Raw genomic sequence first — 71,332 nt, forward strand, 5'->3', positions numbered from 1 at the left:
TTGATGGCATACATTCCTTGATATCACCTTAATGCTTTTTAATTTCTATGTATTTTGGATGCTGGAGCTTGCCTGACATCTGTGTTTTTATGCCTCACCCTCGTGCATAACTGTTGGCCACACCAGGACCAGAGAGAAGTGACCAGACCGATTGGTAGCAGGGCTAGGACTGGAATTCTCCAGCCTTTTGATGCCCAGCAGGCTCTGTTTTCTGTATTGCACTGCTCTTCCCTATTTCGACCCCTGTTAGGACAGTGGATGTGAAATGTAGCTGGGCGCTTTTGGGGGTGTGCTAGGAGTGTGGCAGATGCCTCAAACTGGCATTTTCCCCTGATTCTGAATTCTCGTGGCTCAGAGTCAGTCTCTAGGCTACTGACCGGGAAGATACAGGAAGTTGTTTTGTATGACAAACTATGCCAGGGCATTTTTTTCACCCGGCAATTTATTTGGTTTGGACTGGAATAAATCTCTGATATTGGTTTCTTTGCCAGTATTATTAGGGAGTGGAGCCTGACTTGTTAACTTAGTCCGATTCATAGTGCTTAGAATCTCAGTGAGTGTGTGTTGAACGGAGCGGAAGTGTGAGAGCATCCTGGACAGTGGTTTGCAAACCTAGCTGCATCTGGGGGGCTGTGAAAAACACATGCGTGCTTACTCCAGATCAGTTGAAATAGAATCTGTAGGAATGGAGCCTGGGCAGCTCTAGTGCGGTTAAAAACCCCCAGGTGGTTCTGATATACCCTAAAGGTTGACTAAAGGTTGAGATCCACTGATCCACAGTGAATTGGAGTCCTGGATCATAGACATGCCTTACGCTTTCACCAGCTTAGAATGGCTCTTGTGCTTTAGAACTGTGAAAAAGTGTTATGCAAACAAGTGTGGAAATAGCCTAAATGCCACATCCTGTTACTACCTGTCATGAAGTACATTGACCAGTTATTCACTCTATTCTGATCTCTACCCATTCCACGTTTTCTTCATGGAACAATAATTTGACAGTTGGTTATGCAGAAGCATTTTAAGTCCAGTTTGATTGGCAGGAAACGATTTTGGGTATGAAGTACTCTTTAGGCATTTATTGAACTCTTGTTTGTACCACCGCTGTGCTGGACAGTTTATAAATATTACTTCTTTAAACAAGGCCTATGGAGTCAGGCTGCCTAGGTTTTGCTAACTAGCTGTGTCATTTGGGACAAGTTTTTAAGCATATATAAACCTGACTTTCATCTATGAAATGGGATGACAAGGGGTCATTATCATCTCACAGGATCGTGCAAATGTGTGTGTAAAGTGCTTAGTTTGGTGCCTAACACATAGTAACTACTCAGTAAAGTTATTATTACACCATCATCATCATATTTAAATGTAAATATTAAGAGCTAATAAATTTGTAAAAGGTACTATACCTTTACCCTTTGAACCAAAGACTACTTTAGTTTTAAGCGGTTGGGTGAATTTATCACTTAAATATTGGCCTCTTGAATACCTTGAATTTCAATTGAACGTAGCCAGAGGATTTCATAATTGGACCGTTGCCTCTGGAACTTGGAGCTTTGTTTGTTTGTTTGGTTTCACTTCCTACACTAAGCATGCGGCTGTGCACACCTTTATGATGACTTCTGGTACTGGGGAATCAAAGCTTCATTCGCTTCTTTGGAGGAGATGATCTTATGCTATATGAAGCACTCAGACTTTGTTAACTGTGTACCATCCAGACAAGAGCAGGTGCTTCCCATGGCAGCCTGTCCTTTTCTTAGCTCTCTCATCAATCTAGCCTGTTCCTTCTATTCCTCTTTATACTAGAACTTCTCTTTGAACAAGGAATGTTTTGTCACTACTAGGTCCCCAGCAATTAGTAATGCCTAGCACATACTAGGTGCTTCCTGAATGTTAATAGGTGATAATCTAGCAGAACACAAGATAAATCCACAGGTTGAGATTTAAGCTGAGTGGTATGAGCGCTGCATTAGCAAACTTATTAAATCAATTTTGTTAATACAAGTTTAACATATCTTAGTAACTGACTTAGTTCAGGAGTCATTTACTGAGTGTCTTCTAGGCCAGACATTGGGGACAGAAAGGTAATAATATATGATCCCTGCCTCATGCGCAGGAAGTCTAGTGTGATGGACAGACACGTGCCAATGGCTGCCATGGAATATGGTGAGCATTAAGATAAAGGGGCACCCTGTGTGCCCTTGGAGCATAGAGCAGGGCTTGTGTTCTGGGAACATGGGCTCCATGTGAAAACACAATTTAATTTTTTTTTTTTTTTTTTTGAGATAGAGTCTTGCTCTGTGGTCCAGGCTGGAGTACAGTGGTGTGATCTCGGCTCACTGCAACGTGCTCCCCCGAGGTTCAAGCGATTCTCGTGCCTCAGCCTCCCGAGTAGCTGGGATAACAGGTGTGCACCACCATGCCCGGCTAATTTTTGCATTTATAGTAGAGATGGAGTTTCACCGTGCTGGCCGGGTTGGTCTTGGACTCCTGACATCAGGTGATCCTCCCGCCTCGGCCTTCCAAAGTTCTGGGATTATAGGCATGTAAGTATTCATCCTTTTAAATATCTGCGGGTAGCACTTAACTTTAAATGGGTACTAATTAAACTATTGAATGACTTTAGTATGGATTGAATGACTTTGCTCGGGCCTCGTTTTTAATTTCCTTCATTAGAGAAAAAAAAAAAAAAATGCAGGTTGAATATCCCTCATTCAAACTGCTTGGAACCAGAAGTGTCTCAGATTTTTTTACATTTTTGGGTTTTTGAATATTTGTATTATACTTGCTGGTTGAGCATCCTGAATTCAAAAATCGAGTCTGAGCTGTTCCAATGAACATTTCGTTGACCGTCACGTCGGCACTCAAAAGTTGTGGATTTTGGAGTTTCTGGTTAGGGAGACTCATCCTGTATGGGTGCTGGATTGTCGCAGGAGTTCCGGACCAGAGGTTGGGTGACTAGGGTTTGGTTTTCACTTTGTTACTAAACAGGTTGTTTTCTTCCATACGCTCAGCTTTAGATCCCCCGGTTGTCAAAGAAGGGAATGGGCCATCTCATGTTTAAGGCCTCTGTTAGTTCTGACTTGGAGACACCTGGCTTCAATTCATCTTCCTTAGGAGTGGACAAAGAATATGGGAATTTTGAAATTGTTAGTCAACATCTACAGGGTCGTTGCAGCCTGGTTTTGGGTAAAGGTCATCTTTAGTGAGCCCAGGGAGAAACAGTGGTTTAGCTGTCAGCTGAGAGGGGTAAGTGGTCCTATTAATTTTCCTCTGTGGTAGTGGAAGAATTGTTTAGGGTCACAGCGTCAGTGGAGCTGGCTGGAAAGAGGAGGGGAACTCACTGTTACAGGTTATATTGAATGTGTTTTCAGTCACTAAATGCTTTTAATGATATGTTTTTCAGGATTTACGTGTTGTATGATTTCTCTGTGTTAAGCACAGGAAATTTAACATCAGCAACAAAGAATGCTCTTTTTTTCTTTTTTTTTTTTTTTTTTTTTTTGAGATGGGGTTTCCCTCTTGTCATCCAGTCTGGAGGGCAGTGGCGTGACCTCAGCTCACTGCTACCTCGGCCTCCTGAGTTCAAGCGATTTTCCTGCCTCAGCCTCCCAAGTAGCTGGGATTACAGGTGCCCGCCAGCATGCCCGGCTAATTTTTGTAGTTTTAGTACAGATGGGGCTTTGCCATATTGGCCAGGGTGTTCTTGAACTTCTGACCTCAGGTGATCCTCCTGCCTCAGCTTCCCAAATTGCTGGGATTACAGGCATGAGCTGCCATGCCTGGCCTTGAATGTTCTTTCTATGGGAATCTACAAAAGCCAGGTTTTGAGTCTAGTGGCAGAAAACCTCTTCTTCATTGTTGAGCTGTGCTGTGAGCTTGGAGGGCTTCAAGGCCAGCTGGAAAAGCTGTAGTATTTTATGTCAGTTGGCTGTCTTGGAGAACTTAATGAGCACTGGGCTGGAGTGATACTGTCAGAGTTCATGAGCGGTTTGAGGCTCTCAAAGCCTAGATACTGGGGTCGCCCAAATACATCGGCTGGACTCACTATTTCTCTCGGGAGTCGGGGGTTGGAAAATGCTGTGGTCTTAACTCTGCTCTTAATTTGATGGTGCTGTTATGAATGGTAAGAATGATTTCATACGTTTGCATTTTGCTTTGTAATTCACAGAGAATTTAAAAATCCGTTATCTGATTTTATTCCCTCAGCAGTTCTGTGAAAAAGGCAGAGCAGTTTTCCTATCTTCTGTTTTCCCGTGATTCTCTTGTGGCTCACAGAAGCTAAGAGCCTTCACCAAGGTCATAGGGTGAATGAGTCGCAGAGCTGGGAGTAGAGGCTCAGGCTTCTAGGGACCCTGTTTCTTCCTCGAATAGCTCGCTCCCGTGGCGCTATGCTCAGGTAACGGCACATGCTCGGTTTGGTCTTTTGTAAATCCCTGCCCCATTTCAGGGGAGGTTCTTGGGAGGCTTCTATTCATTTTGGAGCATTTAAGTATCTTGTCCTCTCTCCCTCTTCCCAGATGCATGAGCATTTCTGCAGGCTCCCAAGCTGGCCCTTGTGCGTGGGGGCGTCTCCTGCCTCCACATTGCTTGCATGCCCCCTTCTGAAGGTGCTTTTCCCCGCATGGAACCCCCTCGTGCTGCCTCCACACTGCAGGCTGTTCGGTAAATGTTACTGACTGAGCATCGTTGTTTTCTAGAAATGGGACGGGGTACGGATGCCAAGTTCTTTTCTGTGTGAAGGCTGCGATTGTATCATCTTGCCTTCCCCGTGTGTGCTCCTTGAGGGTGTCGCTGTGCTGCGGTCATCTGTGTTCCCTAGGGTGCTTCCCTTGGAGTCCCGGCCATAGCAGACATGCAGTCAGTGTTCATGGCCTAAATGAGAGGAAGGCCAACAGAGCCATTAAATCTGGAGAATGACAAGTGAGGGAAAGGAATTTTTATTGAAGGCGTGTGAAAAAGAAATCTTTTTAGAAAAGTTGACCTGTTTCTCAACTGGAGTTGAATTTCAGCTCAGAAAAGCAGCTGTGTGCCCAGAAGGCTTTGGGATTTCAGTTTGTGACAGATGAATTGAATTCGTTGTTGTATGAATGTATTATCCTTTTGTGGTTTTATTAGGCCTTTCTCCCAAATGGAATCGATTTTTCTATAAAAGTCACACTTCCTTTTTGAGAAGTGTAACACTAATTGTATGGGATGGTCTCCCAAAAGATGACCTGCCAGGAACCAAACACTGCCTGAGACTCACGGCCCCTGGTTTCTGCCTGTGCAGCTGCAGGGCAGAGAGGCACGCTCGAGCTGAAATCAAGACGCATGTCTGCATCTTCCCTTTCTTGACTGCTGTTTCGTCTCTGAGCTGGCCTGCCTTCAACGTCTAGGAGCTTGGTGGGTGTAGACACATTACGGTACGGAGGAGGGATATGGTGTTACAACAGCCAGGAGACTCGCTGAAGTCTCTGTTCTCTTCCTGTCACTGCTCTGACTTTGTATATGTCACATGTGTAGGGCTGTGCCCAGTGGCTTACACCTGTAATCCCAGCACTTTGGGAGGCTGATCTGGGAGGATCTCTTGAGCTCAGAGTTTGGAACCAGTCTGGGCAACATGGTGAAAGCCCATCCCTACAAAAAATAAAAATTAAAAAATTAGCCAGGTGTGGTGGCTCATGCCTGTAATCCCAGCTACTGGAGAGGCTGAGGTGTGAGAATCACTTGAGCCCGGGAAGTCGAGGCTGCAGTGAACCATCATCACGCCACTGCACTCCAGCCTGGTCAGAGCAAGACCTTGTCTCAAAACAAACAAAAGCAAACAAAAACCCATGTGTAATAGTGGCAGTAGTTAACTTTTGAAAGTTTGAAGAAAACTTCCTAAATCACCTGTGACCATGGACAACTTACTTAGCCTTTCTATGCCTCAGTTTCCTCATCTATGAAAAATGAGAGAATATGGTACTGATCTTGCAGGATTTCAATGAGAACTAAACGAGATCAAACTCAGAGCCTGGCACCTCGTGAGCCCACACTCAGTGTTATTATTTCAACATTTTAGAGGAAAATGAATGCTAATGGGTCATTATGGCTCAACATAGTCTATCACTGATGTTACTCATGGCATTGGAAGGAACGTGAATTCCATATAGATAGTGTGATGGAGAAAGTATTTTGGGCATTGGCAGTATTGATTCAAAGAACAAAGGACGTGTCTGTCCTGTGTGGAGAGCCGTTTCCGCTTGTTTCTTTAAATGCTATGGGAGAAGCAGTCGACCCTGTGCTCTCTGCCGGACAGCTTCAGTCTCCACGTATTGATTTGGCCAATTGTCGCTTGCTGTCATCATGGCAGCAGCAGTTGAAGGGACAGTTTGTCTTGATTTGCATTTTTGTGTGTTTGTGTTATTTATAGACAATTAAGACATGGAAGCCTGTTTATGGCAAGCTGGCAAATTCAGCAAAACTTGGAGAAACCTGTTAGCACAGTTTGCACGTGTGCGGGCACAGAGCAGCCAAATAAACACACACGTTTTCCTGTATTTTAAAACTCTCTGGGAAAAAAAAAAAAAAAAAAAAAAAAAAGACATTAAACCATTGCCCAGATGGCTTCTAGAGCTAGAGCTTTTTCCTTGAAGTACATGAGTATGGCTGTCAGACATCTGAAACCCGAAGCCATCTTAAAACATCATTTTGATGCTACCCCCTATCCGCCTTTTTTTTCTGTTTGTAAGGGACAAGGATCCAGGAAGGAAAGTAACAGCTTACAAAGGCTTTTGTTACAACTAATCGTTCATGTTCTTTCTTTTGGTATCTTATTCTCTGTTTACATTTTTTTTTAATTTTTACATTTTTTGAGACAGATCCTTGCTCTGTCACCCAGGCTGGAGTGCAGTGGCATGATCTCAGCTCACTCCAACCTCTGCCTCCCAGGTTCAAGTGATTCTTGTGCCTCAGCTTCCTGAGTAACTGAGATTACAGGCATGTGCCACCACGTCCAGCTAATTTTTATGTTTTTAGTAGAGACAGGGTTTCACCGTTTTGGTCAAGCTGAACTTGAACTCCTGAACTCAGGTGATCTGCCTGCCTCAGTCTCCCAAAGAGCTGAGAGTACAGGTGTGAGCCACGGCGCCCGGCCGCTGTTTCCATTTTGTAACGCTAGCGTCACCCCAGTGTAGGGTGGCTAGGGGTATTCTTCTTTCCTGTTTCCTGGTGTATTTTCCTCTACAGTATTGATCACTCTTTAACATACTTTTTGGTTGTCTGTCTCTACCTACAAAAATGTATGTTCCCTGTTATATCACCAGTGATTGGCACGTAGATAGTTAGTCAATATTTGTTGAATGAATGAATGAATGAATGAATGGGCTGAAAGAACCTTATTCTTCTTTCTTCTGTCACTTCCCACCAAATGCTTTTGGAAAACGCTATGTGAACAGGGATCGTAAGCAGGAGAGGTTACACACATGGCTGTGGGATAGCCCATCATCCTCAGATACTTGTCTGGAAGGAGGTGGAGTACTTGAGTAGAAATGATACAAGATAACTTCTTCAGAAAATCAGCCAAGTGTCACAGCTTTTCACACAGGCGTGTGATATTTGTGTATGTGTGTATGAAGAGCTGTCGTGGCCTGGAATCACTGGCCTTTAGATCCCTTGTACAGATGGAAAAGTAAAGTCGGAGGCCCAGGAATGCTGTAGGCCACCGAGGTAGAGTCCCTGTCTGCCCTTCTCAGTGCCCAATCACTTCTCACTGCATTCCCCTCTTTACTGCTAAAGTCACATTCCCTGACTCTGAATGTGTAACCACGAGGGAGAAAATGTACTCCAGGCTCACAATTTGTGGAGAAAAAGCCCAGCAGCTGAAAATAATGTTCACAAAGTTTGTACCTAGAAAAAGTGGCCATTTCTATCATGTCTTTGAATTTCCTTGTTTCTTATACATTTTATAAACAAGACAGTAGAAGGAGATTCGGGAACAGCAACTTTAGAACAAGGGGGAAAAAATCGAACCTAGAGCGGTCCAGTTTCTGTTTTCTTCTCAGTTTAGGGCTGAGGCAATTTAGCTTCCTGTCTAAGGGACTACTCAAATCTGATTAGAAGCCATTGTGGGCTGGTAATTATCTGTAATTTTAGGAAGACAGATGCAGCACCAACTCTGTTCTCTAATAGCAGGCTTATAATTTTTAAATTTGCATGGCAGGAGAAGCAGATGGCGAGGTGGGATAAGCGTTCTGATGCTTGGTCATTGATAGCTTTTTACTTCCACGTATCACATGGGGATTTGGGACCCGGGAAGCCCGCTGAGAACTGATGATTGTCTGTCCCCTAATCAGCTGGGTTCTTTTTCATCCTGAGCTCAGAAAGATTGCTTCTACTGCAGCCAGGGAAGACAGGTTGTTGACTGGTTAGAAATCATGGCAGGTTATTTTCTCCACCCGCAGTTCGCAGTTGGAAAGCAGAGCTATCAAAAAGTGGTCTTCTCTGTTGTATTTCAAATCTGGGTGTTTAAAAAATTATGTAAGTAAATTAAGCATTTCTTTAACGGTAGTTGTGTGTGTTCTTTGAAGGGGTGGCCTGCCCCTCCACACCTGTGGGTGTTTCTCGTTAGGTGGAACGAGAGACTTGAGAAAAGAAATAAGACACAGAGACAAAGTATAGAGAAAGAAAAGCGGGGGCCCAGGGGACCGGCGCTCAGCTTACAGAGGACCCACGCCGGCACCGGTCTCTGAGTTCCCTTAGTATTTATTGATAATTATCTTTACCATCTTAAAGATAAGGGAGTGGCAGGACAATAGGATCATTGTAGGGAGGAAATCGGCAGTAAGACATATGAACAAAAATCTCTGTGACATGAATAAGTTTAAAGGAAAATGCTGTGCCTTGAGATGCATATGCAAACATCTCCATAAACCTTTTAGCATTATTGTTTCAGTCTATCACATGGGGAGAAACCTTGGACAATACCTAGCTTTCCTAGGCAGAGGTCCCTGCGATGTTTGGGACGTTTGGCCGTGTAGGTGTCCCTGGGTAGTTGAAATTAAGAGAATGGTGATGACTTTTAACCAGCAAGCTGCCTTCAGGCACTTGTTTAACAAAGACACATCCTGCACAGCCCAAAATCCATTAAACCTTGAGTCACCGCAGCACATGTCTCTTGCAAGGACAAGGTTGGGGGTAAGGTCACAGATTAACAGTATCTCAAATACAGAACAAAATGGAGTCTCTTATGTCTACTTCTTTCTATATAGACACAGTAACAGGCTGATCTCTCTTTCTTTTCCCCACAGTTCTTGATGCGAATGAGAGGTGCATTCCCTTGTAAAATCCCTGAGAATTAATAGGAGGCTGTGAGCCTTAGAAGAGAAGTTGCTTTTCTAGATGGTCACGTAGGTATGATGCTGAGCACTAGACAAAGATGTTGATTGAAGCGATTTTAAAAAATTTTGTCTGAGTTCAGATTTTACACCAATATTTAGAAAATCAGCAAAAGAACTTGGAGGAATGTTCTCAGGCATCCAGTTCAGCCCCCTGCGCACATTGTCATAAAATCCGAGTGTGTGTACAGGGAGACGCATTCCTTTCTGTTCTCATCACAGGTCCTTCCCTGGCTCTGCACCTACCTGTCATGCGCGTCCGTGTGAAGAGCCCACCAAACAGGCTTAGTGTGAGCAATAAACCTTTTTAGTCACCTGGGTGCAGGCGGGCTGAGTCCGAAAAAGAGAGTCAGCGAAGGGAAATAAGGGTGGGGCCGTTTTATAGGTTTTGGGTAGGTAAAGGAAAATTACAGTCAAAGGGGGATTGTTCTTTGGTGGGCAGGAGTGGGGGTCACAAGGTGCTCAGTGTGGGAGCTTTTTGAGCCAGGATGAGCTAGGAAAAGGAATTTCACAAGCTAATATAATCGCTTAAGGAAGGGACCGGTCATTTTCACTTATTTTGTGGTGGAATGTCATCAGTTAAGGCGGGACAGGGCATTTGCACTTCTTTTGTGATTCTTCAGTTACTTCAGGCCATCTGGGTGTATACCTGCAAGTCACAGGGGATGCGATGGCTCGGCTTGGGCTCAGAAGCATGACATTGCCCTCTTCCCGACCTTCCCTACCTTTTCCCTCCTGTGCGGTTCTCTCACAAAGTGAATGGCCTCAGCCACAGCTTCTCTGCAGCTGCATCAGACTGTGGAGACAGGAGTGGTGGCTCCTGCAGGGCCTGCTGTCCCCACGGAGCCCAGTCTTGCTTGCCTCTGCAACCTGGTCACCATTTTGCACCGAAAGTATGTAATTCTACGGAATGAGAGCCAACATGCTGGGAATGAAGGCGTCTTTATCACGGTGCTCTGCATATTTTAATCTTGGGTGGAAAGTATGGAAAAATATGTGATACCTGTGGTTTGATGTCAGAAGGACGTTGTCAACTTGACATGGACTGAGGATGTTCAGGTGCAACAGGCACCCCGGCTTCATTAAATGAGACTTCTCCATCTCCCTGCCAGGCACGCACAAGTGTATGGCCACATCTTATGTGTTATCCTTATCTAGAGTGCGCCTTGTCGTCATGCTTAAAGTTACATGATGATATTCTTCCTCATAGAGTAGGTCCCAAGCCGCATTCAACACAGAAATGTACTCTTGCTGTTCTACATCGAAAGTGCTTTCATATACCAAGTGGGAGAGCAGTCCTAAAATCTGGGCTGGAATCACAGAAGGAAGGCTTTGGGAAGCAACAGATTCCCTAGTCCAAAGCTGGGTTTTGATGAACCTAGAAACAGGACCAAGAGAAGTGAATTTGCCTAAGGCCCTGACAGTGTCTCACGGTAGCATTTGACCGTAGCAGTTTCTTGACCTATTTCTTTAAATGATTAGTCATGCTTCCTCTGATTCCTATATAAACATATTCCTCATTCATTCTTTTGTTTCAGTGAATTATTGCAGTGCTACCACGTAACAGTATTTGAGTCAAAATGTGGCAGTGTTTGTCCCTTTCCAACGTTTTTAGTTGCACAGTTTGTCAAAGTTGTGCTAACAGTTTCTTGTTGGTTGCAAGGTGTCCTTTCAGAAGCCAATTGTGTGGTGTATTTACATTGCTTGTTGGAGGTAGTTTGGTTAGAACCTACTTCGAGTGACTGGCGTGGGCCTGGGGGACAATGACAGCTGCCTGCTTCATGGGCAGAGATGAAGTAATTGCTTCCTAGGAAGTACCATCCTCCTGGCCACACTCTCCAGCCCATTTCCTTTGTGGTGGTTTCCTCGCATCTGCACGTTTCTGGCTTCATGTGAGTCTCATTGATTTTAGCATATGACTTCAGGCTGTGGGGAAGAATGGCCATGTTAGCACAGAGATGCACACAAAGGAACAACTGGCTAAATGTGAGTGAAGACATTCTTACAGGGGGTTTCATTTCTTTTATTCTTTTTTTTTTTTTTTTTTTTGGAGACGGAGTCTCTCTCTGTCGGTCTGGGAAGCATTCTGGACACTTGGCCTGCACTGTCACAGCTCCTCCCTGCAGGATCGCAGATGTTTGGAGATTGTAGTGATAACTGTTATCATTGAGAATGTCATTCTCACAGGCTCTAATAAGTCAGGATTTATTCAGTGTTAATTTGTTAAAGACAACTGTGTTTCTACCAAATCCATGGGAGACGTTTCTCCTGGCAGTGTTGCTGGGGGTATTCCCGTGGCTTAGTCTTAGGGAAACACACGCCTTTGAATACTGCTGCAGCTGTGAGTACCCAAAGCGCACCACAGTACTTTTGCCATACGGGGTGTTAGTCACTGATACACGTCTCAGTCAGACCTGAGGGATTCTTGACCTCTTCCTTTCTTCGTTTTTTAATTTTTATTTTTTATTTTTGTTTTTTAAGAGCATAACCTCTCAGGTGGCCACCATGAATCTCTGGTGTTTTCAGTTGGCTGCAGCCTATTTGCCGTCTCTGGTTCAAACATACTCGAAGCCTGATGATGCTTGCCTCGGTTGTTCTTCTGCTGTGTGACCTCCGCGCCCGCAGGGTTCAAGACTGTCAGAGCTGGGAGCCACCTTCACAACTACCAGGGTTTCCGGAACCTCCTTGATGGAAGAGATGTCATCAGAGGCGGAGGCTTATTAGGTTTACATGCCATTGATAACGAATGAGGAGGTTTTCTTTTATATAAGGGGAGCTTCTTAGAACGTGCTTTAGTAGGGTAAAGAAGCTTTTGAGGTTTGCTTTCTCTGGAAAGATAATTTGTGATCCTGCTGTTGCTTTCAACAAAAATATAATTTGCATACCAGTGCATGTTGTATTACTGAGCACTGGCTGACAAATGGTTCTTAACTCGTCATTCACTCCGCCACTGTTTCTTGAATGGCATATGTTTGCCAGCTGTAGTAGGAACTTGCTAGGCTCTAGGACTAACCGTTATGAAACGAGGGTCCTGGGGGAAGCAAATGCATATAACTATAAAGGTTTGAGGGGATATCAGAGGGGGTGCCTATAGGTGGAAAACTTCGTTCATTCATTGTCCCATCTAGGAGGTTTTGTGTCTTCGCAACGTGTTCCATAGCAACACATCCCTCTATCAAAATATTCATCATATTAAATTGAAATTCTCTGCTTAGGTATGTATTTTTCCGACTAAGTTTAGAACTGGTTAAGGACAGGCTATGGGGTATGTATTATATATATCTGCACACACATATATTTATATATATACACACATTACCGTTGTAAATATACAATATGTATTTATATATATACACACATATATATTTCTCCCTCTCTATATGTACATACAACCCACACATATATATGCACACACACATATATATGAAACACACACACACACACACACACACACACTTCTACTGCCAAGCACAGAAAGTCAAAGCTAGGCAACATTTCTTTTAGTGTTCATGAAAAAATAGATGTGTTAGTTGAGAGCGTCCTTAAGTTGCCAGGGGAAAGACAGGATGGATTCACAAAGGGAGATAGTGGTTTTTTTTTTTTTTTTTCTTTGTTTAATTCTTCAATTCGAAATAATCCAGACTTATGGAAAAGTTGCAAAAATAGTACGGAGAATTCCCATATACTCTTCCCTCAGATTCCCCAAACATTTCACCCCATTTGTACTTTCTCTCTCTGTGGATATAATTTTTTTCTCTTCTGAAATGTTTTAGAGAGGAAGGTAGAATGCAGGGCAGGGTGAAAGGTGGAAGGAGAGAGGTGGGTTGGGAGGCTTTTTTTTTTTTTTAACCTCCTGAGATGGAGTTTTGCTCTTGTCACCCAGGCTGGAGTGCAACGGCACAATCTCGGCTCACTGTAAACTCTGTCTTCTGAGTTCAAGTGATTCTCCTGCTTCAGCCTCCCGAATAGCTGGGAGTACAGGCACCCATCACCATGCTTGGTTAATGTTTTGTATTTTTAGTAGAGGGGTTTCACCATGTTGGCCAGGCTGGTCTTGAGCTCCTGACCTCTGATGATCCACCTGCCTTGGCCTACCAAAGTGCTTGGGATTACAGGCATGAGCCACTGTGCCTGGCGATTGGGAAGCTTTTGCAGTAACTCAAAGTGCTATGATGAGGGCTGGACCTGGTTGGAAATGATGAGGAAGGTGAGAAGTGGTTAGGTCTGGCATATATATTGAAAGGAGAGTTTAAATGGGTTGGATGACAAGAGAGAGAAAAAGAAGTTTTCAGGATGATGTCAAGGATTTTGGCCTGAGTAACTGGAAGACTAGAGATGCTGTTATTGGGATCGGGAAGACTATGGGAGGAGTGGGTTATAGCAGGGGGAATCAAATGTGTTTTTGGCATGCTAAATTTGAGGTCCAAAAAGAGATGTCAAGAAGTGTTGGCTGGTCGCGGTGGCTCACGCCTGCAATTCCAGCACTTTGGGTGGCTGAGGTAGGCAGATCACCTGAGGTCAAGAGTTCGAGATCAGCCTGATAATTATTAAAATCGATCATTGATGTTTACTAATTAATCATATTATTGCTCCTAATACTGCAGGGGGTGTACACCTACCTGTGGTGTTGTTCCTAATATCCAGGGACAGAGAACATGATCTTAGTTTTAATATCACAGTAGGTGTACACTCACCCTGTGATACTGATCCTAATATCCAGGGGGTAGAGTATGACATGACTCCCAACATAGCAATGAATGGACAGCCACCCGGTGACATTGCTCCTAATATTCATGGAAGAAGCACATGATATTACTCCCAATATCGCAGGGAGGGTACAGCTCTTCTGTGATATGGTTCCAGTATCCGGATGGGGAGAGGATGATAATAGTTCCAGTATCGCAGGCTGTGTTCACCCGCCCTGTGATATTGTTATGAGTATCCTGGAAGGGATATGACTCCCCATAGAGCAGGAGGCGTACATCCAGCCTGGGATATTGTTCATAATATCCATGGAGAGGAGAGGCTGATATTACTCCCAATATGGTAGGGGGTGTACATCCACCCTGTGATATTCTTCTTAATATTCCAAGGCTGAGAGGATGATATTACTCCCAGTATCGCAGACACCGTACACCCCCGAGTGATACTCTTCCTGATATCCAGAAGGGGAGAAGATGGTATTAATCCCCATATCGCAGGAGGTGAACACCTACTCTGATATCTTTCCTAGTATGCATGGGGAGAGGGGATAATATTATTCCCAATATTGCAGAAGATGTACACGCCCCCCCGTGATATTGTCCTTAATATTCCAAGGCACAGAAGACGATGTTACTCCCAATATCGCAGAAAGTGTACACCCCCCAGTGATGTTGTTCCCATGATCCAGGAGGGAAGAGGATGATATGACTTTCAACCGTTGCACCCTGCAATGCTCTCACCCTGCAACACCGACACCAGCTCAACCTGACATGGGAGCAGAGGTGCTGGCTGGGGGTGTTCATTGCTTCTCTTTTCTCCCTTGCCAGACTCAGTAGAGGAAGCTGAGACCGAACAGCCACAGGAACAAGGTGGGTTTTGCCAGTGGCTCAGGCTTCCTCTGGTTATGAGTTGGGCCTTGGGGTAATGCCGGGGGAGGGGACAGAGCTGAGTACAGTGGGCATTGGATGCGACAGTCACCCCTCTGTGGTGCGGGCTGGGGGCTTGGGGGACGTCGCCTGAGGTGGGCCTGAACCTCCCGTCTACTCTGGCACTGGAGGCTGTGGGGTCCCACACTTCTTCCAGTGAACATGCTGACCCCCGCCTGGTCCCCGACCGAGGTGGGGCATCCTTTCCACTGCTGGGGCCCACACGTAGCTGTGGGTTCCTTTTTCATGACCTGGAGAAGCTGCAGCTTGCCCTGTGCTCTGCCTCAGAGATGGGAGGCCACACAGCCCTCAGCGGGGAGCAGAATTCAGAGCCTTAGGTTGCAGGGGCCTCGACTGAGGTCCCTGAAGGGTCTGCTCCTTCCTGAGGGGCTGATTCAGGGAGGCCCTCCCGTCTCCCCTATGCGACTCTGTCGCTTCCCCTCACACAGGGCCCGCATGTGGACAGCCTGGTGATGTGGATGCACCAAGGGCCCTTGGAAGTTCCCTGGGAATGGGATCCATCCCAGTACATTTGGGATGCAGGCACAAGGTCCCAGAGGAGGCCCGGGAAGCCAGTGGGGAAGGGAAGGCTGTTGTAGGTTTGCCTCGGGGAGGGGGTGGTTCCACTCTCTGCCAAAGTCTCTGGAGCAAAGGCACGTGGCTCTCCAGCTGCCCCGGAGGCCAGGGTAGTGGCTGGGAGGGGCTGTGTGCCTCTGCCGGGTGGGGGAGATTTCTTAGCTCATCTAGTGTAGTCAAGTCACATTTGCCTCTAAATCATATTTATTTATTTTTTTAATTCCAAGGCTTTACAGATGAATAAGGAGACAGTTTGTATTGAAAATAGTTTTTACATGTGAGCTTGAAACAGAGAGTCTGTTTAAATCTAGTTTTTTCCTTCCCAGTAATGCCTCCTTTCATCCCAGGTGTTCCAACAGGAAATGCGCTTGTTTGCTCACCTCTGGGAGGGGGCTTTGGCTAGGAATCCACCAAAGCCAGCAGACACCAGTGGGCTGCTGGAGCAGTCTGGCCTTTGTTAACCCTTTAGGAACTGTGGGCTTCAGGTTTTCAGACCATCCAAGGTGAAAGTGGCCACAGGGGCCTGGAAGCTTTCCCATCCTTCCTGCAGGGATGGTCCGTTTCCCTGCACGGAGCTGGGTACATGGGTAAAACACCCCTGTCCTGTGCCGTCGGTGGCTTTACCAATTTTGCATAGCAGCTTTTGAGCTGATCCATAGCTCTGATTGGCTGTTGAGGATTTCATGGATTCCTGTACCCCACCGGGGGGCCCAACATGCTGACAAAAGTTACATTTGTAGTTGTTGTGCTGCATATACATGGGTCCAGTTAGAAGGCTTTGATTCTTTCTAAAGGGAAAGGCATCTCTGAGGGATCACTGAGCTGACATAGTCTCCTAAAACCATGCTGTGAGGTGGCGACAAAGCAGGACAGAAGGGTGATTTTGTAGGAGAGTCGGGCCACGGGCCTGCGTGTTCTGTGTGTCCCCGGAGTTCGTACGTGCTCCAGACCCCGGGTTTGCCTTGCGCATAATTCTCAAGGGCTCATGGCAAGCTGCGCCAGGGACACAGAGGACGGGGATGCGGGGATCCTGCCCCAAGTGGACCAAGGACTCACTGTTGGACTCTAATCTGTCTAGGTGTTTTTGTGACTTGCAGAAATACCTCCACCTTGCCTGGGCCTGGAGCCACAGGAGACCCTGCCGAAGGTGAAGAATGTTCTGGAACAATGCAAGACCTGCCCAGGCTGCCCCCAGGAGCCAGCGTCCTGGGGTCTCTGTGTAGCATCCAGCAACGTGAGCTTGCAGGACCCCGAGGAGCCCTCCTTCTGCTTGGAAGCTGAGGACAACTGGGAGGATCCAGAGGCCCTGAGATCACTGCTGCTGTTCCTGAACACCTCTGGATTCAAGGCCGGCTTCTGTGGCCTGTACAACGTGGCGCTGCCATGGCTGAGCAGCATGTTCAGCAGCTTTAGCGACGAGGAGGAGCTGACTGGGCGCCTGGCACAGGCCCCAGGGGCGGCCAAGAAAGGTGGCCTCCTCATGGCCCTGGCCAGGCTCTGCTTCCTCCTGGGGCGGCTGTGCAGCAGGAGGCTCAAGCTGTCCCAGGCCCGGGTGTACTTGGAGGAAACACTGGGGGTCCTGGAGGGCAGCTTTGGGGACCTGTTCCTGGTGGTGGCTGTGTACGCCAACCTGGCCAGCATTTACTGGAAGCAGAACCAGGAGAAGTGTACACAGGTGGTTCCCAAAGCCATGGCCCTGCTCCTGGGGACGCCCGGCCACATCTGCAGCACCGAGGCAGACGGGGAGCTCCTGCAGCTGGTGCTGCAGTGGGCGGTGGGTGGCCAGAGCCAGCAGGCCTAGGCCCGGGCCTGCTTCCTGCTGGCCAGGCACCACGTGCACCTCAAGCAGCCTGAGGAGGCCCTGCCCTTCCTAGAGCAGCTGTTGTTTTTGCATAGGACTCGGGAGCCCCAGACGCTGCGTGGCTCTCAGACTGCTGCCTACTCCTGGCTGACATCTACAGCCGCGAGTGCCTGCCCCACCTGGTGCTGACCTGTGTCAAGGTGGCCTCATTGAGGACACAGGACTCGCTGGCTGGTTCGCTGAGGAACGTGAACCTGGTGCTCCAGAACGCCCTCCAGCCCCACAGCCTCCCCACCCAGACTTCCCACTACCTCAGGCGAGCGCTGGCCTCTCTAACCCCAGGCACAGGCCAGGCACTGCGCGGCCTTCTCCACGCCAGCCTGGCCCAGCCGTACAGCCACCATGGCTACCATGGCCCAGCCATCACCTTCATGACACAGTCGGTGGAAACCAGTGCTGTTGCCGGAGTCCGTGCCATCGTGGACCCCCTGGTGGCCCTGGCCTGGCTGCATGTGCTTCATGGGCAGAGCCTGGTGGCCCTGAACATCCTGCAGTCTGTCCAGGATGCAGTGGTAGTCAGCGAGGACCAGGAGGGTGTGATTGCCAACATTGGTGGCCGTGGCTCTTAAGAGGACGGGACGGACGAGGCAGGCAGCCGAGGGCTACTACCACGCCCTATGGGTGGCTTGGGACCTGGGCCAGCGGAGGAACCAGGCAGTGTTGCTGGCCAACTTTGGCACCTTGTGCCTGCACGCGGGTGCCAGCAGGCTGGCCCAGCACTACCTCCTGGAGGCTGTACGTCTGTTCTCGAGGCTTCCCTGTGGGGAGTGTGGCCGGGACTTCACCCACATACTCCTGGGCTACCTCTTCACCCGCCAGGGTCCGGCCCAGCAGTGCAAGGGCTGCTACGAGTGGGCCCTTCTGGTCGCCGTGGAGATGGACCACGTGGAGAGTGAGTGCCCCAGTTCCTCCTGTGCGCCTTCTGGGACCACTTGGGTCAGGGCACACCTAGGGTTTGTGATTCGGAAACAAGTGGTGGTTTTTCCACCATCGAAAGTGCTGAGTCATGGCCAGCAGCAGATGTTGGCAAACGCCCTGGAGATGTTGGAACCGAACTGTCGATTCCTTCCTGGGCAGGGGTCGCCGCGAAGGATCACCGACACGAGATTCACAGCAGAGAGTTATTTATTACTAGCGCGCTAGGGTCCCAAGCTCTAAGTTGGCCCTGGGACCCCGACTGCTTGTTACAGGCTGTTTATATAGGCAAACACAAGTTCAAACATAGCTTAGGGCGCGAAATTCAAACAAAGCTTTAGGCGCGTGGTAATTGGGTCTGTCTATGGCCTGAGCAAGGTGTCTTGTTCTAATTGGTTAGAGCAGGACCTTATGAGGTTTTTTCCTGGAGTTGTTGATTCCGGGAACTTCGAGGCAGGGTGGGACCCCCGGAATTGGCAGGGTGGGACCCCATGAGGTTGTTTCCCGGAATTGGCAGTGTGGGACCCTATCAGGGTGGGACCCTATTGAGGCAGGGTGGGACCCTATCCAGAGCCACCTGGTGTTAATTTTTTAAGTTTTTTTTTTTTTTTTTTTTTTTTTTATGAGGCCTAGTTTCTAAGTTTTATGCGGCCTAATTTCATTCCCTCCTCTTTTTGTGTCAGAGGCTCAATCTTGAGCCTCTTCTTCAGTCCTGAGGGTCTGGTATTGTTGGGTCAGAACTATAGCATGTACTATGTTTATTTTATTTTTAATAAGGGTGAGTAAGCGGTTGAGTATGTATGGCCTGAAAGTCAGGATGAGCGTGAGCAGGATGAGGGGTCCTAAGATGGTGGAGATTAGGGTGCTAAGCCAAGGGGATTGGTTGTACTAATTTTTAAACTAACTTTGTTGAGATTTTCTCTTTTTTTTTTCTTGTCTAATCTTTTTCTTAGTTTTGCCATAGAATCTTTAACTATTCTTGAATGATCTGCATAAAAACAACATCGCTCTTTCAGGGCTGCACAGAGCCCGCCCTCTTTCAGAAAGACAATTTCTAGTCCTTGTCGGTTTTGTAATATAACTTCAGACAGAGAAGTCAAGGACTTTTCAAGTTTTGTGATAGATTGTTTTATGGCTCTAAGGTCTTTATCTATGGCTACTTTAAGTTGTTGCAGATGATGGTTATCATGCACTAGGGCTGCTGTCCCGGTCTTAACTCTAGCCGCTACCTTAATTCTTAACATGTCGGCGAGGGTGAGGGAGATTAAGGGCGGGGAAGTGCTTTGAGGAGCTTTTAGTTGGGGCTTCCCGCGGCTGATGGACACCTTTCTAGCCTGTCCTTTCTATTCTTGTCTATCCTGAGGAGTCTCTAATAGGACTCCTGTGGGACCAGTAAACCGGGGGCCTGTGTCTTTTATCTTTCCTGATATATATATATATATATATATATATTTTTTTTTTTTTAGGTTGAAATAGAGGTCTGGAAACCAAGTCTTTATAGGAGCATTCTCGGAGGTCTTATTTAAGACCTCTTGATTATTAAAATTAATTATCTGTCAGGTCAGGCTAAATGGCCGGTGGGGGGTTAGCGTCAAAAACTATACTAGAGACGGCGCAGGGAAGAAGGGCAAACAATAAGCAAGGAGTTAGATACGAGAGAGTCTTATCTTGAGCGGGTCCGCGGAGCGTCGGAGTTTCCATGTCTTAAGTGGTGTTGGTCCGGACGTCTCTGGAGCAGCCTTGGCGTGGGATGCGTGGATCTAAGTGGAGATTCCGTCAACCTTTATGGCTGTGGGCGTGGTCAGGAGAACAATGTAGGGTCTTTTCCACCGAGGCTCTAGTCCTTGAGTGCGGTGCCGTCTAATGTAGACAGAGTCTCCCACCTGGAAGGGGTGACTGGTCTGTGGATGTCCTGGTTGGTACAGTTCTGCCAAGGGGGCCCAGATTTGGGCCTGTACTGCTTGGAGTCTTTTTAGCCGAGCCTGTAGGTCAGTTTTAGGATCGGAGGGGGAGAAGGAGTTAAGCAAGGTTGACAAAGGGGGAGGTCCTCCGTAGAGGATTTCATATGGAGTGAGCCTAAAACGGTTAGGTGTATTTTGGGCCCTTAACAGAGTTAAGGATAGGAGGCATCTCTAATCTTTTAAACCAGTCTCTAAGGTCAATTTGTAAGGGTCTCTTTTATTGTTTTATTTATTCTTTCTACCTGTCCTGAGCTCTGGGGTCTATAGGCACAATGTAATTTTCAATTAATCCCCAATATCCTGGCGAGCCCCTGACTTACCTGAGAAACGGAGGCCGGCCCGTTATCTGACTTAATTACCTTGGGAAGTCCGAATCTAGGAAAGATCTCTTCTAAAATTTTCTTGGCTACTATGTGTGCCGTTTCTTGCCGGGTGGGGTAGGCTTTTACCCATCCTGAAAAGGTATCTACAAACACCAGTAAGTACTTATATCCAGCATAGTGAGGTTTTACTTCTGTGAAGTCTATTTCCTAATAGACTCCTGGGCTGTTACCACGAGTTCGTTTCCTTTCTGGCACTTGGGTAGCCCCAGCGTTTACCTGCTGACAGACCTTACAGGCAGATGTCACTTGTTCTACGAGGGTACTTGCCTTTGGGATTAGAAAGTCAGTTTTTTCAATCAGTAATTTTAGCTTTCGATTACTCAAGTGTGTCCAGGCATGCATCTGCTGGATCATTGCCAGGGCCTCCTTGGTCAGCATTGGGGGTTCGTCAGTGCTGCCAGCAGTTATGCCCCCGGGATTTTTCTCTTGGCCCAGCCGTGGGGGCTGAGCCTCCTCAGGGACCCCTTCTGGGGGTCCGGCAGGTGACACAGGGCGGCTGGGCTGGGAGGTGCCCCCAGGACTGGGCTCTGTGCCTTTTTGCAGGGAACCTTCCGAATGGAAACTCTGGTTGCTGTTCTCATCATTGAGATCCAGCAGGATGAGAGGGCCACCCCCTTGGGGACTGGCGCCCCTGCCCCGACGTTCCCAGCCACGGGATCTCTTTGCCCCGCCACCTGCCCGCCTTCGCTCCTCCTCCTGGGGGTCCACCACTGGCACTCACTTGAAGATATGAAGGGAAGTGTCGCCCACAGTCACTCATTGCTTCTTCCATTTCCGGACCTTCTCGATGGTCGCCATTACCTTCTTGATGTCATCTTCGGCCCGGCTCCGGGTCTCGGCCCGTACGGTCCGGCCGGCCATGCTGGCGGGGCTGGGGCTGGAGCCGAGCCCGCGGCAGGGCCGCCTCCCGTCCGGCGGGCTCAGGCTCGGTGCCAGGCCCGGGCGCCGCGCTCTCGGCCTGCCGTCCCCCCGGGAGTTGGCCGCGCCCTCTTTCGTCCTTAACGCCTCCGCGAGTCCCCTGTTCTTTGCAGTAGGCACACTGGTCTTTTTCCACTTTTGGCCGCCTCCACTTCTCTCCTTCTCTCCCTGGTCCTTTCTCTCTCACAACTGCCGCCAGGATTTTTGTTAAATGCTTATCCTTTACTCGGTTCTTACGATCCTCTCGCTCTATCTGTTCCTTCGCTAACCTGGCTTCCCTTTCCTCGGGGGTTTCTTTCTTATCTTGGCCAAATTTGTGGGGCGCTTTCCTGCCCCTTTGAGACCCGCCAACAGAGCCTGGCGATAGATTTGGAGACTCTCCCTACCTGGTGCCGTTTCATAGTCCTAGTCTGGGCGGGTGAGGGGAAATCCCTCGTCTATTTTATTGGGAAGTTGGGTTGGGAGGCCTCCTGGTCCTGGCACATTTTTCCGGGCCTCCAGGAGGACTTGCTGCCTTTCTTCAGTGGTTAGGAGGACCTGCAAGAGTTGCTGGCAATCATCCCAAGTGGGCTGGTGAGTGAGGAGAATGGATTTTATTAACGAGGTTAGGGCCTGGGGGTCTTGGGAAAAGGAAGGGTTATGGGTTTTCCAGTTGTAGAGGTCAGAGGCAGAGAAGGGCCAGTACTGGACAGTGACAGTACGGAAGGGAAAAAGGGAGGATTGCTAAGTGGAAGGGCCTTCTGGGTCCTCAGTCCGCCGCAAGCGGAGACGAGGAGGTGTCGGCGGCGGCGTCCGAGGGGTGAGTTTGGGCGGGGCTGGAGAAGGAGACGGGGTGGAGGGAGGGGCCGAGGGAGAAGTTGGAGAAAGGGTAGGGGCCGAGGCGGTAGAGGAAAGAGCTGGGGACAAGACAGGGGGCAAGGGTGAAGCGTAAGGTGGAGGTCCCAGAAGGGGGTTCATCTGGGAGGACTGGCTTATGCGGGTCCGGATTCCGATTCTTTGGGGCTTCTAAGGCAAGGAGGGTAGATTGGGATGGGGAAGGGGAATGGAGGAAGGGTTTCACCCAAGAGGGAGGATTTCGGACCAGATCCTCCCAAATAATTATGTAGGCCACCTGGTCCTGGTGTCCGAGTGGCCCAGGATCCATCACTGTTGCTTTAACCTGTAAGATAATTGGGAGGTCAAATGTTCTGTCCCGGGGCCACCCAACATGGAGGGTAGGCCACTTGGACGAGCAGAATTTTCGCCATCGCCCCTTACGGACTTCTATGGAGAGGTTGTGGGCTCGAGCCCGAACGTCAGGGAAGTGAGTCAGGGTCAGAGACAAAGGAGTCGTCAACGTCTGTCTTATTTCGTCCACGTATAACAAGGACAAAACGAAAGTAACAAAAACAAAGACCAGACAAGTAAGGAGAAGCCGCGCGGCCAGAGAGTGGCGCCACAAGATCACAAAATATTCAGACGGCAGGGGCGACCTGCCTACAGATTTGAGGAGGCTGACTGAGTCGTCAGCCTTCTCCCAGACTACCGCCAGGGCGTCCCCCGGGGCGGAAGTGGGAAGGTGCTGGACACGTCTGTCCCCCTTCCCCACTTAATTCAGAAGGAGTACTCCCCAGAGTTCAGAGTTAGCCGGCAAGACAGACAGAACAAAACGAAAGTACCTGGTAGGTCCGTTCAGTCAGCAGTCCGTGGCCCGGGCCAGATGGGTCTCCGCCGGATGGGTCGGGGGTCCTCGGACGACCACACTTCCTGGCCAACGCACCAAATGTTGGAACCGAACTGTCGATTCCTTCCTGGGCAGGGGTTGCCGCGAAGGATCACCGACACGAGATTCACAGCAGAGAGTTATTTATTACTAGCGCGCTAGGGTCCCAAGCTCTAAGTTGGCCCTGGGACCCCGACTGCTTGTTACAGGCTGTTTATATAGGCAAACACAAGTTCAAACATAGCTTAGGGCACGAAATTCAAACAAAGCTTTAGGCGTGTGGTAATTGGGTCTGTCTATGGCCTGAGCAAGGTGTCTTGTTCTAATTGGTTAGAGCAGGACCTTATGAGGTTTTTTCCTGGAGTTGTTGATTCCGGGAACTTCGAGGCAGGGTGGGACCCCCGGAATTGGCAGGGTGGGACCCCATGAGGTTGTTTCCCGGAATTGGCAGTGTGGGACCCTATCAGGGTGGGACCCTATTGAGGCAGGGTGGGACCCTATCCAGAGCCACCTGGTGTTAATTTTTTAAGTTTTTTTTTTTTTTTTTTTTTTTTTTTTTTTAATGAGGCCTAGTTTCTAAGTTTTATACGGCCTAATTTCAGAGACAGGCCGTTCCCATGCAGGGCCAGGCCCTCTGTGCCCTACTGAAGCAGCCAATTTTTCCTGGTTTGCCCAGGGACCATCCTGCCTTGAGCATGGAAAGTCCTGCATGCTGGGAATCCCTAGACATAACCCTGGGATCAAGGCATGTTGTGCTGAGCTGGGACTTGGGGCCCCTCCATGAGCCAGGCTCTGAACGCCAGTTCTTGTGCCTGTGTTTGCTTGGAATCTCGGCAGCCCTGTGTACCGGTCATCCCACTTCACAGAGGACACGGGGCGGGTGATTGCCCAAAGCCACAGAGCAGTTCACGCAAAAGCAGCTTGTGCTGAGTGTGCCAGGCCACACCCACAATGGGGCTTGTGGGGTCCTCGGGAGGGAGGTGCTGAGCGTGGGAATGTGAGCTTCAGGCCAGAGAAGCCACAAAAGGGTGAGTGGCGTGATGGCGGGGCAGCACTTGGCCCCGGATGAGGGAAGCCTCTTTAGTCTGGGACCAGAGGGTTGAGAGGATTTAGTCAAGTAATAGGTGTGGATGAGGGGCTGGTAGTGTAGCCTGTGTGAAGGCCCAGGGGTGAGAGAGTGGGGGTGAGTCAGCGAGGATGGGTGGGGTTTGAGTGGTGGTGAGTGAGCGGGAGTGTGAGTGGGGATGAGTGGGGTGTGAGTGGGGGTGAGTGAGCAGGAGTGTGAGTGGGGTGTGAGTGGGGTGTGAGTGGGGGTGAGTGAACGGGAGTGGGAGCGGGGATGAGTGGGGTGTGAGTGGGAGTGAGTGAACGGGAGTGGGAGCGGGGATGAGTGGGGTGTGAGTGGGGGTGAGTGAGCAGGGCTTATGCAGGGAGGTGCAGAGTTGGGAGTAGGTGGGCTGGGTGCTGGATAGTGAGAAGCTCTTCTGGAGAGCTAAGCAGGGTCTGGGGCCTCAGGCTGTGGCTTGGCCTTTTCCCCAAGAGCACTGGGGAGCCATGGAGTGCTATCGAACAGTCAGTGCAGACCGAGCAGTGAACGGACAGTAGGTGGGCAGGGCTGTCCGAAATGTAGGCCGCAGAGAATAGATGAGGAAGTTGAGTGCAGGGAAACGGCTGAGACAAGGGATACTGTTGACTCCCCTCTGCCTTGCAGCGCTTTGTCATGGCATAGTGAGACTACTCAGAGGTGCCTCCTGTGGCCTGGACCAGAGCTCCAGGGGCTGTGCCCAAATCTGAATGTGCTCATTTCCCAGCACAGGCCTGGCACCCACTCTTGGCCCTAGGAGGGATGAGATTTTGGAAAGGACCGTGTGAAGGGGCCCCGGTCCCACACATCTGCCCAAGGAGGGTTGGGGGGGTCAGACCCAGGCTTCTTCCCCAGGGGCATTCTGTGACTGGAAGGAGACCCTCCAAGAACCCAGCGCCCCAGCCCCCGCTGAAGCCTCCGGTGGCTCCTGGCACAATAGCCTGTGGCACCTCCTCCTACGAGGCCCTCCCCTGGGTGCTGGGGGATTCAGACTTGGAAATGCAGGCCAGGGAACGGGGATCATGCTTCCCCGTCTCCCCACCCTGCGCTGAACGGTCGAGGAGACCGAGGGCGGGGCTGACACCCCACATGCTTCCTTGGGGTCATTTTTGAGTCACTTTCGGTAGTTTGTGTCCTTCTAAGAGTTTGGCTGTTGTGTCTAGATGGTCTGGTTTCTTGGTGTACAATTGTTCGTAGTGTTTTTATGGAATCCTTTTATTTCTGTCAGGTCGGCAATAATGTTTCCTCTTTCATTTCTGATTTTAGAAACTTGGGTTTGTAATTGTTTATTTATTTTTATTAGAGATGGGGTCTTATCATGTTCTCCCAGGGGGATCTTGAATGCTGGCCTCAGCGATCCTTCCCCCTCGGTCTCACAAAATGCTGGGATGACAGGCGTGAGCCATGGTGCTCAGTCTCTGATTTTAGTCGTTTGTGCCCCATCTTTCTTTTCTTGGTCAGTCTGGTGAAAGATTTGTCAATTTTGTTATTATTTTCAAAAAACCCACTTTTGGTTCTGTTGATTATCTCTTTTGTTTTTCCATTCTCTGTATTTTTACTTCCCATTTCCACTCTCACGTTTATTATTTTCTTCCTTTTATTCACTTTGGGTTTAGTTCATTTTCTAGTTTCTCAAGGTGGAAAGTTAGGCTTTTGATTTGAGATTTTTCTTCTTTCTTTGAATGTAGACATTTACAGTTATAAATTTCCCTTTCAGCACTGCCTTAGCTACATCTTGGTGTTTTTGATACACTGTGCTATTTTTTTTCTTTTTAAAGTTTTGCTCTATTGCCCAGGCTGGGTTGCAGTGGTGCAGTCTTGGCTCACTGCAACTTCTACCCAGGTTCAAGTCATTCTCATGCCTCAGCCTCCTGAGTAGCTGGAATTACAGATGTGCACCACCACACCCGGCTAATTTTTGTATTTTTTTTATAGAGACAGAGTTTCACCATGTTTCCCAGGCTGATCTCAAACTCCTGGACTCAAGCGATCCTCCCGCCTTGGCCTCCCACAGTGCTGGGATGAGAGGCGTGAGACACCGTGCTGGCCCGGGCTGTGCATTTGTTTGTATTCTTTTCAAATTAATTTTCAGTTTCCCTGATGGTCTCTTCTTTGTCTCACTGGTTGTTTAGGAGTGTGTAGTTTCCACATATTTTTGAATTTCCCACGTTTCCTTCACTGTCGATTTCCAGTTTCGTGCCAGTACAGCTGAAGAACACCTCTGCTTTGGTCTCGGTCCTTCTCCCTTCACCGAGGCTCATTTTGTGGCCTGGCACATGGTCTGTCATGGGGAATGTCCCATGGGCGCTCAAGAGGACTGTGTATTCAGCTGTTGTTGGGGGGCGTGTGTGACAGATGTCCATTTGGCGTACCTGGTTTCCAGTGTTAATCTTCGGAATGTTTCTGACACTAGAAAATCAGAAGCTTTCCACCGTTCCCAGCGCCCTGGCTTTGGGAGAGGCCAGCGAGCCTGTGGGTTTGGAGCCTGGTTGCATGAGAGAAGCATGTGTGGAAATGCCAGGGGCCGGCTTTGAACCCCATTCCCCCAACATGATGCCATGTGTGGCAGACATGACGCTTGGCTTTGCTCTCTCAGGGTTCCATCTGCGACAGGGGCTACTTGTGCCCCTGGTCTCATCATCTCAGGCTGAAGACGGCCCTGGTCCTGGCCAGAGGGGCTTTGTGAAGCAGAAATAGATGGCCTGGTGCAGGGGCCGAGCCTGGCCAGGACCTTGGCCCTGGGAGTTGTAAAGAAGGCCAGCCTGGGCCGGGCGCGGTGGCTCACGCCTGTAATCCCAGCACTTTGGGAGGCTGAGGCGGGCGGATCACAAGGTCAGGAGATCGAGACCACGGTGAAACCCCGTCTCTACTAAAAATACAAAAAATTAGCCGGGCGCGGTTGTGGGCGCCTGTAGTCCCAGCTACTCGGGAGGCTGAGGCAGGAGAATGGCGTGAACCCGGGAGGCGGAGCTTGCAGTGAGCCGAGATCGCGCCACTGCACTCCAGCCTGGGCTGGGCGACAGAGCGAGACTCCGTCTCAAAAAAAAAAAAAAAAAAAAAAAGAAGGCCAGCCTGTACCATGAGCATGTGCACCAAGCTGTGCCCATGTCACGGTGTGCTCGGCGCCTGCCCTTGCACAGGTGCATGGCCTGTCTGAGCCCAGGCTCCCCGCCTATGGGGCCCAGGTTCACAGAGGTGTGAAAGAGACAAGCACAGAGCAGGGGCCTCCGAACCCAGCCAGCCTCGCTTCGATGCTGGGAGGCTGACGTCTTCCATTTTGTCTTCTGCCCAGGCCAGCTGCGGGCCGTCCAGCGGCTGTGCTACTTCTACAGCGTCGTCATGCCCAGCGAGACCCAGTGTGTCATCTACCACGAGTTCCAGCTCTCCCTTGCCCGCAAGGTGGCCGACAAGGTGCTGGAGGGGGCAGCTCCTGGAGACCACCAGTCAGCTCTACCGGTCCCTGGGCACCGAGCGGTGAGGGCTGGCTTTGCAGTGGTGGGGGTGTGGAGGGGGGCAAGGGGGTTGGGGGGGCTGGGAGGGGGGCACAGGGAAGCTGGCCCAGGGCCTCCTCAGCCCCTTTCCTTTGGATCATTTGGTTCCTTGGCATCAGATGCTTTGAGCTGGTGGGTCTGGGGTCGTCCCAGGGCTGCTGCTGGCTTGTGAGTCCCAGCTTGAGTCTCCCTTGTTGGGTCAAAGGTCATCTCAACCCCAGCAGAGACAGTACATGCACACTGGGCTGTTCTTCCTACTATGGTGGCCTTTGTCATGTGACCTCTGCCTGCCCCGAGTCTTCACTCCTGGCCTTCATCTGTCCCCTTAAATGTGACCACAGCAGCCACCTGTGGCTTCTCTCCCACAGAAGACAGAGCCAATTGTGTCACCTGCTTCCCTGGGGCAGGGTTTCAAGGTCTCACGTCCCATATGTGGCCCACTGGTCTTCCCCCGAGCATGCTGACCTGGTGGGGTAACCATGGCCCTGGCCACCCCACCCACAGGGCCTGGTGACATTGCTGCAGTCACAGCCCCTCAAGTGTTGGACTTACTGAGAGAGCAGGTAAGGGGCCAGATTCCATGGGGACCCAGGAGACTGGCTCCAGTCTTGGTTTTCACAGAAGGAAAATGGGCCAGTGTGCTAGAGCCATGCTTCTCAAAGTGTAGTCCCTGGACCAGCAGAGCAGCATCCATGTCACCTAGGAGCTTGTGGCAAGTGGGAGTTCTAGGGCCTGCCCCAGGCCTGTGGAGCCGGAAGCTCTAGGGGCAGGGCCAGCAAGCTATAAGGACAGTCCTCCGGGTGACTGTGATGCCTGCACACCTTGAGAACCATCGGCCTAGATAGCCTCTGAACACTAACGGCTCCTGGTGCGTCTGGAGAAGACACAGGCCATGTCTGGGAGGCAGGGGAGATGGACTAGCATACTCCTCCTGCCACAGGGCAGCATGATGCTCGATTCCCTCAGAAGGATGTCCTTCATCTTTCCCATGCCGTGTGTGTTCACCCTGGCCCTCCCAGCAGCCTGGGAAGGGCAGAACACTGCACACACAAGAGGGCCGTTCCCAGTCCCCACATGCCAGATTCATCTGTCACCAGACCCACGGGAGGAGGCAGACTGGTTCCAGGAGGATGAGAGCCCTTGTTCTGACACCTGTGTCTGATTCCAGTGATTCCAGGGCCTACAAATCCGCTCTGGACTACACCAAACGAAGTCTGGGCATTTTCATTGACCTCCAGAAGAGAAGGAGGCGCATGCCTGGCTGCAAGCAGGGAAGATCTATTACCTCCTGCAGCAGAGCGAGCTGGTAGACCTGTACATCCAGGTGAGTGGCAAGGGATGCAGGAGGGCCCCTGTGCTGTTCACTCTCTGTCCATCCACCCATCCACTCATCCTTCCATCATCTATTTACCTGTTCATCCTTCCATCCATCCATCATCCATCCATCTGTCCTTTCATCCATCCATCATTCATCCATCCTTTTATCATCCATCTATTCACCTGTCTATCCATCCATTCATCGTTCCGTCATCTATCTGTTTACCTGTTCATCCTTCCATCCATCCACCAACTATCCATCCACCCATTCTTCCATCATCTTCCCATACACCTGTGGGTCCTTCCATCCATCCATCCATCCATCCTTCCATCATCCATCCATTCACCTGTTCGTCTTTCCTCGCATCCATCAGGCATCCATCCATCATCTATCCATCTTTTTATCCAGCTATTCACCTGTTCGTCCATCCATCCATCCTTCCATCTATCTTTCTGTCATCGATCCAACTGTTCATCCATCATTCATTAATCTGTTCACTTGTTCATCTATCCATTCACCTGTTTGTCCATCCATCCATCCTTTCATCCATCCTTCCATTATCCATCCATTCAGCTGTTCATCCTTCTATCCATCCAACCATCTTCCATCCATCCATGATCCATCCATTCACCTGTCCATCCATTCACCTGTCCATTTATTCATTCATCATTCATCTTTTTATCATCCATTCATTCACCTGTCCATCCATCCATTCATTCACCTGTTCATTCATCCATTCACCTGTTCATCCATGCCTCCATCCATCCTTCCATCATCCATCCATTCACCTCTTCATTCTTCCATCCATTCATCCTTTCATCATCTATCTACTCACCTGCTCATCCTTCCATCCATCCATCCTTTCATTATCTGTCCATTCACCTGTTCATCCATCCCTCCATCCATCTTCCATCCATCCTTCCCTCATCCATCCATTTACCTGTTCATTCTTCCATCATCCATCCTTCCACCATCCATCCTTCCATCATCTATCCACTCGCCTGCTCATCCTTCCATCCATCCATCCACCCATCCATCATCCATCCATTCACCTGTTCATCCTTCCATTCATCCATCCATCATCCACTCATCCATCCATCATTCATCCATTCTTTTATCGTTCATCCATTCAGCAACCATCCGTCCACCTGTTCGTCCGTCCATCCTTTCATCCATCCATCCTTCCATCATCCATCCATTCACCTGTTTGTCCTTCCATCCATCCATCATTCATCCATCCATCATTCATCCATCCATTTATCCATTCGTCCATATATCCATCAATCTATCATCCATCCATCCTTCCCTCATCCATCTACTCACCTCCTGTTCATCCTTCCATCATTCATCCATTCATCTATTCATCCTTCCATCGATCCATCCGTCCATTTATCCATCCATACATTTATCCAACCATTCATCCATCATCCATCCCAGTGTCCATTCATCCATCCATCATTCATCCATCCTTTTATCATCCATCCATCCACCCGTGTATCCATCCATTCACTTTTTCATGTGTACATCCATCCATCCATTCATCCTTCCATCATCCATCCATCCATCCTTCCATCATCCATCCACTCACCTCCTGTTCATCCTTCCATCCATCCATCATTCATCCATCTATCCATCCATCCATCCATCCTTCCATCATCCATCCATTCATCTGTTCATGCTTCCATCCATCCATCCATCCATCATCCATCTATCTATTCATTCATCCATCCATTTATCCATCCATTCACCCGTCTATCCATCCATTCATCTGTTCATCTATCCATCCGTCCATTCATCCTTCCATCATCCATCCATTCACCTGTTCATCCTTCCATCCATCCATCATCCATCCTTTCACCCATCCATCCAGCTGTTCGTCCATTCATCCATCCATCATTCATGCATCTACCCACCAATCTACCTATTAATCCATCCCTGCATTCATCTATCTCTCCATTTGTTTATCCATACATTCGTCTATCCACCATCTATCCATCCACATGTACATACATCATCTACCCTCCACCCATCCATACGTTGTCTATCCACGCATACATACATACATACACACATCATTCCACCCACCCATCCATCCATCCATCCATCCAAGCATTAATCTATCCACACACCCATTCATCCATCCATGTGTCTACATCTCCTCATCCATTCATCCATCCACCCACTCATTCCTAAGCCACTGCTGAGCACCTGTTGTGTGCCTTTTCCCTTCCTCCAACTGGTTCCCTCACATCCTCCCCCGGTGGCCAGCATCTTCTCCCTGAGGGCAGAGGCGCGGCCCCTCACAGTGCACAGCACCTGCTGGTATACAGCACATGCTCAAATAATGTGACCACTCAATTAACACACAGAAGAACTTGCTCCAAGCCACATGTGGCACATGTACTTACAAAATGAATCTATCGTAGTGGCTGTTTTCAGAGGCTTTCCCAAACACAGTGTGATCTGGAACAAATTGTGAAGCCCACGAGACTGATGAAGCTTTCATTATTGAGCACCTGCTGTATACCTCCTTGAGCTGAGGAGAGGGATGAAGAGCTTATGGCCAAGAGGGGACCAGGCCCACCCACAAACACTGCTGATGTGGCAACGCAGAAAGGAGCCAGGGGCTGGGCTCCCAGCAATCTGGGGGCCACGGAGACTGGTTTGAGTGCAGGGGGAGTGGGCTAGGGCTAGCCCTGGTGGTAGGATTCACAGGTGTCGGGCTCCTGGGCTGCAGCTGCTCAGTCACTTCCTAGCACTCAGGAGCATCACTTCATTGTCCTCATGCCAGTGGTGGGGGCAGCCCTCAGGCACAGGTTCTGAAAAATGCTCAAGTGTACCTGTACTGTGGGAGAGGAAGGAGCCTGGCAAAGATGCGCGTAGCCACCTCGCCAGGTGTGGGTCTTGAGGGAACTTCTGTCTCCTCTCAGGTGGCTCAGAATGTGGACCTGTACACAGGCGACCCCAACCTGGGGCTGGAGCTGTTTGAGGCAGCTGGAGACATCTTCTTCAATGGGGCCTGGGAGCGGGAGGAAGGCATGTCCTTCTACCGGGTGAGCTGGCCTGTGGGCTGATGTGGGTGGGCCTCAGTGGGGCACCTGGAGGGCTGAGGCACAGGTGTGGCAGGGTAGAGGCCTCCCAAATGGAAGCAGGGCCACCCATGCACATGATGAGTTTCCAAGTGGTCTGACCGGGAATGATATTGACCATGCCCCTGCCTGGGACAAACTCTCGGGGCCTGGACGTGATAATGGCTCTACCCTTGTACCTGATGACCTCAAGCAACCATGAGTGGGAAGTCCTGTCCCCATCTTCCAGATGAGGAAACTGAGGCTCAGAGAGGCACAGGGACATGTCAAAGGACACACAGCATATCAGTGGGAGGCCCAGGTCTGCATGCACCCCGAAGTGGGACGGCTTCTCCCTTCCTCTGAGCTCACGGTGTGGCTCAGCCTTGGGCACAGATCAATGTGGTGTTTTTAGAGCAGAGAGGAGTGCTGGCTCCCCCCAGTCAGACCTCCGGTGCCCAGGTGGGAGAGGCTGGTGTGTGGCTATCGGGTGTAGCTGGATGGGCCTCAGGTGACTCTTCAGCCCCCAACTTGGATGTCTGAACTGTGTGTTATCCCAGAGCACAGAGCTGTGTCGAGGTGCAGGGGTAGCTGGGGTGTGGGAAGCTCCAAGCACGTGTTTGAGCTCTGAGGAGGGCGCTGGGCAAGGTGGGTGCTGCGGGAAACCTGACCCCACCTGCCTGTGTGGTAGGACCGGGCCCTGCCCCGGCAGTGACTACGGGCAACCGCAAGGTGGAGCTGCAGCTACAGCTGTGCAACAAGCTGGTGTCACTGCTGGCCACACTGGAGGAGCCCCAGGAGGACTTGGAGTTTGCTTACATGGCCCTAGCACTCAGGATCACTCTGGGTAAGTCCCCTGAGCCCCCGCCCTGCCAGGACCCACACTTTGCCAGAGCCCAGCCTCCAGGTCTGCAGGCCAGGAGCTGAAACAGCTGCTGGATTTTCCTGGTCTCCTGTCCAGGCAGGCAGATCTGCCCAACTGGCTTCCCCGTCCGGCTGTGGGGCACAGCCCGAGGTCTCTCACGCAGTGCAGAGCTCCCTGCCTGACTGAGCTCTGCCTCCTGTGCCTGTTCCCGCTGCTGACCACAAGGGCCGTCCAGTGTGCCCTCTGCCTTCCAGACATGCCAGGCATCTCGTTGGTCCCTGTATGTGCCAGACTGAGTGGCACATTCCCTTTCTCTTGTGCCCTTCCCACCCTCATCAACCACACGGTTCTCTGGCTGATAAAATCCCAGTTCCCCTTCCAGCAGTCTGCCTCTTAAGGCCGTGCATCCCCTGGTGCTGTGCCAGCGTTGTCTGTACCCCTCCAGAGACAGGGAACCCTAGGCAGGAAACATGCCCCAGCGCCTTGTGCCCCGTGGCCCAGTACACAGTAGGTATGCAGCTGACTCCCCAAGGTAGGGGGCTCTGATCATGACACACCCAGGAGGAGTCGGATGTCACGTCTGTGGGTTGCCTGGAGCCGGGGAGCCCGGGAGCACCTGCACTGCATGGCTTTTGGGCTCCCCTGGTTAAAACCAGTGAGCAAAGGCAGGTGGCTATGTGTAGGCACAGAACTGGGCCATCCAAGTCCGACTTTGCCAAAGCCTCTCAGTAGACAGGGGCAGGCCTTATTAGTTCTGCTTTGCAGATGGGAAAGTGAGTCTGGGAACCTGGAAGGGAATGGCCAGAGCTGCCTGGGTGACCACAGGTGCCTGGAGACAAGCCAGGTGTGCTGCCTGGGATCTGTATACCTGCTCCTGAGGGGCCTGTGCACTCCCTGCCCCAGGGAGCCACATCCTCACACCTGCCCCTTTGGCCTGCACCCCAGGGGACCGGCTGAACGAACGCGTGGCCTACCACCGGCTGGCCGCCCTGCACCACCAGCTGGACCATGGCAAGCTGGCGGAGCACTTCTACCTCAAGGCCGTTTAGCTCTGCAACTCGCCGCTGGAGTTCGACGAGGAGACCCTCTACTACGTGAAGGTGTACCTGGTGTTCGGTGACATCATCTTCTACGACCTGAAGGTAGGTGGGGAGGATCAGGGCTCGGGGTGTTCCTGGCCCCCTTGGAGTGGGATCTCCACCCGGACCCCAGAGGCCTGGGTTCCAGCCTTTCTTAGGAATGGCCCAGTGTCCTCCCTCGAGCTCTACACCCAGCTGGAGGAGCCGGCAAGGTTAGCAGGTAAAACCCAGCTCCCCAGATGGCCAGGCCCCACCCTCAACTCAGTCTCAGCCAGGGAGGCTGCCACATGAGTGGGCAATGGTGGCCTCTGGGTAAAGAAGGGGGATTGTAGTCAGGGGGCCCTCCTGGAGGAGGTGACACCAAAGCTGAGTCTTGACAGTCAAGTGTCAAGGTGCATTTAACAAAGAAAACAGGGTCGGGAGAGTGACATTTCAGAGGACGGCATCATCCTCACATTGAATCCACGTTGCAAGATCCAACCCAAATCCTGGCGCCTCCTCTAGGAAGCCTGCCCAGGGTGCCAGCCTGCACTGAGCAACTCCTTCCTGGAGTCCCGAGACACCTTGAATCTTCACATCACCCAGGAAGGGTGGGGTGGGACCAGTGTCTTACCATTGGGTTCACAGACAGGGAAACCCCAGCTCAGGGCAGGTGCAGTGGGGCGGGGCCCCAGCCAGCCAGGCTGAGGCCTTGTTAGGTCGGGTGTGTCTCGAGGGGAGGTGCTGTGCTCCCTCTGCCCCCAGCCCTATAGGGGTGGAGAGCTGAGATTGGCAGACTGAGACCTGTGGTGTCTCCACCCATCTGCCCAGCAGGCACCGCCCCTCCTTAGCATCACACCAGCCTCGTGTCAGTGCTCCTTACGGGCTGAGGGGCCAGGGCACTCCAGTCCAGGGGCCGAGATCTTGGGGGCCTTAGAACAACATGAGGAGCTGGGGCAGCCCTAAGACCCTGCCCCGTATACCCCACCGCAGGCCTGGGGCTGCCCGGGAGGCCCCCGCCCAGTACTGGCGACACCTGGTGGTTAGACGTGGTTTCTGTGGCCTCCCAAGTCCCAGCCAGACAGGGAGGTGCCAAGTATCAGGCCCAGGGGGACGCTGCTCACCGCTCAGGGGCTCGCCTGGGACCCAGGGGGACGGACCTCCCAGAAGAGGCCTTTATCTCTCTTGGTCAAGCCTGCCGCCCACTCCGCCCGTCCAGGAGAAAGGAAAGCGCTAAGTAGTATCTGAGAGGCCAAAGTCCACGGTTGGGGTCGAGGGACAGAGGCCTCCTTCACCTCCTTCCCATGCACAGCCCTCCTTCCCATGCACAGTCCTCCTTCCCATGCACAGTCCTCCTTCCCATGCACAGTCCTCCTTCCCATGCACAGTCCTCCTTCCCATGCACAGCCCTCCTTCCCATGCACAGCCCTCCTTCCCCATGCACAGTCCTCCTTCCCATGCACAGCCCTCCTTCCCATGCACAGTCCTCCTTCCCATGCACAGTCCTCCTTCCCATGCACAGCCCTCCTTCCCATGCACAGTCCTCCTTCCCATGCACAGCCCTCCTTCCCATGCACAGCCCTCCTTCCCCATGCACAGTCCTCCTTCCCATGCACAGCCCTCCTTCCCATGCACAGCCCTCCTTCCCATGCACAACCCTCGTTCCCATGCACAGCCCTCCTTCCCATGCACAACCCTCCTTCCCATGCACAGCCCTCCTTCCCATGCACAGCCCTCCTTCCCATGCACAGTCCTCCTTCCCATGCACAGCCCTCCTTCCCATGCACAACCCTCGTTCCCATGCACAGTCCTCCTTCCCATGCACAGCCCTCCTTCCCATGCACAGCCCTCCTTCCCATGCACAGTCCTCCTTCCCATGCACAGTCCTCCTTCCCATGCACAGTCCTCCTTCCCATGCACAGTCCTCTGGGCCTCATCGTGACTATGCTGTCAGCACAGGCCAGCTTCCCAGAGGGAGGCCCCCTTGGAATTCCCCAAGGGCGGCTGTCTTTCCAAGGCTACACCCTCTTCCTTGTATAGGAGGCTCTGGACCCAGGGCCCAGAGGAGTGGGAGAAAAAGCCAGGCTTGATGGGACCTGGAAGGCTGGCAGAGAAGCAGGGGTAAATGAGCATCTTTGCCAATTGCCTCTAAAATGGGGTCCCCTGGAGTCTACACATGAGAGTGAGCCCTGGAATAGGGTGGATTAAGTGTTTACTGGCTCACGCTGTCACTCACTAGCTGCCGCACACACTACAGGCACATGGAAATGCACACGCAAATGCACACAGGCACACGCACACGCACACACAGGCGCGCACACACAGACATGCACACACAGACACACACACAGGGACATGCACGCACAGGAACACAAACACGCACATTCACATGCACAGGCACACGCAGAGACATATGTATTGCCTGGCTCCTTCCTGTTTAGTTGGGAAGCCCCCACCCCTTCAGGAAGCCTTTGCCTTCCACCCCCGGCTGAGTCTGGGGCCTCCTGGGCTTCCCTCTTCCACAGCCCGGGCCACCCTGTGTGGTCAGTGTTCACTCCCAGGTCCCTCAGACTGGAAGCAAGGACGTTAGGCTCAACCATGCACCCAGCACAGAGTCCAGTGTTCGGCTGGGCCAGGGGGCATTGGATGAGCAGTGGCGGTGACTCGGGGCCTTCTCACGCCCCTGCTCCGTGTGTGGGGCGGGGCAGTGAGGGAATGGACTGCTGCATCTTGGACTTTGTCATTGGCCCTGGGAGCCATCTTGAGATGGTAAAGAGGGACAGGCCAGGCATGGGTCTTAGAGAGGTCCCTTGGGTGACCGCCATGTGGAGGAGGTGCCTGGGGAGAAGCCGGGTGGGGGATGGGAGGGTGAAGGAGGAGGTCTGGGAGGTGGCATCCCAACCCAGGGATGGTGAGTTTGAGCCAAAGACGCATTGACAATGGGAGTGGATGTCTGGGGAGTCACGCTCCGTGAATATTTCAGGGAACATTGCCAGAGAGGACACCTGTGAGATGGTTTTGTACCTGGCCTGGCCCGTGGAGGGCCTGGAAATGGTCAGCATGGACAGGGGCCAGAGGGGAGCCTGGGTCACTCAACACCGTGCCCCTGCTGTGGCTTGGAGCCACGGGTCCTGCATGGAACTCTCAGAGCAGGCAGGATCTGCCCTGACCTCAGCCCATGGGGAAAGCAGCCACTGCCTGCAGAGAGGGTGGCACTGGGGCAGGAGGCTTGGGGTGAGTGGGGCGTAGGGACAGTCAGGAAGGCTTCCAGGGGTGTCAGGGTCATCCCCACCTCCTGCAGCTGAGACCACAGCAGTGTCACAGGCTTCGGGGCTCCTGGGGCGAGCCAGCATCGGAAGGACATGTGGAATGACCGGGAGACAGGAACGGCCTCTGGGAAGACGGGTTCCGAGTCCCCCTTTTGCTGACCATGACCTGTCCCCTTCAGGACCCGTTTGATGCAGCCGGGTACTACCAGCTGGCACTGGCAGCCGCCTTGGACCTGGGCAACAAGAAGGCACAGCTGAAGATCTACACGCGGCCAGCCACCATCTCCCACAACTTCCTCCTGGACTGCGAGAAGTGGCTCTTCTTCTACCAGAAGGCCAGGACCTTCGCCACAGAGCTCAGCGTCCACAGGGTCAACCTACCTCCTCTGCCACTCTGCGGGTGGGCCCCCTGGTTGGCCTCCAGCCACCCTCGCTGAGGACAGTATCCGAGGGAGTGGGTTTTGTGCAAGGAGGATGATCTCCTGCCTCTCCTGGTGTCTCCCGTAGCTCATTTTCTGGGTAATGGAAGCATAAAAGCAGGGTTCAAATAGCAATAAATGTTTTTTTTTTTTTTTTTTGCAAAAACATACCAAAGTCCCCATGGCATCCTTCCCTGTGTGCTTCCTGGGCTGTGTCTAGGGGCCAGCTCCTTCCCTGGTGGCAGCCCTCTGATCTTGGGGATGAGAAGGACCGTGAGTCCAACAGACCTGGGCCAGGTCACCATGAGCCTCGGTTTCCTCGGCGGCCAGAGGGGAGATGGTGATTGAACTCTGGGCAGCTCCCTGCTCTCCCTGCTCAGAGTTCTTGCTGTAGGTCTCATGCCACCCTTGCCTTTAACCTTCAGGCCACTGTGCCCGGATGTGGGAGCTGCTAGTGTCCCTGTTCGCCATTGAAGAAATAGAGGCACAGAGAGGTTAGGTGTCTGGCCCACCGTCACACAGCAGGTAGAGGCGGACACGCAGAGCCCAGTACACTGACCACCACACCACCCTGCCAGCCTGCAGCCAGGAAGGTGTCCCCCATTAGGACCCAAGGTCAGCTCCTGGACCTCTCTCGTGGTGTCAGGAGAGCCGCAGGCCAGTGAAGGTGGCCCCGGGGATCCCTCACTCAGTGTCCTTTGCTCCCAGACTTGGTTGGGCCGAGCCTGGCCAGTCCCACCTCTGGCCACTGGTCAGCCCTGCGGGAAGTGAGATGCAGGGATCTCCGCCTGTGTAGACGCTGCTACCCAGTATTGAAAGCCTTATCTGGGCTGCCCCCCAGCTGTCCCCACCCACCCCCTCCCCTTCCGCACCCCGGCCCTCATCCCAGTCCCAGGAATCCCAGGTTTTCCTTCTTGGAATCTCTTGGCCCCAGGGAATACAGTTCACACGGTCTCTTTGCCAGTTTACGCAAGGAAACTGACGTTCAGAGACTGTGGGTGTCCCACGTGATTCTCACATACACTGCACTCTCCCAGACCCCTCTTTTAAACACTTTAAATGAGGTGATTTTCACATCGCATGCAATTAACTATTTCCACGCAAATAATGTGGTGGCATTTGTACATTCACAGTCCTGTGCAATCACCCACGCCATCTAGTTTCAAAATGTATTCATCTCCCCAGAAGAAACCTCCCATCCTCACTAAGCAGTTACCCCTCCTTGGTATCCCCCAAGCCCCTCGTTGAATGGAAGGAGAAGCTGAGGCCCGGAGAGAGACTTGCCAGTGGGCAGCGCTCTGATAATAAGGAATCAGGCACCCATCTGCTGCTTCAGCCCTGGGTTGGTTTTCCACCCAGCAGAGGTGACAGAGCCAGGAAGTTCTGGGAGCGCCACAGGTGTCACTGGTTCAGTCCTGGGTTGGTTTTCCACCCAGCAGAAGTGACAGAGCCAGGAGCTTCTGGGACCCCATGCTTGCAGCCAGAGCCCTACCCTAAGCCTCCCCACCAGGGGGCAGCAGAGAGCTTTCCAGAACCGGCCGCGGGGCTGGCGGGAAGCAGCGGGTCAGAGCTGCTGACAAACCTCACGTAGACCCCAGATCGCTGTCTCTGTGGGTTGGGTTTGGGAATTGGAGGGCAGGCCGCATGATTGGAAACGTGAAGACAGCACGGCCTGGCTGGAGCAGCCGGAAGCGCCGTCACGTTGACTGAGGACACAGACCTCCTGCCCGCTGGGCCGGGCCTGCAGCCATTCTTCTCGGGGTGGGGCCCGTAGGTCCGGGTTGCTCTTGGTCCCTGACCTGCTTCAGAGTCCGGGGGGCTTTGGAACTCTGCCTCCCCATCTACGCCCACCCTGGCTGGTGCCATGAGGGGCCTGGATCCTGGGATCCTGTTCCTCTTGGGCAGCAGAGACTGGGGGACCAGAGGAGATGATGGGTCTTCAAGCCCCACATTCAAACCCCAGCCCACCACTGACAGTCTGGGGGTTCGGGATGAGGGAGTTGATGTCTCTGAGCCCCAGTTTTGTCACCACTAAAATGAGGCCGATATAATGGGGCAGAGTGCCAGCCCCCGGGCTAACAGAGGCCTGTTTCCTACTGACAATACCTCTTACTCCTAGGAACAGCTCCAACAACCACACACTAGGGAACACTCAACCCAGGCCAACTTGTCAGAGGCACGTGAACCAGAGCGACTCCATCTTGAATGGGGGCTGGGTAAAGGGAGGCTGAGACCTGCTGGGCCGCATTCCCAGGAGGCTGAGCATTCTTAGTCACAGGATGAGATAGGAGGTCGGTACAAGATACAGGTCATAAAGACCTTACTGATAAAGCGGGTTGCAGTAAAGTCGGCCAAAGCCCACCAAGCCCAAGATGGCCACGAGAGTGACCTCTGATTGTCCTCACGGCTCATTATGTGCTAATTATAACGCATTAGCTACTACAAGACACTCCCAACCAGCACCGCGACAGTTTACAGATGCCATGGCAACATCTGGAGGTTTCCCTACATGGTCTCAGAAGGGAGGACAGAAACTCTCATTTCTGGGAATTGTCCACCCCTTTCCTAGAACACTCATGAATAGTCCAACCCTTGTTTAGCGTATGATCAAGAAATAACCATGAAAATGGGCAACCAGCGACCTTTGGTGCCTCTCTGCCTATGGAGCAGCCATTCTTTATTTTCTTTTTTCTTTTTTTCTTTTTTTTAAGATGGAGTCTCGCTCTGTTGGCCGAACTGGAATGCAGTGGCGTGATCTTGGCTCATTACAACCTCCACCTCCTGGGTTCAAGCGATTCTCCTGCCTCAGCCTTCCTAGTAGCTGGGATTGCAGACACCTGCCACCACGCCCAGTTAATCTTTTGTATTTTAGTGGCGACAGGGTTTTGCCATGTTGGACCAGGCTGGTCTCGAACTTCTCACATCAGGTGATCCACCTGCCTCGGCATCCCAAAGTTATAGGATTCCAGGAGTGAGCCGCTGCGCCCGGCCAGAGTAGCCATGCTTTTATTCCTTTTCTTTCCTAATAAACTTGCTTTCACTTTATGGACTCGCCCCGAATTCTTTCCTCTGTGAGATCCGAGAAACCTCTCTTGGGGTCTGGATCGGAACCACTTTCCAGTAACAAACTTGCTTAACCTCTCAGACCCTTCGTCTCTTCATCTGTAACCAAAGACAAAGCCTTCCCCGAGGTTCCAAAAGTGTGGAGAGAACGCATGGGAAATGAGGGGCACAGAGTTGGCGTGCAGAACCAATATCACAGACTGGGTGTCAAGCCACTCTCATACTGGAAGTAATATCATGCTCTCCCCCAAGTTATGAGGAACAATATCACAGGGGGGTGTGTACCTTCTCTGGTGGTGGGAGTAGTATCATCATCTCTACCTTTAGATGACAGAAACGATGTCACAGGGTGGGTGTACACCCCGTGTTTTTGGAAGCAATGTCATTCTCTCTTCTTCTAGGTTTTACGATTCACATCACAGGCGGGATGTACACCCCTTGTTATATTGGATGGAGTCTCATCCTCTTTCAACCTGTATCTTTAGAACAATATCCCATGGGGATTGTATATCTCTTCAATATTGGTAGTAATACCATCTTCTCCTTTCCTGGATCTAAGAAACAATATCACAGGAGGGTGTACACCCCTTGCAATGTTGGTAGTAATCTCACCTCTCCCCTGTGGTTATTAAGGACAAAATCCCAGGGTGGCTGTACGGTTCCTACGTTATTGGGAGTAATAACATCCATTCACCCCCTGGATATCAGGAACCATATCACAGAAGAGTTGTCCGCCCCCTTCGATATTGTCAGTCATGTCATCTTCTTCCCGCCTGGATATTAGGAATGATACCCCGGGGCAGGGGGCGGTGTACACCCACTGCGATATCGAAAGTAAAATCAGCCTCTTTCCCGCTGGATATTAGGAACTATATCACAGGTGCGTGTGCACCTTCTGGGATATTGAGAGTACTATCAGCCTCCACCCCACTGCATATTAGGAAAAACATACAGGGGGCAGGGTGGTTACAACCCCTGCGATATTGAGAGCAATATTCTTCTCTTTCCCCTGTACATTAGGAACTACATCACAGGGGTCTGTACACCGTCAGAGATACTGGGATTCATGTTATCCTCTCCCCAACTGAATGCCAAAAATGATATCACAGAAGGGTGTACACCCCCTGCAATATGGCCAGTAACATCATCGTCTCTACATTTAGATACTAGGAACAACATCACAGAGGATGTGTACACTCCCCTGCAATGGGCATAATGTTATACTCTCTTGGCCTGGATATTAGAAACGATATCCCTGGTGGAGGGAGGTGGAGTACATGAAGACCAACATCACTGGGTGGGTGTACACCCCCTGCGATATTGGGTGTAGTATCATCCTCTATTGCCTAAGATATTAAGAATAATATCACAGGAGGGGTGTACAGCCAAAGTCCCTGCGTTATTGAGAGTAATAGTGTCTTCTCCCACTCTAGATATAAGGAACAATATTCCAGGGATTGTGTACATCCCTTGCTATATTGGGCATATTGTCATCGTCACCCAACGTGGATATTGGGTGCAGTGTCTTAGGGAGGTGTACACCTTCTTCGATATTGGGAGTAATATCATCCTCTTCCCTCAGGTTCGTAGGCTAAATATCGAAGGGGTTTTACAACTCGTGCGATATGGGCAGTAATATCCTCCTATCCCCACCTGGATGTTAGGAACTATATCACAGGCAGCTGTACACTTCTTGGCATGTTGGGAGCCTTATCATCCTCTCCCATCTGGGATATTATGAAAAATATTAGAAACGAGGTGTACACCCCCTGAGATATTGAGAGAAATATTACGCTCTCCTCTTCGGGATATTAGGAACAGTATCGCAGGAGGTGTGTACAACCCCTGCGATATTGGGGGTAATATTCTCTCCCCTTGAATATAAAAAAAAAATCACAGGAGGGTGTACCCCCCCTGTGATACTAAGAGTCATATCATGTTATTCGGAACAAAAGCACAGTGGGTGTGTAAAACCCCTGCGATATTGCCACTAGTATTATCTTGTCCATCCCAGGATATAAGGAACAATATCAAAAGGGGATGTACATCCCTGTGATATTGGGGATGATATCTTCCTCTCCCCGGCTGGCTATTAGTAATATCTTCCTCACCCCTGCTTGATGTGAGGGAAAATATCAAAATGGAGGTCCAGGCAGCTTGCGATATTGAGAGAAATATCATCCCCTCGCACCCTGGATAGAAGGAATAAAATGACCCAAAGGATGTAAAAACACTGCGGTAGATTCAATTATGTGATCCTCTACCCCCTGGTTGTTAGGAACAACATCATAGAGGAATGTACACTTTCTGCGATATTGGGAGTAAAATCATCTTCTCCACATGGGATATCAGGAAGTGGTCCATTAATTATTAATATTAATAAATATAATAAAATTAATACTATTCATTGACATTAACAATGACAATAAAGATACAAAATATTAATACTGGTTAAAAATTTTAATATTAGTATTAATAATTAATATTAACACTATTAAAAATAAAATAATGATGTCAACAATTAATGTTACTTAAATCAAAACTAAGTGATACTGCAAAAAAATAATTCATATTACGAATTAATATTAATAAATGACATAATTATTAAAAATTAATTTTTGACATCCATCATCTAAATAAAATCATCAATATTAACAGGAAAATATTAATTGATAGTATTACTGATAATTATTACAATTGATTATTGATATTTAATAAATAATTATGTCGTTTTCTGAGCAATACACTAAAGATGCACACACGTCAGTGAAATAGTTCATTATTTGCAGAGGACGAGACGATACTACTCATAATATTCTAAACAGGCTGTGGGACCACCATGGCTCCCAATAGCCAAGGGGGGGAGAGGGGGTGGCTATTGGTCCCCACCTCGCAGGGGGGTGGCTCACCCCCCTGCGAGGTGGCTCCCAATAGCCAAGGGGGGGAGAGGGGGTGGCTATTGGTCCCCACCTCGCAGGGGGGTGGCTCACCCCCCTGCGAGGTGGCTCCCAATAGCCAAGGGGGGGAGAGGGGGTGGCTATTGGTCCCCACCTCGCAGGGGGGTGGCTCACCCCCCTGCGAGGTGGCTCCCAATAGCCAAGGGGGGGAGAGGGGGTGGCTATTGGTCCCCACCTCGCAGGGGGGTGGCTCACCCCCCTGCGAGGTGGCTCCCAATAGCCAAGGGGGGGAGAGGGGGTGGCTATTGGTCCCCACCTCGCAGGGGGGTGGCTCACCCCCCTGCGAGGTGGCTCCCAATAGCCAAGGGGGGGAGAGGGGGTGGCTATTGGTCCCCACCTCGCAGGGGGGTGGCTCACCCCCCTGCGAGGTGGCTCCCAATAGCCAAGGGGGGGAGAGGGGGTGGCTATTGGTCCCCACCTCGCAGGGGGGTGGCTCACCCCCCTGCGAGGTGGCTCCCAATAGCCAAGGGGGGGAGAGGGGGTGGCTATTGGTCCCCACCTCGCAGGGGGGTGGCTCACCCCCCTGCGAGGTGGCTCCCAATAGCCAAGGGGGGGAGAGGGGGTGGCTATTGGTCCCCACCTCGCAGGGGGGTGGCTCACCCCCCTGCGAGGTGGCTCCCAATAGCCAAGGGGGGGAGAGGGGGTGGCTATTGGTCCCCACCTCGCAGGGGGGTGGCTCACCCCCCTGCGAGGTGGCTCCCAATAGCCAAGGGGGGGAGAGGGGGTGGCTATTGGTCCCCACCTCGCAGGGGGGTGGCTCACCCCCCTGCGAGGTGGCTCCCAATAGCCAAGGGGGGGAGAGGGGGTGGCTATTGGTCCCCACCTCGCAGGGGGGTGGCTCACCCCCCTGCGAGGTGGCTCCCAATAGCCAAGGGGGGGAGAGGGGGTGGCTATTGGTCCCCACCTCGCAGGGGGGTGGCTCACCCCCCTGCGAGGTGGCTCCCAATAGCCAAGGGGGGGAGAGGGGGTGGCTATTGGTCCCCACCTCGCAGGGGGGTGGCTCACCCCCCTGCGAGGTGGCTCCCAATAGCCAAGGGGGGGAGAGGGGGTGGCTATTGGTCCCCACCTCGCAGGGGGGTGGCTCACCCCCCTGCGAGGTGGCTCCCAATAGCCAAGGGGGGGAGAGGGGGTGGCTATTGGTCCCCACCTCGCAGGGGGGTGGCTCACCCCCCTGCGAGGTGGCTCCCAATAGCCAAGGGGGGGAGAGGGGGTGGCTATTGGTCCCCACCTCGCAGGGGGGTGGCTCACCCCCCTGCGAGGTGGCTCCCAATAGCCAAGGGGGGGAGAGGGGGTGGCTATTGGTCCCCACCTCGCAGGGGGGTGGCTCACCCCCCTGCGAGGTGGCTCCCAATAGCCAAGGGGGGGAGAGGGGGTGGCTATTGGTCCCCACCTCGCAGGGGGGTGGCTCACCCCCCTGCGAGGTGGCTCCCAATAGCCAAGGGGGGGAGAGGGGGTGGCTATTGGTCCCCACCTCGCAGGGGGGTGGCTCACCCCCCTGCGAGGTGGCTCCCAATAGCCAAGGGGGGGAGAGGGGGTGGCTATTGGTCCCCACCTCGCAGGGGGGTGGCTCACCCCCCTGCGAGGTGGCTCCCAATAGCCAAGGGGGGGAGAGGGGGTGGCTATTGGTCCCCACCTCGCAGGGGGGTGGCTCACCCCCCTGCGAGGTGGCTCCCAATAGCCAAGGGGGGGAGAGGGGGTGGCTATTGGTCCCCACCTCGCAGGGGGGTGGCTCACCCCCCTGCGAGGTGGCTCCCAATAGCCAAGGGGGGGAGAGGGGGTGGCTATTGGTCCCCACCTCGCAGGGGGGTGGCTCACCCCCCTGCGAGGTGGCTCCCAATAGCCAAGGGGGGGAGAGGGGGTGGCTATTGGTCCCCACCTCGCAGGGGGGTGGCTCACCCCCCTGCGAGGTGGCTCCCAATAGCCAAGGGGGGGAGAGGGGGTGGCTATTGGTCCCCACCTCGCAGGGGGGTGGCTCACCCCCCTGCGAGGTGGCTCCCAATAGCCAAGGGGGGGAGAGGGGGTGGCTATTGGTCCCCACCTCGCAGGGGGGTGGCTCACCCCCCTGCGAGGTGGCTCCCAATAGCCAAGGGGGGGAGAGCGGGTGGCTATTGGTCCCCACCTCGCAGGGGGGTGGCTCACCCCCCTGCGAGGTGGCTCCCAATAGCCAAGGGGGGGAGAGCGGGTGGCTATTGGTCCCCACCTCGCAGGGGGGTGGCTCACCCCCCTGCGAGGTGGCTCCCAATAGCCAAGGGGGGGGAGAGCGGGTGGCTATTGGTCCCCACCTCGCAGGGGGGTGGCTCACCCCCCTGCGAGGTGGCTCCCAATAGCCAAGGGGGGGAGAGCGGGTGGCTATTGGTCCCCACCTCGCAGGGGGGTGGCTCACCCCCCTGCGAGGTGGCTCCCAATAGCCAAGGGGGGGAGAGCGGGTGGCTATTGGTCCCCACCTCGCAGGGGGGTGGCTCACCCCCCTGCGAGGTGGCTCCCAATAGCCAAGGGGGGGAGAGCGGGTGGCTATTGGTCCCCACCTCGCAGGGGGGTGGCTCACCCCCCTGCGAGGTGGCTCCCAATAGCCAAGGGGGGGGAGAGCGGGTGGCTATTGGTCCCCACCTCGCAGGGGGGTGGCTCACCCCCCTGCGAGGTGGCTCCCAATAGCCAAGGGGGGGAGAGCGGGTGGCTATTGGTCCCCACCTCGCAGGGGGGTGGCTCACCCCCCTGCGAGGTGGCTCCCAATAGCCAAGGGGGGGAGAGCGGGTGGCTATTGGTCCCCACCTCGCAGGGGGGTGGCTCACCCCCCTGCGAGGTGGCTCCCAATAGCCAAGGGGGGGAGAGCGGGTGGCTATTGGTCCCCACCTCGCAGGGGGGTGGCTCACCCCCCTGCGAGGTGGCTCCCAATAGCCAAGGGGGGGAGAGCGGGTGGCTATTGGTCCCCACCTCGCAGGGGGGTGGCTCACCCCCCTGCGAGGTGGCTCCCAATAGCCAAGGGGGGGAGAGCGGGTGGCTATTGGTCCCCACCTCGCAGGGGGGTGGCTCACCCCCCTGCGAGGTGGCTCCCAATAGCCAAGGGGGGGAGAGCGGGTGGCTATTGGTCCCCACCTCGCAGGGGGGTGGCTCACCCCCCTGCGAGGTGGCTCCCAATAGCCAAGGGGGGGAGAGCGGGTGGCTATTGGTCCCCACCTCGCAGGGGGGTGGCTCACCCCCCTGCGAGGTGGCTCCCAATAGCCAAGGGGGGGAGAGCGGGTGGCTATTGGTCCCCACCTCGCAGGGGGGTGGCTCACCCCCCTGCGAGGTGGCTCCCAATAGCCAAGGGGGGGAGAGCGGGTGGCTATTGGTCCCCACCTCGCAGGGGGGGTGGCTCACCCCCCTGCGAGGTGGCTCCCAATAGCCAAGGGGGGGAGAGCGGGTGGCTATTGGTCCCCACCTCGCAGGGGGGTGGCTCACCCCCCTGCGAGGTGGCTCCCAATAGCCAAGGGGGGGGAGAGCGGGTGGCTATTGGTCCCCACCTCGCAGGGGGGTGGCTCACCCCCCTGCGAGGTGGCTCCCAATAGCCAAGGGGGGGAGAGCGGGTGGCTATTGGTCCCCACCTCGCAGGGGGGGTGGCTCACCCCCCTGCGAGGTGGCTCCCAATAGCCAAGGGGGGGAGAGCGGGTGGCTATTGGTCCCCACCTCGCAGGGGGGTGGCTCACCCCCTGCGAGGTGGCTCCCAATAGCCAAGGGGGGGGAGAGCGGGTGGCTATTGGTCCCCACCTCGCAGGGGGGTGGCTCACCCCCCCTGCGAGGTGGCTCCCAATAGCCAAGGGGGGGAGAGCGGGTGGCTATTGGTCCCCACCTCGCAGGGGGGTGGCTCACCCCCCTGCGAGGTGGCTCCCAATAGCCAAGGGGGGGAGAGCGGGTGGCTATTGGTCCCCACCTCGCAGGGGGGTGGCTCACCCCCCTGCGAGGTGGCTCCCAATAGCCAAGGGGGGGAGAGCGGGTGGCTATTGGTCCCCACCTCGCAGGGGGGTGGCTCACCCCCCTGCGAGGTGGCTCCCAATAGCCAAGGGGGGGAGAGCGGGTGGCTATTGGTCCCCACCTCGCAGGGGGGTGGCTCACCCCCCTGCGAGGTGGCTCCCAATAGCCAAGGGGGGGGAGAGCGGGTGGCTATTGGTCCCCACCTCGCAGGGGGGTGGCTCACCCCCCTGCGAGGTGGCTCCCAATAGCCAAGGGGGGGAGAGCGGGTGGCTATTGGTCCCCACCTCGCAGGGGGGTGGCTCACCCCCCTGCGAGGTGGCTCCCAATAGCCAAGGGGGGGAGAGCGGGTGGCTATTGGTCCCCACCTCGCAGGGGGGTGGCTCACCCCCCCTGCGAGGTGGCTCCCAATAGCCAAGGGGGGGAGAGCGGGTGGCTATTGGTCCCCACCTCGCAGGGGGGTGGCTCACCCCCCTGCGAGGTGGCTCCCAATAGCCAAGGGGGGGAGAGCGGGTGGCTATTGGTCCCCACCTCGCAGGGGGGTGGCTCACCCCCCTGCGAGGTGGCTCCCAATAGCCAAGGGGGGGAGAGCGGGTGGCTATTGGTCCCCCACCTCGCAGGGGGGTGGCTCACCCCCCTGCGAGGTGGCTCCCAATAGCCAAGGGGGGGAGAGCGGGGTGGCTATTGGTCCCCACCTCGCAGGGGGGTGGCTCACCCCCCTGCGAGGTGGCTCCCAATAGCCAAGGGGGGGAGAGCGGGTGGCTATTGGTCCCCACCTCGCAGGGGGGTGGCTCACCCCCCTGCGAGGTGGCTCCCAATAGCCAAGGGGGGGAGAGCGGGTGGCTATTGGTCCCCCACCTCGCAGGGGGGTGGCTCACCCCCCTGCGAGGTGGCTCCCAATAGCCAAGGGGGGGAGAGCGGGTGGCTATTGGTCCCCACCTCGCAGGGGGGTGGCTCACCCCCCTGCGAGGTGGCTCCCAATAGCCAAGGGGGGGAGAGCGGGGTGGCTATTGGTCCCCACCTCGCAGGGGGGTGGCTCACCCCCCTGCGAGGTGGCTCCCAATAGCCAAGGGGGGGGAGAGCGGGTGGCTATTGGTCCCCACCTCGCAGGGGGGTGGCTCACCCCCCTGCGAGGTGGCTCCCAATAGCCAAGGGGGGGAGAGCGGGTGGCTATTGGTCCCCACCTCGCAGGGGGGTGGCTCACCCCCCTGCGAGGTGGCTCCCAATAGCCAAGGGGGGGAGAGCGGGTGGCTATTGGTCCCCACCTCGCAGGGGGGTGGCTCACCCCCCTGCGAGGTGGCTCCCAATAGCCAAGGGGGGGAGAGCGGGTGGCTATTGGTCCCCACCTCGCAGGGGGGTGGCTCACCCCCCTGCGAGGTGGCTCCCAATAGCCAAGGGGGGGAGAGCGGGTGGCTATTGGTCCCCACCTCGCAGGGGGGTGGCTCACCCCCCTGCGAGGTGGCTCCCAATAGCCAAGGGGGGGGAGAGCGGGGTGGCTATTGGTCCCCACCTCGCAGGGGGGTGGCTCACCCCCCTGCGAGGTGGCTCCCAATAGCCAAGGGGGGGAGAGCGGGTGGCTATTGGTCCCCACCTCGCAGGGGGGTGGCTCACCCCCCTGCGAGGTGGCTCCCAATAGCCAAGGGGGGGAGAGCGGGTGGCTATTGGTCCCCACCTCGCAGGGGGGTGGCTCACCCCCCTGCGAGGTGGCTCCCAATAGCCAAGGGGGGGAGAGCGGGTGGCTATTGGTCCCCACCTCGCAGGGGGGTGGCTCACCCCCCTGCGAGGTGGCTCCCAATAGCCAAGGGGGGGAGAGCGGGTGGCTATTGGTCCCCACCTCGCAGGGGGGTGGCTCACCCCCCTGCGAGGTGGCTCCCAATAGCCAAGGGGGGGAGAGCGGGTGGCTATTGGTCCCCACCTCGCAGGGGGGTGGCTCACCCCCCTGCGAGGTGGCTCCCAATAGCCAAGGGGGGGAGAGCGGGTGGCTATTGGTCCCCACCTCGCAGGGGGGTGGCTCACCCCCCTGCGAGGTGGCTCCCAATAGCCAAGGGGGGGAGAGCGGGTGGCTATTGGTCCCCACCTCGCAGGGGGGTGGCTCACCCCCCTGCGAGGTGGCTCCCAATAGCCAAGGGGGGGAGAGCGGGTGGCTATTGGTCCCCACCTCGCAGGGGGGTGGCTCACCCCCCTGCGAGGTGGCTCCCAATAGCCAAGGGGGGGAGAGCGGGTGGCTATTGGTCCCCACCTCGCAGGGGGGTGGCTCACCCCCCTGCGAGGTGGCTCCCAATAGCCAAGGGGGGGAGAGCGGGTGGCTATTGGTCCCCACCTCGCAGGGGGGTGGCTCACCCCCCTGCGAGGTGGCTCCCAATAGCCAAGGGGGGGAGAGCGGGTGGCTATTGGTCCCCACCTCGCAGGGGGGTGGCTCACCCCCCTGCGAGGTGGCTCCCAATAGCCAAGGGGGGGGAGAGCGGGTGGCTATTGGTCCCCACCTCGCAGGGGGGTGGCTCACCCCCCTGCGAGGTGGCTCCCAATAGCCAAGGGGGGGGAGAGCGGGTGGCTATTGGTCCCCACCTCGCAGGGGGGTGGCTCACCCCCCTGCGAGGTGGCTCCCAATAGCCAAGGGGGGGAGAGCGGGTGGCTATTGGTCCCCACCTCGCAGGGGGGTGGCTCACCCCCCTGCGAGGTGGCTCCCAATAGCCAAGGGGGGGAGAGCGGGTGGCTATTGGTCCCCACCTCGCAGGGGGGTGGCTCACCCCCCTGCGAGGTGGCTCCCAATAGCCAAGGGGGGGGAGAGCGGGTGGCTATTGGTCCCCACCTCGCAGGGGGGTGGCTCACCCCCCTGCGAGGTGGCTCCCAATAGCCAAGGGGGGGGAGAGCGGGTGGCTATTGGTCCCCACCTCGCAGGGGGGTGGCTCACCCCCCTGCGAGGTGGCTCCCAATAGCCAAGGGGGGGAGAGCGGGTGGCTATTGGTCCCCACCTCGCAGGGGGGTGGCTCACCCCCCTGCGAGGTGGCTCCCAATAGCCAAGGGGGGGGAGAGGGGGTGGCTATTGGTCCCCACCTCGCAGGGGGGTGGCTCACCCCCCTGCGAGGTGGCTCCCAATAGCCAAGGGGGGGAGAGGGGGTGGCTATTGGTCCCCACCTCGCAGGGGGGTGGCTCACCCCCCTGCGAGGTGGCTCCCAATAGCCAAGGGGGGGAGAGGGGGTGGCTATTGGTCCCCACCTCGCAGGGGGGTGGCTCACCCCCCTGCGAGGTGGCTCCCAATAGCCAAGGGGGGGAGAGGGGGTGGCTATTGGTCCCCACCTCGCAGGGGGGTGGCTCACCCCCCTGCGAGGTGGCTCCCAATAGCCAAGGGGGGGGAGAGGGGGTGGCTATTGGTCCCCACCTCGCAGGGGGGTGGCTCACCCCCCTGCGAGGTGGCTCCCAATAGCCAAGGGGGGGAGAGGGGGTGGCTATTGGTCCCCACCTCGCAGGGGGGTGGCTCACCCCCCTGCGAGGTGGCTCCCAATAGCCAAGGGGGGGAGAGGGGGTGGCTCTTGGTCCCCACCTCGCAGGGGGGTGGCTCACCCCCCTGCGAGGTGGCTCCCAATAGCCAAGGGGGGGAGAGGGGGTGGCTATTGGTCCCCACCTCGCAGGGGGGTGGCTCACCCCCCTGCGAGGTGGCTCCCAATAGCCAAGGGGGGGAGAGGGGGTGGCTATTGGTCCCCACCTCGCAGGGGGGTGGCTCACCCCCCTGCGAGGTGGCTCCCAATAGCCAAGGGGGGGAGAGGGGGTGGCTATTGGTCCCCCACCTCGCAGGGGGGTGGCTCACCCCCCTGCGAGGTGGCTCCCAATAGCCAAGGGGGGGAGAGGGGGTGGCTATTGGTCCCCACCTCGCAGGGGGGTGGCTCACCCCCCTGCGAGGTGGCTCCCAATAGCCAAGGGGGGGAGAGGGGGTGGCTATTGGTCCCCACCTCGCAGGGGGGTGGCTCACCCCCCTGCGAGGTGGCTCCCAATAGCCAAGGGGGGGAGAGGGGGTGGCTATTGGTCCCCACCTCGCAGGGGGGTGGCTCACCCCCCTGCGAGGTGGCTCCCAATAGCCAAGGGGGGGAGAGGGGGTGGCTATTGGTCCCCACCTCGCAGGGGGGTGGCTCACCCCCCTGCGAGGTGGCTCCCAATAGCCAAGGGGGGGAGAGGGGGTGGCTATTGGTCCCCACCTCGCAGGGGGGTGGCTCACCCCCCTGCGAGGTGGCTCCCAATAGCCAAGGGGGGGAGAGGGGGTGGCTATTGGTCCCCACCTCGCAGGGGGGTGGCTCACCCCCCTGCGAGGTGGCTCCCAATAGCCAAGGGGGGGAGAGGGGGTGGCTATTGGTCCCCACCTCGCAGGGGGGTGGCTCACCCCCCTGCGAGGTGGCTCCCAATAGCCAAGGGGGGGAGAGGGGGTGGCTATTGGTCCCCACCTCGCAGGGGGGTGGCTCACCCCCCTGCGAGGTGGCTCCCAATAGCCAAGGGGGGGAGAGGGGGTGGCTATTGGTCCCCACCTCGCAGGGGGGTGGCTCACCCCCCTGCGAGGTGGCTCCCAATAGCCAAGGGGGGGAGAGGGGGTGGCTATTGGTCCCCACCTCGCGGGGGGTGGCTCACCCCCCTGCCATACTTGGAGTAATGTCAGCCTCTCCTCTCCATGAATATTAGGAACACTCTCCCAGGCTGGGTGTACGCCTCCTGGTCTATCCAGGGTCATATCATCCTCTCTCTCCCAGGGTATTAATAACAATATCACAGGTCGGGTGTACACAGTCTGTGACACTGGAATTATTATCATCCTCTCTCCCTCCGGGTACTAGGAACCGTTTCACAGAAGAGTTGTACTCTCCCTGGGCTATTTTGAGCAATATCATACGCTTCTTCCGTTATTATTAGGATGAATATCAGGTGGCTGTTGTTCGTTGTTATGTTTGGTGTCATGTCATACTCTTTCCCCATAGATATTTGCATTATTATCACAGCTTTAGTGTACACCTACTGCGATATTAAAACTAATATCATAATCTCCTTCCCTTGATATTGGGAACGACATCACAGGTAGGTGTACACCCCTTGTGGTATTAGGAGTAATAATATGGTTAATTATTAAACATCAATGATCGATTTTAATAATTATCAATGACACTATTAATTAATAAGATACCATTATTAATTTTGGATAACTATTTTATGTATATGATTATACACGCTTAGAATTAATTATTAATATTAATGTCATTTAACAATATTATTAATTGTTAATAAGAATCATTATTTTATTACCAACATCTCTTGGTAATGATTTCAGTGACATTAATTGATGATATCATTATTTTATTAATAATGATATTAGTATTAATTATTAATATTAATAATTAATGTTTGTAACGAGTATTAATTTTTACTATCGTTATTATGATTATTAATATTCATAATTATTATTAATTTTTATATTTATTAATATTAATAATTAATAAACTTGTTCCTGATATACGTCGGGAAGAAGATGATATCACTCCCAACATTGAAGAAAGTGTACACCCCTCTATGATGTTATTCCCAATAGCCAGGAGGTATAGGATAACATTTTTCAAACTATCACAGTGCGTGTCTGTCCCCTCAGTGGTCTTGTTTCTTATATTCTGGGTGGGAGAGGATGATATGACTCCCAATATCCCAGTGGGTGTAGACCTCCCCCGTGATCTTCTCCCTAACATCCAAAGGTGGAGAGGATGATATTTCTTCCCATTTCGCAGTGGGTGTACACCACCCCTGTGATATGATTCCTAACATCCAGCGAGAGAAATAGTCTCAATATTGCAGGAGATGTACACTGCCGGGTGATATTGTTCATAATATTCAGGGATGGAGAGGATATCACCCCCTATAGAGCAGGGGGTGTTCACTCCTTCTGTGACATTGTTCCTGATAGCCAGCGGGGGAGAGGAAGACATTACTCCCAATATTGTAGGGGGTGTACACCACCTTGTGATATTGTTTCCTATATCCTGGGAGGGAGACGATGATGCCAGTGGTAATATCGCAGGGGGTGTACACACCCACTGTGATATTGTTCCGAATATCCAGAGGGAAAGAAATTGATATGACTCCAAATATCACAGGGGGTGTACATCTTCCTGTGATATTGTTTCTTACAATCAGGGGGAGAGGATGATATGACTGCCAATATGGCAGGGGTTGCACACACCTCCTGCGATATTGTTCCTAATATCCCGAAGGGGAGAGCATAATATTTCTCTCAATATCGTAGGGGGTGTACACCTACTTTGTAATATTGTTCTTAATATCCACGATGGGAGAGGATGATATGACTCCCAATATCGCAAGAAGTGTACAGCCACCTGTGATATAGTTCCTAACATCTGGGTGGGGAGAGGATGATATTACTGCTCATACCACTCGAGTTGTAAAACCCCTTTGATATTTTGCCTGTAATCCTGAGGGGAGAAGATGATATTGCTCCCAATATCGAAGAAGGCATACCCCCCCCCATGACACTATGCCTAATATCCACTTTGGGAGACGATGGCACTACGCCCAATATCTCAGGGGATGTACACCCACACTGGGATATTGTTCCTTATATAGAGAGGGGGAGAAGATGCTATTGCTCCCAATAGCGCAGAGACTGTGGCTGTACACCCCTCCTGTGATACTGTTCTTAATATGCTAGGGACGAGAGGATGATACTACACCCAATATTGCAGGGGGAGTACACCCACCCAGTGATATTGTTCTTAATGTACTCCACCTCCCACCACCAGGTATATCGTTCCTAATATCCAGAGGAAGAGAGGATAACATTATGCCCAATACCGCGGGGCAGTGTCACACCCTCTGTGATGTTGGCCAGACGATGATGTTACTGGCCATATTGCAGGGGGTGAACACCCTTCTGTGATATCGTTTTTGACATTCAGTTGGGGAGAGGATAACCTGAATCCCAATATCACTGAAGGTGTACAGACCCCTGTGATGTAGTTCCTAATGTACAGGGGAAAGAGAAGAATATTGCTCTCAATATCGCAGGGGGTGTAACCACCCTGCCCCCTGTATGTTGTTCCTCATATGCAGCGGGGTAGAGGCTGATAGTACTCCCAATATCCCAGAAGGTGCACACACACCTGTGATATAGTTCCTAATATCCAGCGGGAAAGAGGCTGATTTTACTTTCGATATCGCAGTGGGTGTACACCGCCCCCAACCCCGGGGTATCGTTCCTAATATCCAAGCGGGAAGAAGATGACATGGCTGACAATATCGAAGGGGGTGGACACTTCTTCCGTGATATGGTTCCTGATATCCAGGGGGTGAATGGATATTACTCTCAAAAAAGTAGGAACCGTACAGCCACCCTGGGATTTTGTCCTTAATAACCACAGGGGAGAGGTGATATTACTACCAACATGGCAAGGGGTGTACACCCCTCCTGTGATATTGTTTTTTATATCCAGGAGAGGAGAAGATGGTATTACTACCAATATTGAAGGGATGGACAGCCCCCAAGGGATATTGTTCTAAAGATACAGGTTGAAGGAGGATGAGATTCCATCCAATATAACAAGGGGTGTACACCCCGCCTGTGATATGAATCGTAAAACCTAGAAAAAGAGAGAATGACGTTGCTTCCAAACACTCACGGGGTGTACACCCACCTTGTGATATTGTTCCTGTCATCTAAAGGAAGAGATGATGATACTACTCCCACTACCGGAGGAGGTACATACCCCCCTGTAATATTGTTCCTCATAACCTGTGGAGGAGAGCATGATATTACTTCCAGTATGACAGTGGCTTGACACCCAGTCTGTGATATTGCTCCTAATTTCCAGTAGGTAAAGTACAATGTTCCTGCCAAGAGAGTAGTGGGTGTACAGCCACCCTGTGATATGTCTCCGAATATTCAGGGAAACACAGGAGGACATATACCCCAAATCTCCCAAAAAGCGTACACCCATTGTGTGATATGGTTGCTAATATCCGGAGGTGCAGAGGATGGTATTCGTTCTCCTGTCGCAGGCTGTGTACACACAACCTGTGAAATTCTTCCTAATATCCTGAACAAAAGAAACTGCTAGTAATGGACACACATTGCAGGGGGGAGTAATTGGCTATTACGATCCACATCGCAAGGGGTGAGGAACTCCCCACTATATGGGGAGTAATATGAACCCCCTCTCCCCGCTGGCTCTTACGATCCACATCGCAGGGCAATTCAGGACACCAGCCCTGCCCCAAACTTGACCCAGACAGTGGGTGTCATGGGACCACCTCAGGGTGGGTGGCAGCTCAGCTCAAAGGTATCCTTGCTGCCAAAGACCAACTGCTCCTGCTAGTTTGAATCTGGATACAGGGTCTCTGTTGGTGAGACAGATGACCATGAGGCAGACACCCTGAAATCTAGCACGACAGAGCTCAACGCCCCATGAGAGGCACCATAGCACGCAGACTTTGCAGACATAGTAGCAAAGGCCACAGCAGGCCCTGAGAGAGGAACAATCTGACCAAGATCCTGGGGTCCTGCCACACAGCCCTTAAACCAGGGACTGGAAACTGTTTCCCTAAAGAGCCAGGAGTCAGTATTTTCAGCTTTGCCAACTGATCTTTGCCTCCAGGATGCAACTCTGCAATAGCTGCACGACAGCTGCCTTCTGCAGGTGGCCTGTGAAGAGATGGGCATGACTGCACCCCCATCAAACTTTACTTATGGACATGGAAATTTCTCAGTGTCATGAAGTGTTAGTTTTTTATTTGTTCAACCATTTGGAAATGTAAAATCTGTTCTTGATTCACGGGCCACAAGAACAGGCAGGGACAGGCTGCCCCTTGCCGACCTCTGGAATGAGCTTAGAGAAGGAACGGACAGGCTGGGCCAGCGCAGCCTCCTCACAGGGGATTCGCTGCAGGAGGGTCCTTCGTAGCAACCACTTCTCATCCTTCGTCTTGGCTTCAAGTGCAGTTCAGGTGGAGAAAGAGAACAGAACCGGCCCCAGCAACAAGAAGGAAGGAGATGCAGGGTCAAGCAGCCGTGTGGATCCATCACACTCAACATTCACACCAAGCGGAGCACAGGCAGGACCAGCCCGGGGGACCGAAGTGAAGGCTCTCTGGTGGGGGACCTTTGGGTGCGCAAGATTCTCTACCTAAAAGTCAAATAGAAGATCTACACAGCAGTAGTTCCAGAAAACGCACGCTAAGAAAAAGGCCAAAATAAAAATAGGACACCAAGTTTGGCCAACCGGGTCTCACAAGCCAGTAGGTAAGAAAGCCCAGGAGGGCCCACCAGAGGCGCTGGGGGTGGGTTCCTGCCTGCAGGGGCCTGGGACACCCCATTCCCACAGAGGAGGACCCAAGCTTTGGGGAGGAAGCTGTCAGAGTCACCCAGTGAGCTGCTCAGAGCTGGAGCCACAGAGCAGGGGAGGAGCCCTGGCTACGTCCCCGTGTGCGCTGAGAAGCTGGGGTGGGGGCACACCCCCAGGGGCCAATGCAAACAGTGGACCGCTGGCCCTCCTCCTGCCCAGAGGATACTCAGCTCCCAAGGGACCACCAAAGCCTGGAACCCAGGGACACACCACCTGACCCTTATGCCCAGGCCTCCTGGACCAGGCAATGTCCAGTACAGGCAGGCAGTCTGGGCTTGGGGCAAGGATAGGGGTGGGTGGTCCTGCTAGCCAGGCCTCCTTCTCCCTACCAGCTGGGCTGGTGGCACTGTAGTTTTGGTTCTGGCAACATATTGCTGCCCTCTTTGGCCACACCAGTCCCCAGCTCCCTGGATAGACCCAGTGCTGTCCAACCCACCTACACAGGTCCCACACACCCAGTGCCCAGCAGGCTCCTGTCAGCCAGGAGGACCCGTGCTCATCCCCTGAACTATCTGTGGGAGCCTGCATCCCACAGGGACCCACAGCTCGGGGCCAACCTCCATGGGGTTTTCTTGGTTGTGGTGGAAGGGGTGGGGGGGTGTTGACCTCCAGCCCTCCCATCCTGGCCACTGTGTTTTATGGGAATCATTCAGTCCTGGGAGCCTCCTGGGGACCCCAAAAGGAAGAGAACAGGGTGGCCATGGCAGCCTCAGCCCCAGGCTCTGCGCCCAAGCGCAACAGAAGGAAGAGAACAGAGTGGTCATGGCAGTCTCAGCCCCAGACTCTGGGCCCAAGTGCAACAGTCTTCCGGTTCTGGTTTGATCTGGGCGGTAACAACAGGTGAAGTCATTCACACAAGGATTGGCTTCAATATAGTGCATCAAGGGACTGTGGAGGACACAGATCAGCCTCCAGACCAGTTATACCTGGTGACTTACCCAGTACAGGCTGGGGAGTGGAAAAGCTGACCCCCGACCTCCCCACCTATCCTACCCACCAGATGCCAGTAGCGGCCAGGGATCCCTGACGTCAGGCGGAGGCAAACAACACAGTTGCTGCCTTCTTTGATCCCATCCCAGGGCCCACAGGGCCTGGAGAAACCTGGCAGGGGCTGAGTTGGGAGAATCAGGCAGGGAGATGCCAAGTGAAGAATGTGAGGGACTGGCTATGAGGGGCACTAGGGCACAGGGTCTGCTTCCCCTGGGAGGTGTCAGTGAGACATATAGTAGCCAAACCTCCACAGGCACCACCCTGCTGCCAGGCACACGAGGTTCCCATAACAACCCCAACGGCTGCAGGAAGGTTCTTCATCAACAAAAGGAGAGGACGCGCCCACATCCACATAGGCATTGGTGCCCACACACATCAGAGAAGAAAATTGCTGCTGTGCCCAACGTGTGGGGAAAGGGGCAATGTCCCCTTCCTTCCCTTGGTGGGTCCAAAATTACCTGTTCCTGCCAGCACCCCCACCCCCAACTCCACAAGCTGCTGACCTCCACCACAGTGCCATGCCACATGCCAGGAACAGCTCAGCGGTACATCCCAAAGGGTGCTATCCTGGAGTGGCTGTGCTGGGCAAGGGACACATTTCCTAGTCACAGAGGTTTTCTTTCTTTACCGCTCACCGGCCCTGTGTCTCGGTTTCCCCCACTGTGGCACAATGTAAAAATCCCATCTTGAAGGCTAGGAACCCAGAAACGTCACCACACCTGGTGAAATGGGGGGTGAAACTCCCTGTCTTGGACCTCTTGCTCCAGGACTGATGTCCATTGGGACATGGCCAGGCCAGCATCCTGGGGAGGGCTGCATTCCCTGCCTGGGGAACCTTGCTCCCAGTTAGGGATCACTGGAGTTGAGGCCCCAATGGATTGGGGGAGGCACAGGGGTAGAATGGAGGTAGCCCCATCATACAGGCCTGTGTAGACCCCAGAAAACAAGCATTGAGTTCAGACTCTTCTCTGAAGTTGGCCACCTGAAAGTATTTGGGCTTTGGGGTGTGATGAGGGCCTGGGGTCAGGGAACAAAGTGTTCTGGTTTGGACACGCAGGAGGTTCTCTGTAACTCTCTCAGGTATAGTGTATGTTGCTAAGTATATGCTTTTAAAAACCCTAGGAGGAGGGGGCACCTAGAAGGGGCCCTGAAGTCAAGGGCATGGTCCAGTCTTTCCACCTCCCCAGCTGAAGACAGGCTGCCGGACAGTTCTCCAGAGTTTCCTAACAAAGAAGAGAAAAAAGAAATCAAAAAGACCTGGAGGATAGGCAAGCTGATGAGGACTGACTGGATTACCCTGCCTAATCCTCAAAACAAGCCTTCCCTATCTGTCCTCTGGGCCAGGTGAGGAAAGAGGTCATAGTAGGACATTCAGACCCTGGGCAGACAGCTGGCAGCCTGGAGCCCAAGAGGTGCAAACACATTTTCACTAAGGCACGTCCTGCAGAGCCCTAAATCCATTCAACCTTGAGTCAATACAGCACATGCTTCTGTGAGCACAGGGTTGGGTCTAGGGTTACAGATTAACAGCATCTCAAGGCAGAAGAATTTTTCTCAGTACAGATCAAAATGGACTTTCTTATGTCTTCGTCTTTCTCCATAGACACAATAACAGTCTGATCTCTCTTTCTTTCCCCCACACAGAGAGTGTCACCACTGTATGTCAGCCACCGGGGGACAGGCTTCAGCTTACACCCACCTTCCAAATTCCACCCTCTCACCTTGGCAGAAGCTGGCCAGGAATTGGGGCCAATGGATGGGTGGGGTCTGCAACGACACCGTGTTCAGGTCCCCATGACGGCTTCATACATGGGTGGTGGCCCTGCAGTTCCAGGTGCCACACACACGCCAGCCCCTGCTCGGGTCCTGATCTTTGAGGAGGGGGAGCAGCAGAACCCGGGCACTGACCCCACAGTACCACTCACATCCACAGATGATTCTGCCGACAGGCTTCAGGTCTCGGTCCTGGCCACCACCCCCTGCAGGGCCTCAGCTCTCTCCCAGGACTCACGTGGTCCTTCCTCACATGCAGCTCTGGTAGGATGCATTGATCTGTACACTGGGGCTCTGAGGTGACAATGGCCACGGTCATGCAGAGTGCAAGGGCACAGGCTGGGTGCCCATTGTGGGGACCCTGACTGCAGCACTCCCAGACTATCATTGGGCATGTTGGCCCCCAGGCTTAACTAGGGCACCAGCAATAGGAGTGCACTGCTCTGGACTCTGCAGGAGGAGGACAACTGTCACCGCATCTTCATGTTCTCCTGCTGGTGTCACTCTGTGCTTCTCATCTCCTGGTTGTAAGGGCAGACTCTCTGAACACCTTGTGAGGAACAGCAGAGTCCAGCAGAGAAGAGGAGAAAAGCCCCAGTTGCAATGATAAAAAATTGGCATGTGTGACATGGGCCCCCATTCAGATTCTGTATTTAGATGAGGTCTTCCAGAACACCTGCTCTCATTGGATAATACTTCAAATAAGAAAGTATACATAAATATACATATACACATACATATATATATATATATTTTAGACAGAGTCTCACTCTGTATCTCACGTTGGAGTGCAGTGGCATGATCTCGGCTCACTACAACCTCCGCCTGCCGGGTCCTGGTTCAAGCAATTGTCCTTCCTCAGCCTCCCGGATAGCTGATATTACAGACATGCACCCCCATGCCGGGCTAATTTTGTGTACTTTTAGTAGAGACGGACTTTCACCATGTGGGCGAGGTTGGTCTTGAACTCCTGGCCTCAGGTGATTCACCCACCTTGCCCTCCTAAAGTGCTAAGATTACAGGCATGAGCTACAGTACCCGGCCCATTGTGGCAGCTTAATCACAGAGGAAAAGAAGGCCTGGACCCAGCACGAAGATGACGAAAAGGGGTAAGAGCAGCTCTCTCACCTATGGTGTTGCCAGGTGCTTCCAACTTTCAACATAAGGGACACTAAATAGCTTTCCCAATGAAAACAACTGAGATGTTGGGTAAAACCTACCAAAATGCATCTTTGTAAGTGCATTACTGAGCTGGCATTGAAGGATGGAATCCACAGCAGTCAATAAAGAATTGGCAGGAACCAAAGTAGCATTCTTTTTTCTGTTTAGACAGTTGCACAGAGGATGGGGCATCAGAAACAAAACTGTATGTCTCTCCAAAATGAGGTCAGAAATCTGACATCTTAGACTTAAAATGAAAGCCCACCTCAGAGCAGGAGCAGCGAGGAGAGCAGCTGTCCCTGCATTGGTGCTGGGTGGAGGGAAAACCCTGACCCTGAGAACCGACGAGAAACAGTCCTCCAGGAGTTCATGCTGGAAGACCTGGAGAGCATGGGTCAAATCGAAGTGGCACCAGGCGGCTGCTCACTTCACCTCTACCCCATGTGAGTGAACATCTTTGCTGAAACAATGCAACCCTGTCCTCAAAATATCTCCCCACATAAAATTCCAAGGAAGATAAGTCCGCGTGCAAAAAGTTACAAAACTTAAGTCAACAAAGTACTGTGGATACATCCAATAATTCAAGAAACAAATTCAGCAGAGTCACAAAAATCCAAAAGGTGGAAAAGATCAACTGGTGGCAAAGGATCCACTGCTGTTGCTCCTGTTAAGAGACTGTATTTCATCAAAAGCTAGACACGCCCCTCTGTGGCTTCACACTTGCCTTGTCAGGCATGTCTGCCCCAGAAATGCCCTTGCACTATCTTCTCCAAGAGAAACGTATGGGACAAGAATATTTAGGCAGTGATTGTAGAAATAGAAAACACCTGAAAGCCATCCAAACACACCTCTATCAAGGAAAAAAGCTGGCATAGTCACATTGTGGAATATGATACAGCTGTGAAAATGAACTGCAGTTAGAAGCATCAACAATGAAAAATTACAGTGAACAAAGGAAATTACTGAAAAATACACAACTATTCCATATACAGTTCACAAACTATAACATATGACATGGCTTCATAATATACAGAGAAATGATAAACCTTATGAAAAGCAAGACAAACATTAACACATTAGTCCTATCTCTGGGTGAAGAAGGGAGACCCAGGTGATCAAGGAAGGGCATATTGTAGCCTTTCAAGACAGTTGATGCTAATGGATGATGGCATCAGTGCAATTATTAATCTTTGGTATTCTGCATTCAGTTTTGTTTGTTGGTTGGTTTTTGAGGCAGAGTTTTGCTCATGTTGCCCAGGCTAGAGTGTAATGGTATGATCTCAGCTCACTGCAACTCCTCTTTCCTGGGTTCAAACAATTCTCCCACCTCAGCCTCCTGAGTAGCTGGGATCACAGGTGCCTGCCATGATGCTCAGCCAACTTTTTGTATTTTTTTAGTAGAGACGGGTTTCACCATGTTGGCCAGGCTGGTCTTGAACACTTGACCTCAAATGATCCACCTGCCTCAGCCTCCGAAGGTGTTGGGGTTACAGGCATGAAGCACCGTGCCCAGCCAAATTTTATAGACTCTTACGTGTCATATATTTCAAAATTAAACATAAAAAATAAAATATTTACTGTAGTTTGTAAATGAAAGAGCAATAAAAAATGTTGCAAACTTTTAAACATCAAACCTCTCGTATAGCTCATAGTGACCCTCGTATTAAGCTGTGGTAAGTTCCAAGCTGCATTTCACTGTAATTTTCTAAAAACTAGGTGAACAGATGAAAAACAGAATTCAGTTTTAAAACAAGATATTAAGATAATGTTACTGGTTGAAGGTTTCCAGGTTCTTGGTGCCTTGAACCAAGACTCAGACACAACGCAAAAATGGAGCAAGGAAAGAATGAAGCAGCAAAGCAGAGATTGACGGAAAATGAAAGCACACTCCACAGGGTGGGAGCGCCTGAGCACAGGGAGCCCGTTACTGAAGTTTCTGGAGTTTGAATCCCCTCTAGAGGTGTCCTTTGGTTACTTGGTGTGCACCCTATGTAAATGAAAAGGAGGAAGTACAATTACAATGTCATGTACTCGGTGTACGCCCTGTGTAAATGGAGAGGATATTTCCTGTCATATCCCAAGAGTTTCCATTTGATTTCGTTCTCCGAAGTCAGGGTGAATCAGCCTTATGTTCCTGCCTGCAGATCCTTTTCTCCTGCCTCCGTGGAATGGATGGTAGCACATGGAAAAGTGTTCTGTCCAAATGACATGCCCCAGAGCACTGGCAGCTGAGGACGAGCGAGAACCAGTTGGCACCACTGAGGAACGCTCGCCCGTGTCTCCACACCGCACAGAACAAAGTGAGTGTCCTTGTCCTGAACCCTCTGAAGTGGGTATCTCGCCTCAGGGCTTTCACGAAACCCTTTTTAGTAAAGGCTCCTTCTCTCTCTTTCTGCAGCCACAAGGCAGCAGTGATAGCCCCTCTCTCGCTGAAGTTCTTCTAAAAAAACCAAAGAGAATAAAAGAATAGAATTAATGTAATGAATAATAAAATAATGAAAATGAAACTTTTTTTTACAGAAGCAGCTCTGGAATTTCATGTATTGGTGGCATTAAAAGCAGAAAATGGGCCTATAGGCGTGGTGGAGTGGCTCATGCCTGTAATCCCAGCACTTTGGGAGGCTGAAGCGGGAGGATCACGGGGTCAGGAGATTGAGACCATCCTGGCTAACACGGTGAAACCCCGTCTCTACTAAAAATACAAAAAATTAGCCAGGCATGGTGGCGGACGCCTGTACTTCCAGCTACTCAGGAGGCTGAGGCAGGAGAATGGCGTGAACCGGGGAGGCGGAGCTTGCAGTGAGCTGAGATCGCCTCACTGCCCTCCAGCCTGGGCAACAGAGCAAGACTCTGTCTAAAAAAAAAAAAGAAAGAAAAGAGAAGAAAATGGGCCTATTATAGAGCTCAATTTAATGGCAAAATTTAAAGAAAGAATAAAAAGACTCTGCTAATAATGACGACATGAGGTGCTCATATTGTCATTTTCTCTGGGAACCAATATTGGGGAGGAGGTGGGACCACCTGCCACCAGGCTCCAGGTGATTTTCAGGCTGTTCCCCAAAATTACTGCAGCCTCTTCCCTGCTCGTCCCTTGATGCTGCTGCCGTGCCGGGCGTCCTGTGTGGCAGGACACACCTCGGCAGCTTCCAGTGGGATAGGCTTGTGGCATTCTGAACCTGAATGCCGTGATCACTAGGAAGTGAGGAGACACAAGCAGGAAGAGTTCAGGGATGGAGCGGCCGCTTCTCAGGGATCAGTCTCAGGCCTGAGCTGGGAAGAATCTCCTTTCAGGACAATGGCTCCAGGCTGAGGTCAACGCTGTTTCTGTGCATTATGATGACTGACCTGCATCCACAGGGAAGCGTATCTGGGCTCCTTTTTTCCAAGCGATGTTGGGAACACCTTGAAATGGGCACTGGTGGATTTCAATTCCAGCCTTCCAGAAGCCACTCCAAATGGAAATTGAGCTAAGGGATGTAGCTGGAGTAAGTAAACAACTTGAGATCCTGAACAACAATTTTCACATACAATATAGTAGGCAGGGAAAAATGAAGCCTCAGGACCCTAATTCACAGCCAAAAAGAAAACAACGTTAAGCTGGAAGCTGAATCATGCAAGAAACTGCCTTTCCTTTTGTTCCTAAGCGGATAGCTACAGATAAAGGGTTACATATCTCCACAGGAAGCTGGTCTATGTTCACCTTATCTTATGCAAAGGACTGATTTACCGCATGTGAGATGAAGACATAACTGACCATTCCCCACCTGCTCTCTTTCTCTTGCAACCTGAGGACGACCACAGGCTCCCTCTTTCCCCTCCAGCCCGCCCTTCCCTCCAGCCCACCCTTCCCTCCAGCCCACACTTTTCCTCCAGCCCACCCTTCCCTCCAGCCCACACTTTTCCTCCAGCCCACCCTTCCCTCCAGCCCACCCTTCCCTCCAGCCCACCTTTCCCTCCAGCCCACCCTTCCCTCCAGCCCACCCTTCCCCTCCAGCCCACCCTTCCCTCCAGCCCACCCTTTTCCTCCAGCCCACCCTTCCCTCCAGCCCACCCTTCCCCTTTAACTGCTAAAGCCCTCAAAATCATCTTGGGAGGAAGGCACAGACCACAGATTGTTTCTGTGATTCCATGTTTTTTTCTTCCAAGCATGTCCTTAACCTTGGCAGAATTATCTTTTAAATGGATTGAGATTGGTCTCAGGTACCTTTTGGTTTACAGTCACATGCCTCAGCCATCACCGAGCTCCCTGGCTTTTGTCCTCTTTTACCAAAGGAGGAGGGTGAATTCCATGATCCTAAAACCACTTCAGCTCTCCATAGGTTTCTGGGGGGACACAATTACCTAAGAGATTAGAGAGAGCATCCTAAAATATGAGTAGACGGTGTGTGGCAGTTAGGGTTAAGTTTGGCTGCATAAAACAGAAGACACAAGCTAACAGAGGCTCACACATAGAAAGGTCTGTCTTTTCACATGAAAGGAATCTGAAGGCAGGCAGTCCTCCCCTGTGCACTGGATCTGTGATGTTATCAGAGAGCCCAGCTTCTCCTATCATTCCCTCAGGCACTTTGACTGAAGGTGGTTGTATCTTCTAGATCACCTCACACCCCAAGAGAGCAGCTTTGTTCCTGCAATCACAGCTGCATTCAAAGCAGCAGGAAAAAGAAAAAATAAAACAATGTCATACTCAGTAGTTTGGCTTCTTTTAAGTCCTTTTGGATGTCCTACTCAACAATTCCACTTATATCACATGGGCCAGAATGCACCAACATGGCCACATGGGTGCACAAAGACAGCTGGGAAACGAAGCATTTAGTGCAGAGCCTTGGTCAGAAGAGGAGGAAGAAATGGATGTTGAACCAACTGTTTCTGTCACATGGCGTTTTAGTTGAGCTTGGAAGGATGAGTGCGTTATTCACAGACAGGCTTGGAGAGAGACACAAGCAAGGATCGTGTGTGGAAGAAGCACGCTGGGAATTCGGAGGATAAAAAGAGTCTCCCCCTCACTGCAGATTCTTCTTGCTAAAAACTCAAGGGCTTCTGAATTATTTCCATACTTTTTCTTTCTGAATTTAGAAGATTTACAATTCAATTATATGTAACGCTGAGACGTCGTCTTCTTGGGGATTGTTTAAACACTAGTCCGTTTGGGTTGGGAAAGAGAAACCTAAGACCCAAGTGCAGGGGGAGGGAGTTTCAAGGTTCCTGGAACAAAATGCTGGAAGGAATTCAGGCAAAATATTCCATGGTCTTCTGATTGCTCTCTGGTGCCTGTTGTGAAGTCTAAAAGCTGTGATGCTCCCCAGGAATGGCTGTGTTCTGAAAGCTTTTCCAGGAAACTGTCTTGAGCTGTGCTACATTGTTAGCTCTCTGCTTCACAGAAAGAGCCTTCTGGAAGTCCAGAGGGCACTTAGATAAGACAGATTACATGGCACTCAAGGTTTCCTCCGTGGTTTTCTTCCAGACATCTCTGAGGCATCAGAAGCAAGAGTCAACAACTCAGTGTCATAGAGATTTTAAAATGAATAAAATATTTGGATGGAAGGAGAAACCTTCAAAATTATGCCTATTATTTAGCATTTTATCTTCCACAAAGCAAAACAAAGCTATAAACTTCTCACTGCAACTGTGAGGGAAGAGAATCCTAAAACATTTTGTCTTAGCCTGTTTTCTGCTTCTCTTAGCAGAGTGCCTGAGACTGGGTAATTTACAAAAACAGAGATTCACTTCTCACAGTCCTGGAAGTAGGAAGTACAAGGTGAAAGGGTGGTGGGCATCTGGCAAGGACCTTTGTGCTGTGTCATCCCACAGGAAGGTGGAAGGGCAAGAGAGCATGAAGGAGTAAGAGGGGTCAAACTCACTTTTGTAGCAGACCAATTCTTGTGATAAGGAACCCACTCCCCCAATAACAACATTAGTCCACTCACCAGGGCGAAACCCTCATGACCTGATCACCCCTTAAACATCCCTCCCCTCAGCACTACTGCATGGGGGATTCAGTTTCCAACACTTGAAATTTGGGGGACACTTTCAAGCCATAGTAAGAAAGAAATGGCAAAAATAAATTACTTAGACAGTGTTTATCACTAATAATAAGGTATGCACAAAACATCATTTATAGTCTATATTCACTATAATATGTTGTGCTCTATTTTCATGTTACTTTATGCAAAGAAATAAAAAACAAAGAGAAAGATTTTTGAGAGAAGTATTAAGAAACAGCACCATAACTTTAGTTAAACTGAGAAACTGGTGGAAGTAATTGTTTTAAAAACCTTTTTTATTTGTTGGTTGTTTGGAAGTCAGTGGTGACATTTCAAGGAGGAGTTGTCATTGGGAAGGCAGATTTCAGGAGGCTTTCGTAAGAGTGCGTGAGGAAGATGGGCAAGGAAGGAGGACAGGTGACTTAGAAAGATTCTTGATGGCAACTGGAAGTGCAGAAATAGAATGGTGACTTCAGGGAGAAGCAATTCAAGGAATGTTGTGCTTTTGCTTCCCTCTTTCTGTCCCTCTCCCCATCTCTCCTTCCATCTCTCTCTGCCTCTCACTTTGTCTGTCTCTGTTTCTCCCTCTCTGTGCCTCTCTCCTGGTTGCTCTGTCTCTCTTTGTCTCTTTTCAAGACTCTGTGTGTGTCTCTGTCTCTCTCTTCCCCTCATTTCTTTCTCCATCTTTCCATGTCTCTCTGTGTCTCTGCTTCTCTGACTTTTTCTGTCTCTCTCTCTCTCTGTCTCTCTCACTTTCTTTCTTTCTTTCTTTCTTTCTTTCTTTCTTTCTTTCTTTCTTTCTTTCTTTCTTTCTTTCTTTCTTTCTTTTTTTCTTTTTCTTTCTTTTTCTTTCTTTCTTTCTTTCTCTCTCTGCGTGGGTGTGTGTCTCACTCTCTTGGTTTCTCGCTCTCACTCTCCATCTCGCAGCTCTCTTTGGTTTCACTATGCAAGCTGACTTTCCCCACCTGATGATCCAGTAGTATTACCAGGAACCGGGTGGACTACCCCCACCACCCGCATCCTGTGCCCATCCATGAACTGGGGCAGAGGAGAGGACTGATCTCGCTACTTGGCCTGGCTGGACATGTTGACCCTCAGGATCACAGGCAGTGGAAGGAGCAGCTCCTGGAAGTGGGTTCTGTGATGGATGGAAATGACAAGTATTTTGAGTAACAAAAATGACCAGCACTTGGTCTATGGCAGCAGGAGCTCAGAAGTGAGGAATCCTAGGGCCTTAAATGAGGGGCTCATTGTGGAAAAAACTTTTTTAACAAAAAAAAAGCCCCTTGGGCCATGCGTGGTGGCTCAGGCCTGTAATCCCAGCACTTTGGGAGGCCGAGACGGGCAGATCACGAGGTCAGGAGATCGAGACCATCCTGGCTAACACGGTGAAATCCCGTCTCTACTAAAAAAAATACAAAAAACTAGCCGGGCGAGGTGGCAGGCGCCTGTAGTCCCTGCTACTGGGGAGGCTGAGGCAGGAGAATGGTGTAAACCCAGGAGCAGAGCTTGCAGTGCGCTGAGATCCGACCACTGCACTCCAGCCTGGGCGACAAAGCGAGACTCCATCTTAAAAAAAAAAAAATAGCTCCTAAGGAGTGTTCCAATGACCACCTCTTAAGCAATACAATTGACCCGTGAACAATGCAGAGATTCGGGCACCAAGCCGCCACACAGTTGAAATTTCTACAATAACTTTTGGCTATACCAAAAGGAATTTACTAATAGCCTATTCTTGGGTGGAAGCCTCAGTGATCACGCAGAGAGTCGGTTAACGCACATTTTGTGTGTTGTATGTATTGTATAGTGTATTCTTACAATAAAGTAAGCTAGAGGAAATCATAGGAAAAATGTGTTTACTATTCATTAAGTGGCTCATCATAGAGTTTCTTCTCCTCATTTTTGCATTGAGTAGGCTGAGGAGGAGGAGGTGGGAGGAGAGTAGGAAGGATTGGTCTTGCTGTCTAAGGGGTGACAGAAGTGAAAGAAAGTCCAAGTGTAAGTAAGTGACCCACGCGGTTTAAACCCTGTTGTTCAAGGGTCAACTGTTTGAACAGGGAAGTTTTGAAGTGACCTCTTTTTTTTCTTGAGACAGAGTCTCACTCTGTTGCCCAGGTTGGACTGCAGTGGCATGATCTTGGCTCACTGAAATGGAAGTGACTTCTTTTCAAATAGGGCATGGCAGGGAAAGGGGGCGGAAAATGGCAGAAGTCTGCCCCACAAACTCAGGACCAAGATCCCCAATTTCTTCACCTGGTGAGTGGGGCTCTCATTCCCTAGACCACAAAGTCTATTTGGGTTCAAAGATCACCTAGGCTCTGGGCTTGGCCTTCCAAGAGAAGAGGTATCTGGGTCCTCCCAAGAATGCAGAGCTGTCCATTCCTGGATGAGTGACCGCAGCTCTGACCCTGTCCCTGGTCTGGGCTTCACTCCTCCTCCTGTAGGCGGCCGCGGCCACAGGCTCAGGAGTTCTCTAACCCAGGCAACACGTGGTTGTGGGTGGGCGTGCTTGCAGGCAGAGGAAGAGGTCTGGGGCTTACTTGAGAATCTCAATGCTGACACACAAAAAAAGGTAAAAGCTCCTGCAGGATGCTGGCATATACAGCTAACAAGATAACACTGTGGGTGTACATCCTGGCACACAGGAAGAGCATTCTTGTTCATGGCGGTGGTTTCAAATATTTCAGTGAGTTCTCCCTTGAATGCCTCTGTCGGGAGCCACTTCAGTTCAGCGTGGGCAGCAAGGGAGCGTCAAGGACTGGTAGTTACGAATTCAAGCTTGTACACAGCGACAGGTCACAGGTCTCTGGAAGATGCCTGTCAATCAATATTCAGAGGTAACATTCCATAACTGAAGCATAGGGCATATCTGACCTCATCTGACATGGCTAAAATCATGATTGTTTTTCTAACTGGGAAATTTATGTAACTGATTTGCCAATAAAGAACCATCTCTCTCCCCCTTTTTCTGACATAACGCTAGTCATTAGGGAAATGTTCTGATGATGTTCGTGAAAGAACAAACCAATGTCTTCCGCTGTAATACCACCCATTTCACACATATGACTCTTGCTGCTTCCATGTGACACTAAAAGTATCAGGAGTGCCAGGAAGTCTCTTTAATCATCGCTCTCCAAGGTGCTCAGGAGATGAAGTCATTCTGTGAAGTGGACTCCAGTTAACACCACTGAGAAATTGTCCTAGAGAAAGTAAAACTTGTAATGGCCTCATACTTTACAGAAATAATGCAACTTTCTTCTTTCGTTTCTTTCCAGTTTTTAGATATTAATATTAATTGGTTCAGGGCAACCTGTTTCTGCATCAAAGTCTTGGGAAGCTTCCACCTGTTTTTATTTTATTTTATTTTATTTTATTTTATTTATTTAGAAATAGAGTCTCACTGTCACCCAGGCCAAAGTGTAGTGGTGTGATCACAGCTCACTGCAGTCTCAACCTCCCAGGCTCAAGCCAATCCTCAGGCCTCCACCACCTGAGCAGCTGGGACTGCAGGTGTGCCACCATGTCCTACTAATGTTTTATTTTTATTGTTTTATTTTGTGTAGAGTCAGGATCTTGTTATGTGGCCAAAGCCGGTCTCAAACTCCTGGTCTCAAACAATACTTATGTCAGCCTCCTAATGCGCTGAGATTATAGACATGAGCCACGGCACACAGCTGATTTATTTATTTATTTTCTCAGAACTATGCGACCTGATTCTTAATACATAAGGAAATAGAAGCCAGACAAAGGTGGAAGTAGTTACACACGATGTGAGTGTCATTTGGCACTTAGACAAGAGAGGCGGATTATAAAAATAAAAGATCCACATGTCGCAATTGACTGTGGGCTTGGATATGAACTCCAGCACTTTTTATTTTTATTTTCTAAGAGATAGTGTCTCACTCTCTTACTCAAGCTGGAGTGCAGTGATATAAGCATAACTCACTGTAATCTCAAACTCCTGAGTTCAAGTGATCCTCCTGCCTCAGCCTCCCAAGTAGCTGGGACTACAGATATGCCATCGCTGCAGGCTAATTTTTTTTTTTTTTAATTTTGTAGAGACGAGGTCTCCCTGTGTTGCCCAGGCTAGTCTCAAACATGTGACCTCAAGCAATCGTTCCGCCTTGGCCTCCAAATCGGTGGGATTATAGGTGTGAGCCACTGTACCTGGCCAAGAAATCAGCTCCACCTGTTTTCTGTATAAAGTT

The 71,332-nt window shown here is 52.1% G+C and overlaps 1 long non-coding RNA gene and 2 pseudogenes across 1 annotated transcript; 2 read left to right on the forward strand and 1 right to left on the reverse strand.

Annotated features, from left to right (window-relative positions):
- The first annotated feature begins 4,299 nt into the window (after positions 1-4,299).
- LOC135966946 (uncharacterized) lies at positions 4,300-12,233 on the forward strand. Its single transcript, XR_010580657.2, has 3 exons — positions 4,300-4,396; positions 4,518-4,662; positions 11,838-12,233. It is a non-coding gene; the product is annotated as an uncharacterized lncRNA (long non-coding RNA).
- A 1,876-nt stretch (positions 12,234-14,109) lies between these two features.
- On the forward strand, positions 14,110-36,311 carry LOC135966724 (SH3 domain and tetratricopeptide repeat-containing protein 1-like; annotated as a pseudogene).
- LOC135966771 (B-cell CLL/lymphoma 7 protein family member C pseudogene) lies at positions 20,647-21,672 on the reverse strand (annotated as a pseudogene).
- Positions 36,312-71,332: the final 35,021 nt, after the last annotated feature.

This window comes from Macaca fascicularis, chromosome 13 (genome assembly GCF_037993035.2).
Source record: "Macaca fascicularis isolate 582-1 chromosome 13, T2T-MFA8v1.1".
Classification (NCBI taxonomy): domain Eukaryota; kingdom Metazoa; phylum Chordata; class Mammalia; order Primates; family Cercopithecidae; genus Macaca; species Macaca fascicularis.